The 72,089-nt window shown below is 37.8% G+C and overlaps 1 protein-coding gene and 1 pseudogene across 1 annotated transcript; both read left to right on the plus strand.

Annotated features, from left to right (window-relative positions):
- Positions 1-3,983: 3,983 nt before the first annotated feature.
- On the plus strand, positions 3,984-32,853 carry Fmr1nb (FMR1 neighbor). Its single transcript, XM_063245657.1, has 6 exons — positions 3,984-4,351; positions 13,503-13,619; positions 17,230-17,364; positions 19,229-19,325; positions 31,150-31,283; positions 32,691-32,853. The coding sequence occupies exons 1-6, from the start codon at positions 4,036-4,038 to the stop codon at positions 32,705-32,707; spliced, it is 816 nt and encodes a 271-aa protein (XP_063101727.1). The 5' UTR covers positions 3,984-4,035; the 3' UTR covers positions 32,708-32,853.
- A 4,037-nt stretch (positions 32,854-36,890) lies between these two features.
- LOC106025004 (stress-induced-phosphoprotein 1-like) lies at positions 36,891-59,772 on the plus strand (annotated as a pseudogene).
- The last annotated feature ends 12,317 nt before the right edge of the window (positions 59,773-72,089 follow it).

Consider the following 72,089-nt stretch of genomic DNA (forward strand, 5'->3'; position numbering starts at 1 on the left):
CTTTAAGGAGCGTGTCTAGTGGAAGAAACAAAGGTAACGGAAAATAATTAAATCATGTGACAAGTATCCTGCTACAGATTTGAGCTAAGTGTAACATGAGGATGAAGCAATCTCTTCTTACAGAATAATGTCAAGAGAAGTTTCATGGAAGGCTAATGGTACAGATTGGATCACAAGGTGTAAATAGGACTTTGCCAAAAATGCAGGATTTTTTTTTTAAATTTAAAGAGAAAGAGAGTTTCAAAACACGCTAATAGAGTAACAATAATGAATACATCATGTATTGTTATCTTCTTAGTAGTTACTCAAACTACAAGACATACACATGTAATGTCCAAACAATAGTAGCATAGACCTTTCTTTTTAATGAACTAAGAGAATAACTGTGTGGACTTATATCTAGAACTTATAAAGAACTGAAATAAACCAGGCCCCTCCAATTCAAAGGCTCAATCCAAACATGGGCATCTGAGATGAACACGCACTTGTCAGATGAAAATACAAATGGCAAGTAAATATATGAACAAATGCAATTCTTGTATCTAACAGCTCAAGGGAATTGTAGTTTTGTTACTGGATTATGAGGGCTTAAGTATGAAGAGCCGTGAGGAGATGAGGCCAAGTTGGAGAAAGAAGGTTATTGGGCAGATAGCTTGAAAGGGTCTAACTTGTCCTCAGCCCCCTTTCTTGTGTTCTCTGTTTCTTGGTTGCCATGAGGTGAACAACCAAGCATCCTCCACTGTGCTCTTTCACTGGAGTATTTCTGTCTTGCCACAGGCCTAAAGCAATGGAGCCAAATGACCATGAACTGAAGCCTCTGAAACCATGAGCTAAAGTAAATCTTTTTTCCTTAAGTGGGTTTTCGTAGATATTTTGGAAAAGTGACAGAAAAGTAACACAAGCTGCAAAAGTTCTGGAAGGGCATGAGTACAGTGGTATAGCATTGCCAATTGTAGTGACTAACAGAAGGGACAGACTTACTGCCACTTGTGTGTGCTGGGAGGAGCACTGAAAGCCGGTCATTGTTCACAGATTCAAATTCCAGCTTAAATATCATTTAAGGCAGGCATGCTGCCTCTCTGATCCTTAGCTTCTCTGCAAAAATGGTTATGCTAACACTTAAACTCAGGGTTATTGGGGGATTAAAGTGCTTAGCACATGTGATGGTTGAATTAAATTGAGTTAAATTTATTAGCTTTGGGGTCTACCTGAGGGATTCTGGGTAGATCTGGGCGGGCCATGGAAGTGTGACCTTGAGTGCTATACATGGGCCCTGGCCCCTTTCTCTCTGGAGCTGTTACCTGGCTTTGCTTCCTGGCTGCAGTGAACTGTCTGCTCCACCACACCCTTCTTGCCTGATGTTCTTGTGTTGGAGTCAGATGAATGTGGACTGAATACCCTGAAACTGTGAACCAAATAAACCCCTGCTCCTTTAAAATGTAACTGTCAAGGACTTTGTACCAGCAATAAGAAAACTAATACACTAACATTAATGATTATTTTAGAAAAAATATGGAAGTTACCTACAGTAGTCTGTTGTAAGAATAAATCATAATATTATAATTTTATTTTAAAGATTTTCAACTTCAATAAAATAGTTCAGATATGAAATATTAATTTATGTATGAGGCATCATTTACACCTGCTAAACAAATATCCTACCCACTTTTCCTTTCTGTAGTCTAAGCTGGTGTATAAAATTCAATCAGCTGGCTGCCTGCTTGAGACCCACTTTTTTTCTTTGTGAACTCTCATACATATGTTTGGAATTAAAACTGTTAACATTAGGTACTGAAAAATGTACTAATAAAGGAAAAATCTGTCCCTTTCTCTTGTTAACCTCTGTTAGTTTGATCCTTGGGCCTCAACCATTGTATATAGGAGGATAAGGAGTAAAATCTTCCCCTCCCCTGTAAACCAAAAAATCATAGAGGAGGTTAACATGAAAGATCGTTTTATTCAGGTACGGAATAGGTTTACAAGTCAGGCAACACTTTTCAGCTGAAGGATAGTGGCTTGACCTTTATAAATTTCAAAGGTTAGAAACTGATGCAAATACAGATGGTGGTGGTACTTATATCTACATGTCCTGTCAAAGCCTCCTACACTCATAGGTGGAAATTTTCGGGGTGATTGGACCATGGGGGTTTGATTCTCATGAGTGGATTAGTCCAGTGACGAGTTTATAGCTAAATGTGATTTGGAAGATGAAGCCTAGTTGGTAGAGATAGGTCACTGCAGGGCCTGCCTTGGGGAGTTTAACTCGCTCCCTCTTCCCTCCAGCTCTCTGTGTGTCCCCTGGCCATATCAATAACCCTTGCTTTCTGCTGTACTGCTCTGCCTTGGAGCCAGCAGACTATGGATCGAAACTTCTCAATAAAGCTCTCCTTTAATTTTTGGGTGTTCAGCAATGAGAGAGTAATAAAGGGTCTCACTAACTTGCTAAATTGCTCAAGGTGGGGTGTGAACATGGTGAATCGTGATCCTCCTGCCTCAGCCTTCCAGACTGCTGGGATTACAAGTATGTGCTGTGACTCATTCTTGATATTAGCGTTTGGGATTCAGGAACAAGGTTGCTGCTGGAAGGGCTAGGAGATAGTTCAGTGACACAGCAACTACCTGGCAAGTGCAAGGTCCTGAGTTTGAATCCTGATACAAAAAAAAAAAGTGTTGGGGCTGGGAAGCCATTCTTCAAGGGTCTGTGCAGTTTCTGCGTGTCTCATGAAAGATTTCTGTGCTTGGTCCCTGAACCATTGGTCTTGCATCTTTTGCCAACATCGGTGAAAATGCAGCTGGCTACAGTCACAGGCAGTAGTTTCAAAAGCTGTTAAGTATTTTGCAGGATGACAGCCCTCTGGTCTATTTAGTTTTGGGGACGCTTAGGCAAAAATGATAATAATTAAAAACAAAAAAGAACAAAGCAAAGATAAAATGAAAGAAAATAGGTTTTTTCCTACCAGATACCATAATAATTGAAAGAGCATTATTATGCAGTAACCTGTAGTTAGTATTTAAATAGAAAACCTTGTCTCCCTCTTTCTATAGAATATCTACTAATAGGAAAAGATAGAATACATTTGTTAAAATTGAGTATGATATAGTAAAAATGAGGATGGAAATGCATTTGAAGGGAGTAGTTTTCATAACCCTTATAAACCTGACTGTTGTCATTTTGCTGATGTGCCCAAAGCAAGGCACGTAAAGGGATTTTGCCTAAGGGTCTGACTCTAGGGTCAGAATGAAGCTCAGAAAGATTGTCCAATTCCTTTCATTGTATGCAGGACACACTGAGGCCCATTGGGAGGAAGATACTTAGGCTACTGAATTCATGGGCTGCACGTATGACAAAATCTAAATTTTCTGAATCATTCTATAGTGTTTCTCATACATGCTCTTTCTCATCATCCTACTCTTTATCTGTAACTCAATTCTAAGATCTCTGGAGGCAAATATTATTTTGTATCACTTATAATCTCCAATCTGCAGTGGACCAGATTCACTGTTGTCGCTCTTCCCATCTAGCGCTGCTGGAGGAGACAGCTTTTTTCCATTAGGGAAATACTCCATACTGGCACTGCCCAGAGATCATAGCAAAAAGCCAGATGGCTACTGAGTATGTGATAATGTGACCATTGCGACTGAATTAGTTTCTTTATTTTTTGGTAGCAGGATTCGAACTCAGAACCTTGCCTTGCCAACCAAGGTGCTATACGACTGAGCTATAATCCCTGGCTCAAGGAAATATTTTCTTCATTTCATTTCATTTTATGCAAGTAAAATTCACATGTAAATAGCCATATTTGCCCAGCGGCCACTACAAACAGCACTGTAGGGACTGTGGCAACTATAGCTGCCGTTGGAAGCTCTAAAGTGAGGGGGGGTTGGGTTTTTGCGGCACTAGCGTTAAAGGGGTGGAGCCTGCGTCCTTGCGGCAGGCTGGGGGGATCCTGACCACGGATCTCGCGAGAGCTTGGGGCGGAGCATTGTGGGTCGGCTACGGTGAGGTGTGGCTGGGTGAGAGGGTAACCCACCGCCATGCCTTCCGACAGAGGAAAGAACCTGGGTGCCCGCAGGCTGAAGCTGCGGGAAGCGAGGGCGGCCAGCCAAAGACAGGCCGCTTCTGAAGGCGACAGTCGCGTGGAGAGCCTGTCTGCCGTAGAACAGGCCAGAATGATTGACCACGTGGTCGAGGCCGCCATGGGGCACATGCGCCACCGGGAGAGGCGGTCGGCTGCTCGACGCCAGCGTGCGGCCCGGCGCCACTCCATGTTCAGGATGTGGGCTTTCCGGTTCTTTCTCGTGTTTCTCATGTTCGTGTGGGGGCTATTGCTACTCAGCTGCTTCCAATTCAGTAAGCGTGGGCGCCGGGCTGGGGAGATGGTGGGGGGGGGTGTCGCGGCTGGCCGGAGGTGGATATGGGGGCCCAGCGACTGGCTAGTTTCTGCCTCCCGCAAGGCCTTCGGGGTGTTTTGTTGTTGCTGTTGTGCATTTGTTTTATTTTGTTTTGACTAGCCATGAATTTACTGTGTACCCTAGGCTGGCAGCAGACTCAGCCACCCGAGGACTGTGCCAGTATGTGTGCCACCCACCCTGCAATCTTAAGGCCTTTTGGCACTCTTTCTCAGCCTCCCACCCCCATCCCTCCCGCACCCTACTCCTAGTCCCCCTCCCCTCCCTCCCCACAGCTCCGCCTCCCTCCCCACAGCTCCTCCTCCCCCCACCCTTTCCCCTCTCCCCGCCTTTTCCCCTTCCCCCACCACTCCCCCTCTTCCCCCCTCCTGCGATTTTCCTCCTCCATCCTGCCCTCGAAGTCCTGTCCTTCCTCTCTGCACTGCATGAATGCCTGCTCTCCCTGGCTGCTTTCCAGGAGACACTCAACAAAGTGCTACCGTCCGGTAACTCTCCCCTTTTAGGTTGAAATTCGTATAAGATAAAATTTACTGGAGTATTTTATAGTGAAATTTCAGAGGACTTAGTAAACTTAAACATGCAACTATCACCCTTACCTACTTCCAAAATATTTTAACCATTACAAATTAAAAACCACAACAATAACTCCCAATTCCCGAGGCCATAAATTACTGTATTTCTTTGGACAGTCAAATAGTAGTCTGTTGTGAGCTAATATTGCATTTTGTTTATTCGTTTATCAGATTTATCAAATTTGGGTGGTTCTTTTTGTTTGTTTTTATTTGGTGCTGGGGATCGAACTCACGACTGTGAGCTTGCAAGGCAGGTGCTTATGCCGCTGAGCTGAATCCCGGGCCTCCATTTAACTTCAGGGCTATTCCAAACAGTGCTGCTGTGAGCATTCATCTATGAGTTCTCGTGTCCACACATTTTGAATTCTCTAGGAATAGAATTGCTGAGAACTCAAATTTGATCTTTTGAAGAAGTCTCAGACTTATTTACAAAGTGGCTCAATAATTTAACATTTTTCACCAATATTTGAGGGTTTCAGTGTCACCAGCATTTAGCCTCTTCTTTTGATTAAAGCCTTCCTACTAGATGTGCAAAGTATGTTACTATGATTTTCATTTTTGTTTCCTAATAACTGAAATGAAATATTTTTTCTTGTCCTTGTTGACCATTTTTTACAGCTTTGGAAAAACGTCTTTTCAAATCCTTTGGTTGTTTTAAAGTACATTGTATGTGGTCTTGTTGAGTTGAAAGAATTCTTATGTATTGGGTATATGAGTTGAGAGAATTCTTACGTATTCTGTATTAGATAATATGTTTTGCAAAATTACTTCCTATTCTCAATGTTTTTTTGGATAATATCCTTTGATGTAAAAAAAGTTTTGAATTAATAAAGGCTGAGTAATTTCCTTTTTAATTTGGTGATTTGGGTTTTTGATTTTTACAACTAGAATCCACTTACAAATCCAAGGTCATGAAGATTGCTCTTTTTGTGTAAAGAATTTTATGCTTTTAGCTCTTATAGTTGAACTTCTGATCCATTTTGAATTAATTTTTGTGTATAGTTTGTATTAGTATAGCTTCATGCTTTTGATGTGGATATCTAGTTGTCCTAGAACTATTTGTGAAGAGATTATTCATTGTCTATTAAATGGTCCTAGAACTTTTTATGAAGGAATTACTCATGCCCTATTGAATGGGCCTGACATCCTTGTCAAAAATCATTCGCCTGGGGGCTGGGGATTTAGCTCAGCAGCATAAGCGACTGCCTGCTTAGTTCGATCCCTGGTACTGATAAAAACGAAAAAGACAAAAAAAGAAAAAATCATTTGCCTATAGATTTGTGAGTTTACTTTTTCTCGGAATGTCTATTTCTATGCCACAATCTTTTGATTAATTCAGCTTTATAGTAAGTTTAGAAATTGGGGTGTGAGTTTTCTAATTTTGTTATTTATCCATACTATTTTTACTAGCATTTAAATCGCTTTCTAACTGGATTTATTTAGGAATCAGTTTTTCTATTTCTGAAAAAAGTTCATTGAAATTTTGGTAAGGCTGAGGTCTCTATAGCTCACTTTGGGCAGTATTTTGCCATATTAACACTATTAAGTCTTATGATTCATTGACACAATATAGTTTTATTTGTGTTTTCATCAGTTATTCCCTCCATTTTTTTCTTTTTCTTTTTTTTTGGTCATTTTGAGAAAGGATCTTGCTATGCAGTTCAAGCTGACCTTGAGCTCACTTTGTAGCCCAGGCTGGTCTCAAACTAACAACCATTCTCTTGCCTCAGCCTCCCAAGTGCTGGAGTTACAGGCATGTGCCACCACACCCAACTCCATTTGTTTCTTTAACTTCTTGGATTGTTTACTCTTTGATACATTATTCTTTTGACTGTTAATTGTAAATGGATTTTTTTTCCTTTTGGATTGTTTATTGCCAGTGTATAAAAGCATAAATGATTTTTACATGTTAAGCTTGTAACCTGTAAATTTGCTAAATTTGCTTGACAGTTCTAGTAGGTTTTTTGTGGACTTCTTTTCATCTTTATTTTTTGGTACTGGGGATCGAACTTGTAACCTCATGCTTGCCGGGCAGGCATTTGTACCACTGAGCTATAAACCTCGCCCATCTTATTGGATATTCTAAATCTAAACTTGTGTTATCTTTTTTTCTTCTTCATGGTACTGAGTATGGAACCCAAGATTCATCTTATTAGTGTTATTTGTAAATAGAGATATTTTAGTTCTTCCTTTACAAATGTAGATGCCTTTCGTTTCTTTTTATTGCATAATTGCTCAGACTAGAACATCTAGTATGCTGTTGGAACAGCAGTGGTAAAAATGCTTCCTTGTTTTAAGGGAAAACTTCTTGATCTTTTACCATTATAGTCTTTACTGTTGGTGTTTGCTAAATGTTCTTTAACCATGTTGAAATAGATTCCTTCTATTTATAGTTTTCAGAATGATTTTGACATGAAAACATATTAGATGTCAGATGTTTTTATCTGCATCAATTGAGACATGATTTTTTCCTTTTGTTGTCTTGATGTATTAAATTGATTTGCTTCTGTTGAACCATCTTTGATTTCTTAGGACCATTCCACTCAATTTTTTTAGTATTTTGTTGAAAAATTTCTCATTTGTTGCAAATAGTGCTCACCTGTAGGTTTTTTTGTTGTTGTTACAGCTTTGTCTGGTTTTGGTGTCAGGATACTGGACCTGATAGCAGATGAAAGAGTCAAGTTTTCCCACTTCTATTTTTTTGCAAAGATTTTGGTTAGAATTTTTAATTTTTTTTTATTATTTTGTGCTGCTGAGCTGTATACCTGGCCTTAAAATGTCTTCTTTTTCCAACCTCTCTGGAACTGGAATACTCCAGTTCCTTACCTCCTCACCAAATTCGTTTTGTTCCCTCATGAATTCTTTCCTTCCTCATCTCTCCTAAGGATTTCTTTTTATTATTTCTGCTGCTTATTACTATACTCCTTTACTTCACCATAGTACCAACCCCTTTCATCTTTTTTAATGCCTTTCTACCTCTCACTTCACCTAACGTGTTGTTATGGTTTGAAACCAGGCCATACAAGCTTTATGTGCCCATAGGTGAGGCTTTCAGAGGTGAATGGCTAATAGGGGCATGATACACTTCAGTGGTTTATTCATTCATTAGTTTAAAATGTGCTGTTGAGAGTTGAAGTCTAGTTAAAGGAGGTGGGTCACTGGGCGCATGGCTGGAAGAGTCTGTCTCCCTGTCCCTTCCCTCGTCCCCTTGATCACTTGTCTTACCTCCATGTCAAGAGCTTTTTTCCCTCTGACATGTCTCTCTTTCATGCCTCCTTGGTTTGGAGCCAACCAACTATGTACTGAGACATCCTTTACTTCATCAAGTTAACCAAAATAAGCCTTTAGCCTTAGAGTTGAAACTGTCAGGTTTTATGTCTCACTGATGAGAAAGGAACTAAGATGAATCCACACACCAGAAGTGGGATAGTTGCTATGAAAGTACCTGACTGTGTGGTTCACAAGCTTTTGTAACTGGCTTGTGGGAGGAGTTTGGAAAGGTTTGAAGATGACAACTGGAGAAACAGCCCTAGAATAGTGCTGTAGGCTACCTTGATGAAATTCTGGTCAAGAGTCCAGACTAGAATATTAACAGTAATGCAGCCAATAAAGATCAGATTTCAGAGGTTTGGTGGGGGACTGCATTTTCTCATGTCTGGAGACAGTGGGAGACTGACATAAAGAGTAATAGACCAGCATGAGAAATTTTTTTTGTACGATGAATCAAACTCAGGACCTTGTGCTTTCCAGGCAGGCACTGTGCTGCTGAACTATATCCCAAGTCCATAGCGAAATTTCCACAGCCAGACATTAGGCTGTGGCTTGGGTACTTTTGGGGGCTTACAGCCAGCTCAGCCTTGAGAATTAAGAGCAGAAGGCACAGCTAAATAATTTAAAAAGTTCTAGGGTTGCAGATGTTGGCACATGCTTGTGATCCTAGCACTTAGGAGGCTGAGGCAGGAGGATTGCAACCAATTTTCTGTAACCTGTGAGGTAATTCTTACCGCCTATCCTTTTCAGAGGAAAGTTTTAAATAATAAATAAAGATGGACTAATAAGTAATATTTTGAAATTGCTTTGACAACACAGACAAAACTCAGTAACTAGTTTCTTTGGGTTATCATATTTGAGTATCTCATTTACATAAATATATTTAGTTAAAAATAAATTGTCATAACATTATAAATGGAAATTTGGTTGTATTTGCTATTAGGAGAATTATAGTTTTTATCAAAACACATATTCTGAAAACAAAGTGATATTGTTAAATTTAAATTTTTCAACAATAAAAGCAAGCAATGAAATATACATATGGTAGTGTTTATGCATTTAATGTTGTACTAAGCAATGTATGACTTCATTTAATCCTTATCCATCAAAATAAACATCTCCATTTTAGATAGGTAAACTGAGGCAAAGAGAAGTTTAGTTTAGTTGCACAAGTTTACCAGCTAGTAGGTGGCAGAGCCAGATGCAAACTTAGGTTTGTTTGAGGCCAAAACTGAGAAAGGCATCACCATACGGAGATGTTCAACTTAAAATCCAACAAATTCCTTTCACAGTGGATACCATTAGCCATTGTTCTCAGTCTGTCTCCTTTCCTGGTGTCATTCAGTTCCACATTGGACAGACTTTACCCTAGAGCAGGGCTGACTGCATACTTGAAAAATGAAAATGCAGGCTCCTTTGTTAGAGATACATTACAGATTTCAGCCTGTTGATAGCAGAACATTAAGCCAAGCATATGTTTCCTCTAAGATCAGGGGCCCTGTAAAACTGCATAGACCACATGACCACGAATCCCTTTGAACTGAATCTGGTTTTTCTTTTTCTTTGAAGTAATAGAGTTTTAGTCTTTATTTTTGTAACAGGAAAATTAAAAATCAAAATAATTTGTGACAGGGAAACATAATTGGTTCTTTAACATTTCTTGCTGCCATTTAAGGATGCTGACTCCTAATAATATTTTGTTTGCTGAGCATGGTAATGAATGGAAGTATGCAAATTAGAGGACAAGAGGATGAGATTATTCTACATATGAAAAATGGTGGAGGAGAGGTAAGAGGCTGCTTGAGTGGAGAGGAAGATCTGAGAAAAAGATTTGTGTACTGGCTGGCTGATGGGAGATTTAGAAGAGGGAGAATAAAGGAAAGGAGACAGTACTCCGGGGAAGAAAGGACAAGGACATTTAAGGAGCTGCAAAGGTTTGCCATATGAAAAATGCTATCAGCTTTGTTAAGCATTGCGATAGGTTTGACATGCTATTATATTTTCTACAATTTTAAATAAATACATAAATGGAAAAACAATACTGATATAAGCATTCATCTGTATTTCACCTAAAATTTACGTATACTATTAGTGGTACTCATACCCAATTTTGAGAAATAGTATTCAGATTTCTTTATAAATAATTGTATTTTAGAATAGAGAGGGAACCCGAGGTGGAGGGCAGGTTAAATATTCTCAAGACTTGTCCAGGCTGTCACCGGTTATGCTTAGATGAGTGAAGATGTTAAATTGTATTTTCCATTTCAAATACCCATTGAAATGGCTAAGAGACCATAGGGCAAAACCCTGGAAAATCTTAAAGATTGCCACCTGCTATCTGTATGACAGAAATATGGATGGTTTCTTGAAAGAATGAGGCCAGACAAGACTGCCAGAAGTCATAACAACCCGTGTTTCCCCTCAGATGTAGAGAGTCTGAAGGTCAGGGCCCTCTGAACTGGGGTCAAAGTTGAGGGATTAGTTTCTGTACTCAAGGACTGCAGAGAAGACACCACAAGGGAGACTCCAGCTGCAGTGTGATGCTGCCAGCCAGCATGTCAGATGGTGCAGTCACGTGGAAGTACATTCCATTGTGGGAGGCAGCACTGAGCAAACAAAGGGCAGTGCAGACAAAGATCCTGTCAAGGACTGTTTTAACTAACTGAGTAGAACTGAAACAATACAAAATTTAAAATCAGTTATGATTAGAGGAATAGTTTTTGATTTAACAAGGAGTACATCAGCCTTTTATCAGCAGCTTACATCAGCTGCCTTACTTCAGCAGCTAACATTATACAAGTGAGGAAAGACTCAAGAATGCCCATTACCATGCCTGTTATTTGACATAGCTTTAGAAATCCTATGTAGTACAATGACAGAAGAAAAATAGATGAGCTGTTAATATTGGAAAGGAAATAAAACTGTCTAGTGATACGATTGTCTGTCTGGAATCAAAATAAGAGCTAACAAGAGTCAACTGATAATTCACTGTATGTGAAGATGTGGACAACTTTTTGGAAGAAAACAAGAGACAATAGGATAGACAATGAAGATCTCCAGTGGTCTTGCTTTGAAATCTGTTTCTTAAAATTTTTTTCTTATGATCTGTTTTGTTCTGTTTAACTCTTAACGTCTTTAACGTAAAAGAAGAGTGAACTTCTAGTCTAGGTTAGAAAAGTACATGAAAAGTCAATAGCTCTTCCATACCAGTGATCAGTAAAATTGACAAAATTTACATAATAAATATTTATGATACCTGAAAAGAAATGTGAGAAAAATGTAGGACCTGTGTGACTGCAAATGTAAGGCTTTAGCTTTATACAGAATCTTGAAAAAAGACTTGAATGAATGAATGAACAAAATAGTTTTTAAGTGAAAAATTTCATAAGGTCATCAGTTTTTCTAAATGACTATAATTGATTCTTGCATGGCATAAAGGACATAATAAATAGTTATTGAATGAATACTAAATGAATATAGTGATAAAAATCTTTTTAGGTTTTTTTGACTTAAAATAGTTTCAACATTCACTTAAAAACTTTTCATCTTGATAAGTAAAATTTTGATAACTAAGACTACTGATGAAATATTTGTTAAATAGGTTACTAAAATGTATAACAATGAAGATAAATTATAACAGTATTGTGCATGAACATATCAATATGTAAAACAGAAAATCAAGACAAATCTGCATAAAGACTTAGATATGATGATATACCAAGTAGAAAGCAATGGATTTTGTTTGGTTTATTCAAGAATTCCATCAATGTCTTTAGCTTCTGTGGCCGCATAATTGCACCATTTTTCTCTCTACAGTTCTTAGATAACTTTTTTTTGCTTTAGCTCACGATCTCATGTTATATATTTTATGAGGATTTAGGAGAGGGCCACTTGAAGTCTCCAAACATAAAGATGTAAGGAGAGGGAAATATCAGTTATCTTGGTTTGATCAGTGGGTGCTGCATACATATATTGAAATACCACATTGTACTCAATATGTACCATTAATACACATTAATAAAAATATAAAGGATAGATTTAGTAAATAGTGTGTGGAGAGCTGGAAAAATGTATCCTTACTTCATAATATACTCCCAAACATATAGCAGGTAGATTAAAGACTTTAAGAAGTGAAACTGCCAAAAAATTGGTAGATGGATTAGAGTGTGGAGTGTCTCTGTAAACATCACTTGAAAAGATAGTCCTACTACATAAAGCTTTTATACTTCAGAATGCTATACACTTCCTGAACACTATTACAAATACAAAAGTGATGATTACCTTGAAAAATATTTGCATCACGCCCCAGACTAAGGCTTAAATTCTGTATTATAAACAATTGTACACAGGATATAATCTTGCTGATTACTAAATGTACAAATTAAAACAAAATCTTTTATTTTGGCTATTAAACTGCCAAATAACAATGAAAGGGTAAGGATGCAGGAAAATTGGCACTTGGCTATACTTACTGGTAGAAGTGAGCTTTGGAACAGCTTTGCTGGAGAAGAATTTGGACACGGTCAATAGTCATTCCTTAAGAATTTTTGGAGGACTTTTACACAAACATCTGCAAATAATACAGGTCTAGTAATAACCTTCACAAACCAGTGATTGTCACTGCAGTGTTATCAAATTGAAGATAAACTGTCTTGCTGTAGAGAAATGGTTCATAATTGTAATTTAGCGATATAATGAACTACTGTGGCACTGGAAATACTTAATGATATGGACAAATCCTTGCTAGTTTTTTCTCTCAAAAAGAAGGAAATTGTACAAATAAAACTAAAAATAGATTCCTTGAAGTAGCAGGGAAAAAGGGTACAGTTTTACTGTATGTAAAGCCTTAATTTTTATCAGTGTATAAGGAAGTCAACGTATTTGTGAAGAGTTTCTGAGATGGCTTGTGATTTAATTGGAATGCAGTTTGTGAATTGATGCACCTGTGATGTCAGAGCTGTTTGTCACAGGCGAGTGTGCTAATCTAAATCAGTTTACAGGGCAGCAATGGAATGTATCAATCTATAGTTTAAGAATTTGTATATTTAATACTACTTCAGTTTCAGAGTCACAATCTGATTATTAATCGTATCTATGCTGTTATGATTAAAATATAGTATTTGTTAGCTATCAGTATTTACATAATTAGCTTAAGCAATTTAGCTTAAGCATAGTAATGAGTTACTATTACAGGGTCATTTATAATAACAAATACTTATTATGCTGAGATTAATAATTTTATTTCTTCAGGAGTTTCGGAATCTGTATCTTCAAGTGGAGTTGTTCCATGGAATATTGAAGTTGATGTCCATCCCCTGGAAGAAAAATCTATTTGGAAAACTGCGGCTGATTTTTTCTTTCCAACAAGTATGTTCTTATTTTATTTTTTCTCCCCTCCTCCTGTCCTTGTTTTAAAAACAATGGTTAAATATTTACAAGGTAGCCTGGTGCATCAACATTGAAATGGGACAGACCTGAGTTTGAATCCTGAGTCTGATCTTTGCCTTAAACAAGGTAATCTATCTGAACCTCAGTGTCTTCATCTTTAAAATAGAGGTATTTACCATAGACATTGTGAGGGTGAACCAAGACGGTATTTACAAAACATTCCATAGGTGTTTTTTATTCTTTATGGAGTACCTTCCTTTCATAAATATTTAAAGCTTTCCCAATTTTACCTGAATGGCATTGCCTGAAATTTAATCACTGACCCAGGATTGTGAAATTGATACCTTCTGGGACATTAAGCATGATATTGTGTGGCTTATATTATGGAACATACTAGATATTTTCCCATCTATTTCAATAATAAAAAGTTTAGGTTTTAAATCACATCATCTTTCTGTGATTCTGTGTATAATGTGTTTATCAAGCATGTGAGGACCCATGAGAATTATTAACCAAAAAAAACTTGTTTCTTTTTGTATAGCTCATGGTGCCCTTTTGAAGGCAAAATGTCATATAATTTGAAATATGTGAATTACACACTTAAACTTGCATTAAAAATCATGAAGAATTTATTCTGATAAAATGTGATGTATGCTTGTAAGCACAAACTTATATCTGTTACTCAATTCTAGACCCTATCCCTGGATTTTTCTGTGACCTTGTACAAATCTCTTCATGTTTTCTTGGTTTCTTGAAGTATAAACTAGTCATTGTACTTGCTACTAATGAGAAAAGCAAACTAAAGGAGTTCTTTAAGTAAATTACAAACACTGTCATGGTCAAATTGAAAAAAAGAAATTTGAGAAGCTGTTTGGTTGTATAGACTAAAAGAATAATTTACTTGAGAATATTAAACAATAGGTCATAATTTAGAACTTTGAAAATAATAGATAGTTATAAATGCTTAAGCCACAATTTAAAAAGTTTTTAAGATAATTATTTCCATGTTTATCCATCCCAAAACAGTAAACTGAGTAAAAATCAACTCTCTGACATAATTTTTCCAACAAAATCTGTTTTAGTAGAAGCATCTAATTTAGATCAAGTCTTTTAAAACAAAGGTTCAATATTTATAAAGGATACATATTGTCTTTTTGGAAAGAATAACTGCAAAATATCTAATACCTTTTTGTTGAGTGTCCCAACAAAAAGAAATGATAAATGTGTAACGTGATGGATATGCTAGTTACCCTGATCTGATCATTACACACTGTATCCATGTATTAAAATATCACAATTTACCCCACAAATGTGTAAATTAATTTGTCAGTTAAAAGGATAACTACAGGTTCATAAAAAGTGAAACATTTTAATCATCTTTTCTTCCTGTTTAACTGAAGATATACAGTATTATCACTTAGACATCAAAAAAGATGTTGTTTTTTCATTAGCCTGTGAAACCTCTGTCTCTTATAGATTGAAATAATAGTTTGAGATGGAGTGGCAAGAGAAGTCATTTGATTCTTTTCTCTTTAGACAGATTTAAGTATCTAAAATTGATAAAATTGCTCAACTTAGTTTATTCTATAAAATTATAAGTAATAATAAAGCTTTCTTAGTAATTTGCAAGTTAGTTTAATATCTTGCATAAAGTCTGTCAGATGCAGTTTAAGCATAAAATAAGGAGCTTAGCATTGGTGAGACTGTAGAGATTAGCTAGTTGAATTTCTTCCATGATTAAAACTGTGTTTAGCGTTCCTGGGAAATAGTATTTGAACAGTGATAGTGGCAATAAATGACCTCATCTCTGACTGGGTCCTGACTAATGTCACACTTTACTCGGAGTGTGGCACTCAGAACTGAACTGAGTACTTATATTCCAGATCTAGTTCCAGTTGGTGGAGGTGGGCCACTCTAGGCTTAGGAGAGTTGAAGAACAGATTGCTTAGAGTATATAAAAGCAAAATATGATAAACTCACATGTCTAAAATGCTTGCAAAATATCTCATCCAACTTGTACTGCATTAAATGTGACTTAGTATAAATTACTTTGATCCTTTATTCCTTTTGTTTTCTGTTTTAAAATTTTTATTTTTTATTAGTGTACATTGGCAGTACATAATGATTGCATTCATTGTGGGGAGTTGGTATATGTATATGTATATGTATATGTATATGTATATGTATATGTATTAACACAGTTCTTTTTATTTTTAAAGTGAAGGTTATAAAATTCAGTCTGGAAGTTTGCTATAAAAATTAGTGGTAATGTGTGTAAATAAAGTTACTGACCCAAACAGATGCCTACTGAATGGTTTCCATTATGGCTTTTACTTTAGCTTAAGGCCTTGCCCATCTTTAAAGAACAGAAATAGTATATAATGAAATGTATTAAGGGATTAAATATGCTTAAAACAATTCTGTAGTTCCTTGCTGATGTTGAAGTGCTTCAGAATGATTATAACACATCCGTTACTACTTTTAAAAGTCTATAGTTGCTGATTCTATAGAAGATTGAACTGAATCTCTTTTGGCATTCAGGCATACTATAGGAATTTTTTCTTTTTGAATAAAAATCATATAGTAGACTTTCTTGTTTCCCTTACAAAGCAAGGTCTTTTTTAAAAAATGCTATTTAAGCTTGAAAGTCTTATAGATTCAGATATATGTAAGTTTATTGCAGTTGCATTAGATTCAGTGTTCAGGCCATAAATAATTGGTTATTTTAAAAGTATAGAATCATAACTTACTGTGGAGATTTTATTCAGTATTCTCAATGATGTATTTGATGAATTTCTGTACCTTAGTAACATTCTCTGGGAGGATATCTGTGGTATCACTTTAATGAAGTGTTAATTTTAAAGGTGTTTGGCTTGTTAAACTCTTTCTGTGCTATGTTTACATTACCACCTGTTATAGTTACTTTTTTCACTGCTGACACACAATACCCAACCACCAAAATTCTAAGGAGGAAAGGTTTTTTTGGCCCAAGGTTTCTTTTAGTCCATAGTCAGCTGGCTCCAAGGTAGGGTAGCTTGGCAGAGGAGTCGGAGCTTATGGCATGGAAGAAGACAAGGGAGATTAAGGGAGGAGAAAGGGATATAGACTGATGAGTACCATGCTGCCATGATTGAGTCTCCACCTCAAAGCTCTATCTCTAAGCACATAAGGGTTTGAGGAAACATCTAGACACAAATTAGAACACTCTCATTCAGTATGATTTATTGTCCTTTTATGCATTTTTAAATTTTTATTAATGATTTGTTGAAATTTTTTATTTTTCTGTAGTTTACCTAAAACTAAAAGTGTGATGTTAAAAACTGTTGGTTTTGGGGCTGGGGATTTAGCTCAGTGGCATAAGTGCCTGCCTTACAAGCAGGCAGTCATGAGTTTGATCCCTGGTACCGATAAAAAAAAAACTGTTGATTTTAACTCCTATTTTCACTTATTTTTTTCAGCCTTCATCATTACTTGTATGTCATTCAATCTTTTGAATGTACCAGCTTTTTTCATTGTAGTAATTATTTAATTAGGCAAAGTGCTTACTAATCGTACTGAGTCATCTTTCTTGGTTTTCTGTTTCTAAAAGGCTGCAATGTAAAGGAGAACAAAGAACTAAAGGCTTGCAGCAAGGGGCTGAACCTTAATGAGACTGAGTGTTTGAGATCCAACTGCTGTTTTTCATCAACTAGTACCATGCTGTGCTTTTCCCCATTATTAGATAGTAAGTTCATCCTCACTTATTTGCTTTTATTTTTAGAAATTGAGTAAAGAGGTTTTAGTGATGTAAAGTCACATTTGGATCTCTCAGCCTAACACTTTGAGAGAGTTTTTAGTCTTAAAGCAATGCTGTCCTTTGTCCTGAAGTAGTCAGGCCTCAGGAGCAATTTCTGCTTAGTGGAGGTATTGTGAGCATTCAGAATTAGTCTCACTTTTTCTTTTGCTTAATCACTGTACATTTTGTCTCAAGAGTTCTAGGATCAATGATGTACAAACTTTCAAATGCCTGGGAAAAGATACTGAGAGGTAGAAAAGGGAATGATCCCTTTCATGCTCATCATAAAAAGTCATGGTTGACAGCTCTTGCAAAAGACTAATAAGTGAAGAGCATAAGAAATTTACTTGACCATAATTTTATGTGACACAGGAACCATCAGATTGAAAACCCAAAGATAAATGGTGAGCTGTCCATTTTTATGCTTAGATTCCACGAAGCATGGACAACCATGTAGAGATATGATTAGACATAAGGGGCTTGACAGTGCTAATAAACTTAAGTGGGGAAATTCAGCAGGGAATTTTTGCTTAGATTTTTTTCTTGAGTTTTCTGTCCAACGTTCTCTCTTTCTGGATATGGGGCAAGATTGTTTGTGAAATGGGACTCTAACGACCTACATTCATGCAAGGTAAGTGAGAGTTTCTTTATGACCAGCACCAAGAAAGGTAGAAGAAGATGAAAGTAATATTTTATGAGGCATATGGCTTTTCCCTAAAGAGAAAAAGTTTTGTAATTTCTATCAACTTCCTTTGGTAAGAGAAATTGTGGTTTCTATGTCTTTTCTTGAGGGCAAAATGGAGCAGGAAACAGGGTTGAAAAAGGTCAGTAAGAAAGTTGGATTCTGAAGCTTTCGTTTTGGGGTGTCTTTTTCTAAGTCCCAGTAATACCAATTGGGCATGCCTTAGCTTCCTTTTCTCTTCCTAGCTTCTTGAGTAGGATTCTTCACAATTATCTAGTGTTCAGTATTTTGGCATATAGCAGTAGACTTGAATTTTTTGTTAAGATCTGTTTAGGAACTTTTCTTTGTTTTGATGTTTTTGAATTAGGTTTGTAAGATTTTTTTTCTTTCTAAAGCTCTGAGAGTTACAGTATTGGATTTTGCTACCTTTGGGTAGTGGGGACATATTACTAGCTGGTCCCATGACAAATGGATTTTGACATGAAGGGAAGTTAACAAATGCTATAAAAAGGATGCATGCAAAGCAATATGTTACATTAATAATAGTCCCTATTCAATTACAGCTCTTTGTAGAACATCTGGTATTAATAATGAAAACTAAAACTTGATCATGAATATAGTATTACAGTTTTAACATTGTCACTTGGTATTTATAATTCATCAGTTTAGTCTTTATATTATGTGTAAAGAGACATTTGGTTCTTTTAGAAGGGAAAATTGAGCTGTGACTTAGAATTCCCCAATCATATTAGAATGTATTTTCCAATGAATGGGAGACTAAAATATACTTATTCACCTGCAAATTCTTGATTTCTTGTTTAAATTAGTGTTTTACAATCTGGAAGTAAACATTTAAGAAGCTATCTTTTTACCAAATTAACTGTTCATAGCTTAATTTGCTTCTCAAGTACTCTATAACATATAATATATGGTCACAGAAAATGCACACTTTATGGCATAGGAAGAAATGTATACCATGTATCCTACTTACAGAGTAGTAATGATTATTTACCTGTCATATAAGAAGGTCTTCGTTTAACTTTATTAATGGATAGATTATTATAAAGACTTTATGTATAAGCTCATACTTGTTTAAGTCATAAAAGTAACAGAATGTAATTAAACTAACAGAGCCTTCACAGATGATCCGAATATTTGGGCTCAGTGTGTTCAGCTTGATCGTCCTGGGATGGCTGCCCCTTGGTTGCTGCTTTTTTTGGCAGAAGAGGTAGGCAAGCATGAACTTTTATTTTATTTCTGAATATATGTAGGTATTTGTATGTAGACACATTTATTCAAATGTTTCTGAAATAAAGGAACTATGCTTGGGAGCTCTGTTTCAAAAGGAAGGTAGTTTGAAAAAGTCTTCAATGGAATTATATTTGTATTGTGTTGTGTTCTGTTTACTTTTGTGTTATTAGGAACTGGACCCAGGGCCTTTGCATTGAGCTATGTTCCCAGTCTTTTTTATTTCTTATTTGCAAACAAGGTCTTGCTAAGTGACTGAGTTGTTGAGGCTGGGCTCGAATTTGAGAATTTATAATCTTGGAGTGCTGTGGGTTTGTGCCTCGAAACCAGACTAATAGTAATATTTTTAAAAACATATTATTTTACTTTCCCCTCAAATCAAGACATCTTTTGCATAGATCCTGTGTATCTCATCATCCAACAAAAGCTCAAGTAGAAAGAATGATAAATTAGCAAACTGGAGGTGTGTGGATTGTGGGGCCTATTAAGCTAGTATCAGAGAGTTTCCTGAAGTGGTAGTTTCCATTGTGTCATTTGCCATTTTTGCTGTTGTTCCCATTGTTGTTGTACTGGGATGGAACCAAAGGCCAGGTGCCTGCTAAGCAAATGCTCTACCACTGAACTACATCCACAGTGCTTTTAATTTTGTTTTAAATTTTAAGACAAGGTCTCGCTAAATTACCCAGGCTAGCCTTAAAATTACGGCAATCTCGCTTTAGCCTTTTGAGTAGCTGGGATTATATGCACACACTAGTATTCCTGGCTTGCCATTGGTCTTTAGTGGTTGCTTACCATTGGGTCTTAGAGCCTTGGTTTACCTTCAGACCAGGTTGTATAGGATTTCTTCTTGAGGTCTTAACACAAAATACTAGTGGACTATTAACGTGATGATTCTAAATATTGTATCTCCCCAGCTACTGGGACAGAGTGGGTGTGGAGTTCCAAAAAGGAGAGCTAAGACTAGAGTAAGAGGTGTGAGGCACTTGGGACACAAACACTGAGGAGCAGTCCACTGTCAGGTTTGTGCAGATGCAGAGTCAGCACTGCCACAGCCTTGAATATAAGTACTTCTGTGAGTTCTCTGAGAGTTTAACTTGGAATGTGCCTATTGAAGATTAAGCATCTTTGACCTTTTTTTGAAGTTAATGGGAAAGTAATATTGGAACTACCAAAAATTGATTTAGATTTCACCATGAAGTGTAGATTATAAACATTACCTTATTTTCCATGAAGATAACTAGGTCTTGGTTTACATCAATATAATGACCCATTTGGGGCCTTTTTACTTTTATCAGTACATGTTTGCAGTACATAATAGTTACATTCACTGTAGGGAATTGGTGCATGTACATAACACATTTCAATTCTTTCCACCCTTTTTTAATTTTCCCAGCATCAGATTCATTTCTTTTTAAGACCTTATGAATTTAATTATATTTACAGATTGAAAAACATACTAATAGGCCAAAGAACAAATATAACATGTAAGACATTTGTACTAAGTTAAGGTACTTCTAGATACATTGTCCATGCTGGATTACAATACTTTTGTTTCCTCTTTTTTTTCCTGTTACTGTCTTTTTATATGCATACATGTATGTATATAATATATATACAGAGAGAGAGAGAGAGAGAGAGAGAGAGAGAGAGAGAGAGCTGTTTTCATATAAGAGAAACCATGCAATATTTAAACTTGTGTATTTGAGTTACTTAACATTATGTTCTCAAGATATATCCATTTTCCTACAAATGACTCAAGCCTATCCTTCTTTATGGCAGAGTAGTAGTCCATTATGTGTGAATACAACATTTTCTGTATCCATTCATCTGTTGAGGCAATAACCTTTTTTGAATCCACTGCTGGGTTGCAGAATTTCAGCTACTCCAGTTATGTATGACAATTTTGTTTTGGAGTGCAGTGAACTTTCTAGGCTTAGAGAATAATATCCCTCAACCTTTCTCTGTTTTTCTTCCCCAGGTGTTTTGGAGTAAGAGTAGAACTTTTGAGCCTTTATTTTTCCCTTAAAAGATTAGTTTCATATTAACATTTCCCATAAATAAAAGTGAAATATTTCCTAGAATTTGGTGGCTGACATTCCATGTGATTTAGGGAGTGGGATAATAAGCTTGGCATAACAATTTCAGTATGGCTCCTGTGTAATGTCTCTGCAAATGAGTTTTATGGGAATGTTTAGGTTCACTGGATTTTTTCCATTCAATGAATTCCAAAGGATTATCTCCTGGTCAGAATATATTTTATTTTTATATAATACAAATCCCTTGAGTGATATAAACAAGCTGAGTAAGTATATATATTGAGCAGCATGTGTTTTGGTTTACTATGTATTACTCATTTATTTTGCTATTTTGTGTAAGAGTAGTATGTATGTTCCTTCTGTCTTTCTGAGCTGCTTGACAAGATCCTAGAGCAGGTGACACTTTCAGCTTGGTATTCAGCTCAGTTTCCAAAAACAGTGGTTGAGGGTAGATAGGTCAATGTCAGCCTTTCCTGCTAAGCTGATTTTTGATGCAAGGATTGTATGATAATGGAGATCATATTCTTAATACTGAACAATGAGTTAAGTGGAGCCAAAAGCTATTAATCTCCCCTTGAATAGGACAAGATACCTCCTGATACCAGTCCCCTTAACTTGTTTTTCATTTCAAAGAAAAAAAAAGAGGTGGTAAATTTTTAGAGTAAGTAAAATAATTCCATAAAAGGTAAGTACATGCTGTAGTAAAATAAATACGTGGCAATTGATAAAGGAAAAGAAAAACTCACATGGTGGTGCATGCTCTGGGAGGCTGAGCTAGGAAGCTTTTAAGTTTGAACCCCATTCGGCAACTTGACAATACCCTATCTCAAAATTAAATAAATACATAAAAGTTTAAAAGGACTACAGTTACACTTCAGTGTGAAGGCCCTGAATTTGAAGCCCCAATACTTGATGATAAAGAGAAATAAAGAAGCTAAATGTCTGGTTGTCTAAATTAGAGGGCTAAAAGCCAAAGACAGATTTACAATACTGTGAAATAGTCTCTATTGGCATTAGAGGTACCTTTATGTCCCTCCTGCTTGGCTCTGTCTTTAAATACTTGCACATGCCATGAGGAAAAACCCGTTGTAGCTGTCCTCTCTTGGCCTTCAGTTGCAAGCCCCAACAAATGAGGTTTGAATTCCCTGTGCAATTTGCACAATACCTTTTATTCACAATACTTTTTATTTACCTTTTATTTCAATACCTTTTATTTACAAATCACCTAGAGAAATAGCAACTGGCAAGAGTTGGAGAGAGGAAAAATGAGAGGTAATCTGAGCAGGCAGGAGAAGTGAAAACGTTGTGCCAGAGCCAATGTACTTCATTGTTTTGATGACTCTTTCATGCTTTCCACAGCTGACAATATTCATTTAGTATTTGCTTATCCTAGGTAAGATAGAGGATATAGAAGTCCTACTTTTTTTTCCCTTTTTATCAGTACCGGGGATTGAACTCACGACTGCCTGCTTGCAAGGCAGGTGCTTATGCCGCTGAGCTAAATCTCCAGCCTCTAGAAGTCCTACTTTTAAGAAATGTAAATCAACATAAGGCAAATGTCAAACATGATACATAAATAATGATTTAAATGGGCTATAAATAAAGATAAAATGAGTGGCAGCCATAGCTTATACAAGTTCTTAAGCAATGGTGATCAGAGTGGATGGGAGAGGGCAGGCAGGTTCTGTGGGAGAGGTGATGTTTGATTTGAGGTTTGAAGGGAGGACTATATCTGAATTGAAAGAAGAGGGAGCTTTCTACAGCATTCATTACATCCAAATACACATCTCCTAACTATAGATCCTTAACTACCTGACATTTCTAAGAAGTGGCTGAAGTTGGTCCCTGGAATTAATATTTTAGTGACTCTAGTTTACTTTTGTGAACTTGAATTCAGATGTGTTATGAACTATATAGATAGAGAACTCAAGCTGGTTTGAGCTCATTGCACATGGAAAAAGGAAGAGAGAGCATAAGTGAAAAGCTTTGTAAGAATTTGCCACTAATAACCTTATTAAACTTGCATATAAGATGTGTTTCCAAAGTCATGGCATCCTCAAGGTTACATAAATTCTAGCTTTATTTCATCAGAAGCTTCATTAGGTTCAAGTGTCACTGATAGGCTTAAGTCTTACTTAGAGAAGGAAAGCAAAGGTGAAGTAAATAGGGACAAAAGGAAGCAGAGGTTCAGGGTTCTAGGGAGAGGGAGGTGAAGGAGAGTGGCTAAATTAATTGTTCCTATTACAGCAATAGAGGGCCAATGATAGTGGACTCAAGTGATAAACTTACTTTCTAATCTTTATCTGCTTTTAGATAATGCTTAACTTTGGATACATATGCCGGTTAAACATCTGTATATTACATAGGGATACAATACTTACATGTGTGCATAACCTTGGTAAGGTGGAAAACTTCAAACATTATAATACCATGCCTGTTAAACTCAGATGACATACATTTTTATGCTTTTCATTCAGATTGAATCTATAACTTTGAATGAAGAAAAATTCAAAACCTAGTCTGAAAATAAAAAATAAACTTTCAACTAATAAAAAAGCCATGATTTTTATGACTGTAGACCATCTGATACACAGATGATATAAAGAGCACATCCCCCATACACTTTTCAATGTTGCTGCTTTCCAGATGTCTGCTATTGAAAATTTCTTCCTTTACATAAACTGTGTTGTGTGATTCTCTATATTATAAAGTACTTTTCATTATGTTGGTAATCTTAAAGCTACTTATTTTCTTAGAATGTGAGGTAAAATACTGGGAATACATGTGTCAAAAATTGCCTAAAAATCCTCACCTATTGAATTTTAAAAATAGACATTTACATTTCCATTAGTGCCATGTTTGCATGTTTCATTACTGTTGAATATAATTAACAGTGTTTGTTTGAAAGGCTTTATGTGATAGTCAACTCTGGAAGGTTTGAAGTTCCTCAAATTATATACGTATGAATTTAGAGGATGCTAATACAATCTGTAAATTTTAAAAGTATAACTGTTGAATAATTCCTTGAAATGAAATATTATTTCAGAAATGTGAGTCTCGGGGTTGGGGATTTAGCTCAGCGGCATTAAGTGCCTGCCTTGCAAGCAGGCAGTCATGAGTCTAAAAACTTTGATAAAGTATGTCAGGTAAGTCTGTGAGCAAATTCAGACTCTTTTAATATGAGTCCCTATAGATTTAAAATTTGTATAATGACAGATCTTCTTGGACCTTGTTCAAGGTAATTTAGTTACTAATGTAATAATTATGGAAAACTTTATTATATGTAAATTATATTTGTGAGATGTTCCTATTGCAAGGATTTCCAAGATACAGCATTTTTAGAGAATTCTGGAGTCGTAGGTATTATTTAAAAAAAACAGTTTGTGGCCAAGGATTGCAATAAAGTTATCGATTTCCAACTTGACCCTTTTGTCACATAGTGCACCATTGACTGTTCTCTTCTTCAGTTTCCTCCCTTGAGTTCATTGTTACCTTGCCATTCTTCCATTTTAGTCTGCTTTTCTTTGTTCTCTCAGGTATGGTTGTTTCCCAAAGACTTGTTGTTACTTATCAAAGAATGTTAAAAGTATGTGACAGAAAGAACATTTAAAAAGACCTGTGTTCTAATTTTGCTTTTGCTAGTCATTACCTGGATGACTAAATTATTTGGGTAATTAATTTTTTATGAAAATAGAAAATAAGTTAGACCATTTCTGAGGTCCTCTCTCACTATCGTATTCTAAGATTCTCTGGGTGAAGGGCTTCTAAATCTGAATCCTGAAGTCCTCACCTTTACCTGTTCCATATTCCCAACTGTTCTTGTGAATTAGATCTTTTATGAACACCTTAAAAGCAACATGTGCAAAAGTAAACTCATCTTTTTATCCTGAATCCTCTCCACTTGATACGTTAGTGATTTCTTTAGTTTCCTAAATTGCAATCTTAGAATTGATCTGTTTCTGTTTCCTTTCCTTTATTCTCAGTATATAATTTGCTTAATTTCCCTGTCTTTTTTGCTTGTTTGTTTTTCTTTGGAATAAGTCTGGGATTTGCTCCCATCCATTTTACTGCCACAATTTAGTCAAGTCCAGGCCTTGTGTACTCTTCTTCTATCCTGGTTGATGGCAGGGATCCAAGTAGAGGTAAGGACTGAAGAGGGCATCACAACAATCACCCAGGACAGGCGAGAGAGTATACAAGGCCTGGACTTGACTGAATCACTAAGGTGTCAAGTGGAGATGATTCAAGATAAAAAGATGAGAAGGTAGGTCCTGGTGATGTTTCTTGGCATATAAACAAGAATCGATGACTTTTCTCTTAGGTAAAGAAGGTGTATAGGTGCCTGCCGAGCCATTTTGGACATGTGCCTGGGCTCCTAATCCAGCTTTTCTCTCTAGTCCATACTAAAATCCCCTGTGAGACTCACATTTCTTTTCTTTTCTTTTTTTTTTCCTTTGGTCTTTTTCCTTTTTATCAGTACCAGGGATCGAACTCATGTCTGCCTGCTTGCAAGGCAGGAACTTATGCCGCTGAGCTAAATCCCCAGCCCCGAGACTCACATTTCTGAAATAATATTTCATTTCAAGGAATTATTCAATAACTGCCAATTCTTTCTTTCTTTTTTTGTCTTTTTCCTTTTTACCAGTACCAGGGATCGAACTCACGACTGCCTGCTTGCAAGGCAGGTGCTTATGCTGCTGAGCTAAATCCCCAGCCCCTTAAGGGCCAATTCTTTAAAGAATATCTGGGTTCAAGGCATTGTGTTAGGTGTTACAAAGGACACAGAGGTAAATCAGTTCACACTATATGTACTCAAGGATTCCTGGTCTAAAAAGGGATATATACAAGTACCCAAGGTAGAATATTGTTCTCCATAGAAAGATGTATAGATAAAAACAATTAGCATGTGCTTGGCCTTTTCTAGTTTCTGTATGGTTTTCAATTGTATTATCCTATTTTCCTTTAAAACAGACAGATGGAGAGAGGATTGGCCTCTTGCTTAAGATTTCATAGTTGAGGGGCTGAGGAGGTGGTTTGGTGGCAGTGTGTGTTTTGAATTTATGAAATCCTGAGTTTGATCTCCAGTACCATTAAAAATTTAGTTTTAATATTTTTTTGTCTTTTTCTTTTTTATCGGTACCAGGGATTGAACTCATGACTGCCTGCTTGCAAGGCAGGTGCTTATGCCGCTGAACTAAATCCCCAGCCCCCAGTTCTAATATTTTTTAAAAAGTTTAAACAGTAATACAGCAAAGATTCTAAGCCGTCTTCTGAATTTTGCTTTTTCTACTACAGGTAGGATAAAAGAAACAAATGTAGATTTAAAATATGATGACTTCTTGTCAGTTTAGGTCCTCTCAAAGGGTCATGGCCTTTAGGCTCATGTATGTCTGGCTCATCCTATAAATTCTGTAATATTATTTCAAACACTGTGCACATATCTTTTGCTCTAACCAGGGTGATATCTTTACACTTCTTGACAGCCTCAGAGTTTACACCACCTCTATTATTTTGCCTGTTGCTCCTATTTCTTAGTTTTTCTTCTTTATCCTCTTCCCTTACATGAATTCTTTCTCTTCTTAAAAAATTGCAGTTACCGTATCTCTTCTATGAAATGTTTCTCAACTGCTCCAGGTCCCAGTGTTTTTTCTCTTCTCAGGACCTTTTTCTGCACTTCCGTTTTGGGGCACAGAATTTAACACGTAAGTATTCTTTGCTTTCTACTGTTTTCATTCTGTGTCTAACTTCTAACTTCCCTGAGGGCCAGGTCTCATACTGTGAGTCTAGATCTGTGGTTCTCCAATTGGGGTCTCTGAACCAGTATCATCAGCATTCCCTAGGAGCTTTAAAAATGCATATTTTTAGGCTCCACCTCAGACGTACTGAGCCAGAAGTTTTTTCATGGTTCACAGCAGTCTGTGTTACAGCAAGCCCAACAGATGTGTCTTGTTTATAGTAAAACTGGAGAACCATTCTGTCCTCTCTGGACCAGGTAGTAAGTATTATTTACCTCAACAAATATTGAGGTAAATAATCTACTTAGTTGTTTCTATGGATTTTCTGCATATTTTTGTGACTTTGCAAGTGGTATATTAAACTGTTTCTTATCGATTAAATTTAAGCTATTTTTAATCGCCTTAAAGGATTAACATTTATATTGATGAAACAGAATTTGTTAAACATAGAGGAACATCAACTCACAGGCAGTGTAGTCCTAGATACTTCGGAGGCTAAGGCAGGAGGATCACTTGAGCCCAAGAGTTGGAGGCTGAATTGGGCAACATTAGACAGACTCCATCTCAAAAATATCAACCACTAGTCCAGTGTTTCTCAAACTTTGGTTTGTATATGGCTATTATGGAAGTAATGCTGGGAGTACATTATTTAATACTACAATCTGTACCTTTGAGATTCTGATTAAATTTGAGGTTAGCCTTGAAATTTGTATTTTTAAGGCTCTCAAATTCTGACACCAGCCTATTTGAAATTACACTAGACTTTCTCTAATTCAACACTTTATTCATTTATCCATTATGAAAATATCTAATGAAATCTTGCTTTGGTCTACATATTTTCTAGGTCTTATATGCTTCTACATTTGACCATATTTCTTGGTAATCTCATACTCATTTTAGCCATCTAAACCTCTGTCACCTGGTGTATTCAATTCTGATGGATCTATCACACATTTGTCTTCCCTGTTTTTATATGCATATATTGAAAATTGTCATCCCCCAAAATTGAGCTTTTGAACTTCTGAAATCTCAACTTTAAAAATCTTACTCCTTAACAAGTGCTTTTTATTCTTGCTTTATTCTTGATACACCAGTTCTTTAACATGCTGAGACATACAGGGTCTTTAACTCTATGGTTTTTACCTCATTTGCCACCTTCCTAACATCATCTTTCTTTTATTCAGCCTGGATCCTGTTACCTAGTGCTTCAATCCACTCTCTTTGGCTTCCTTGCTTTACTTAAACTGAATCTGTACCGCTTCTCTGCTCTTAGATCTAGGCTCCTGGGAATTCCCAGAGGAAATAAAAGTCCCACAACTGTGTGGATCTGTATCACTAGAAGTGCCTGTGGACTCACTTCATGTCCCTAGCTGCACTGCTGTACTTGATATTCACAGAGAGTGTGCCACCTTGCCACATTGAACATTTTACTGGGTGTACTCACTTACTGAAGGGCTCTTGGTCATCCCCCCACCTCTGTTCTTCCTTTTCTGGTTTACTCTGCTCAGGCTGTGAGCTTAAACTTAGATGTCACTTTTTTTTTAAGAAGCTTATTTCAAACCTCCTGCTCACAAATGGTCAAGGTTCTTTCTGTCTCTTCTTAGATCTGCTTTGATTTATCTCAGTGTGATACAATTATTAGCCTTTCCTTTTAATTTATATTCCTTAAGGACAGGTCTTTATGTCTTATCTATCTTATCTTTCTAATATTTAGAATAATACATTTCATAAATGACCAAATGTGTTGAGTGAATGTGCATTACAAGTTAACTGTAACCACTAATAATGTTGGTCAAGTTCTATGACATTTTATATGAGAAGAATGTCATATAAAATGTCACCTCTAGGATACTGAACAAGTCATTTCACCGTGCTTTCTTCCCTTGGACATTGTAGTTAGAAATTGAGTAGAATAGCTAGTTTTGGACCTCCGAAAGGAATGTTAACTAAATTACCATTTAGTGATAAGACTAAATCTGAAACCAGGTTCTCTAAAACATAGACAAGTTAGAGCATTGGATTTTTAAAGTAATCAGACTATATTGCATTTTGCTTTGTTAAAGTAAAATATATACTACCAATTTTAAAACCTTCAGTTCAGGGAAACCTGTTAATTTTGATTATGGAAAATAAGATTTATTAGACTCACAATATTAGAAAAAATAAATCTTTAAATTTTTCATCAAACATTCTGTAAACCTAGATTTTTTTAAAAGTCACATAAGCAGCGAAACCTGATCTGACCTGACCTAACCTGAGATTGTTTCTAGTGAATATTTCAGTTTAGAGTGCATATACATATTTTGTTGAAGAACTATTATTATGTTTGGTTATGAGATATTGCCCCAGATCCCATTGGAGTATATATCATATCATTTGACCTCTGAAATCCCCCACAGTTTGTATTTTGAAACATACTTGTTCCCAAGGACCTGAAAGCTAAGTTGTTCAGTTATTATTTTTTGAGGCTGTAGTTAACAACATGGCAACATAAAGAGACCATAGGTAAATCATATAAATATATTTGGAGCTTTTACTCACTATTTCATTTATTCCCAGAGACTTTTTATGATTGAGAAAAAAAGTTTTTTTGCTCCACATCTGTCTTACCTAGTGGAGCTCAGTGACAACCCGGTAATGTGATTTTAGAAGAGGAAAGTGAGTGTTATTTTCAAAGCCATCATTTCAAACACAGGCTTATCTATCTTTGGGCCTCGCATACTCAGAACCTGGTTGTTCTGTGTTGCTGAGTAACACTGTAATGGCTTCAGTGTTCTCTTCTGTGTGCTACCTAGTACTGAGCGGAAAATAGGATGATTATTCATCTGTTATCACCTCTTCATAATACTGGAGGCAAGTGTTTCTCTCTTTCATCTTGAGTTTCTCTTTTTACATCTGCCATAAACATTTAGTTTTTTCTTCTTGTCTTGTGGTTCTTAAGACCGTGAAAGCCATACAAACAAGTCAACTAGTATTTCTTGATAAAAATCAACTAACATTTCCATTTCCTCAGAAGGGTATAAAAATTACAAGGTTCTAGTATTAAGGAATTTGTAAGCTTGTAGAGGAGAAAGATACAGGTTTGACGAGTCAGGGTGAAATTTTACTTTAGATTTAAGTGGATCTGGATTTGAATCCTGGCTCCAATACTACATTAATTGGGTGACATCAGGCAGGTTATTTTTATTTTTGTCACTTCAGTTTTTCCATCTAAAAACTTGAATGGTATACACAGTAGCTATCTCTTGAAGTCATCATAAAGATGAGAGATGAGATCTTGCATATAAAGGCCTTAGCAGCAGGCAGTATATGGTGTTTGTGATTGCTAGCCATTATTAGTGGACACTGTAGTCTGGTCTAATGGAAAGAAACTATACTTAAAGTCACACAGACCTAATATTAAATCCTAGCATCTCTATTTACCACCTATGTGTGACCTTAAGTGAGTTATATTACCTCTGTAAGCCCCAATTTAATGAATTGCAAAATAGGAAGCATACTGTCTACTTTGTAGTTATTTTGAGAATCAAATGAACAAATATGTGAGGCACCTAGGAAACATTTTTGCATATAATGGCCTTTCATGTACTTCTCCACTTACCAGCCACAGGAACCCAAGGGAGTATGGTGTTGAATATCAGATTATAACAATAGTAAGTTAAAGTACTTGTGAAAATTGTATATGCAAATACATTGTGAACCAACTCTATTTCATTTGAAAGTTTTAGGAAGGAGGAATCTTTCTGATCTAGGAGTGAAAGGAAGGCTTCATAGACAAGAAAGTATCTTGAGTATTGAAGGTTAGGTAACAATGATGTCAGCAGAGGAAAGTAGGTCACAATCCCTGTTATGGGGATCAAATGAACAAAATGGCTGTGTACATGGTAGCTACAGTGATAACCCCAAAAGATCTGGGCATAATACTTTCTATCAGATTTTTAAATTAGAATGAGTTAAAAAAAATCAGATGGGAAGTACAGAGTTATCTAGACACCGTTGAGAAATAGTTTCACTTGTACTTTCCACATTACAGCCAATTTGCCCATCCTTTCCGTATAAGAAATTCGAAGCATTTGAGGAAAGAAAGAAAAGCGAAGAATGAGGGTACTGAAATGCTTGGAACAACAACGGAAGAAGATGGCACTGATGAAGAGAAGGAAACCAGAGGTAATCACCAATAGGATATAAAGTTCACATGCACAATCTCTGATTTTTATTTATCTTTCTGCCATCATTTTGGTTTGTCTAACACAGACCACAAATGGTTTAATTCCAAAAGGATCAGTATTATTAGAGGTATTTGGAAGGTAGGAAGGTAAACAAGGGAGGTGCCAAATTATTTGAATGCTGTATTATTTGGTATGCATAATTCAGGTTTACAGGGAGCAAAGAAACGAAATCTGCCTGCTGTGACACTTCAGCTCCATGACACACACCCTTAGTAAATTGTCTTGGCCACAGGCCTCAATACGTGTTAAACACACCACATATCCAGGGTAAGGACTATGACTTCAGGAGTCCGGAAGATCTGGAATGATATCCTGATTCTTACTTGTTAGTTACAGCTCCCTGCTCCCCAAACCTGTGCAGGGGGGTATTAAAAGGAATTGAGTGAAGGATCACAGAATCCTATACCTAGGATTACCTGGGCCTCAATTACATAGGCTTACAGATTTCCCAGACTTGGCCTGGGCCTCCTTTTTCACAAAATAACTGAAAGGTCAAGTAAGAATAAAATGATTGGTAGGAAAAAAAAGAGTACCTCTAGAACTAAAGTATTGGTCTAGGAGCCAGAAGCCCCAGATCATTAACTACTGGTATTTACAGAACAAGTAATTTACCTTTCAACTCTTTAATACTGTCATCTGAGATTTTTTTGTGTGTGTGGTCTAAGCAATATAATGTATGTGAAAATGCTTGGAAAACTGTAATGGGCTACTAAAGTTTATGATGTTAATTCCTAACCTTAGTTACAGTGGAATAGATTAATAGATCATTTAAAATGGTGTCAGGAGGCTGGATTTAGTTTCAGTTATGCCACTATTTTATAGCATAAACGGATTCTCAGTTTGCTAGTATGCAAAATGAAAAATCACTTAGAAAAAAAGGAGATCCTTTGATAGAATATTGTATGTGTTTAAATGGGTATTTGTGATACTGTGTTTAATTACGATGTGTAACTATATACTGTAATAATACTGCATGTGTATTATTATTATGTAGCATTGTACTATACGTTTAATGAAGTGCTTGTGTGTATAAATGATCACAGTGTGCACCTGTATGGCAGTGTAACTAGACTAACGGAACTGGACTTTTGTGGGCTACATATGGGGGCATGGAAGTCTTTGTGTTGCAAAAATGATCTCTGTAATGGTATTACTACACTCTGATTTATCTGTATGCCTCACAGATACATAAGATCATGTCCTGGCAGGCTGAAAATTTATGTTAATCATAGCATTCATTATATGGTTTGAGAATCTTGTTGCAGTCATTTCCTTTTTAGCAAAGTATGGCATATGTATACTCCTCTTTTCATGTTGTTTAACCTTCTTTACTTTTCTTTTCTAGAATTGCTTCTCCACTGAGTTGAATGCAAACCTTCCAGAGCAGAGAAGAATGTCCCAGTTAGGCAAGCCTAACAGTTCATTTTAGAAAGACAAAAATTTGTTCTTTTTTTGTCATGTTTACTCTCAAATATAAAATAAAGTTTACAGTTTTGTTTTTATGCATCAAACAAGAATCTAGATTATTTTTGTTAATCATAGTTTCTATAGAATTTTTTAAAATTTTATTTAAGGAGAAAAAAAAGCAGAGAAAGGGTACAAGTTATACAGATTTACAGAAAAAAACAGTAGGAAATCACTAGTTAATGGATTACATATTGTCATCTTAGAAATAATTGTTCAAGTCACAAAATTAAAGCTTGTAAAGTGGACATTCCAACAATGATACTGCAAACAGTTCTGTTCAATGATCCAATAAAACTCAGTGATATCATTTTGTATCTTATACCCTTAAATATACATGCAGTTATATAGTTTAGAGCACTTTCTTCTCCTCTCTTTTGTACAATGACTATTACACATTTTGGGTTTCATTGCTCCCACGTTTCTTATTACTTTTTTGGAAGAGAGTAAAACCAAATGTGACATAACAGAACAGAGTCCGTCAAATCAAAAGGGTGGACATAATAGATAATGTAAAAACATAATACAAGGTGATCAACAATGGTTACCATAATGCCTCCTGCTATATCTAATAGAATTGCCTATATCATTCGTTATAATAAAATTGAACAAAACAGTAAAGAACAAAACCGACAACACCAAAACATTGGAGATATTGTAGGTCTTCAAAAGTAGATAAAAGTCAACGAGAATGGGCGTCTTAATGAATCTCATTATCTTCACAGCTGTTGCCTAAACTTTCGAACCTAATACTATCCAGCAAAACAGAATAGGGGAACATCAGTCAAAAACAAGATGGTGAGAGTAATACAGGGCTTTAAATCGAGATAATGGAAAGTCAAAGTGGGTTACTATAACATATCCTGCTATTTTTATTTATTTTTCCCTTAATTAAAAGGATAAAAATAAAACAGTAAATAATGGAGTGGAGATTGAGATAAAAGGGCATAACAGCAAAACAACGCAGATCAAAACATAACCATTTAAGCAGAATAGTGTTTCACCACCAGATAATCCTGACATAAAAGTAGTTACCATATTGTCTCTTTCCTTGAAATCCTTGAGTACAACTTCGTATACTGTAGCATTAAATATATCAAAACAATGTAAAACCATTTAAGAGAATGACAGCATTACAGGATATTTAGAATCGACTAACAGAAAATGAACAATGGTTTCTGTATAATCTCCTTGTCTTTAAAAGGTTTTTGCTTATACTATCGTACATAATAAAATCCAATAAGATACAACCTATTTAGACCAATGGAGACAGAAGAACAAAAGCTTGATGAGACTTCAAAACAAGATAATACTAGATCAGTATTACCTATTAAGGTGTCATTTTCTCCAAAATAGCTGTTCCTATCATCCAATCTTCTCTGCCTCATTTCTGTTGAGTTCTTTTTCTGTCAGTAGCTGTCAGTTTGTCTTCTTCATTTTGTTCTCTGCTCCATTCGTTGTGGCCTCCCTGCCACTATTTCTGGATTCTTTGTATTTTTCTTTTTTTAGAATATCCTGCAATACTCTCTGGAGAGTTGAATTGGTGGTTGCAAATTCCCCCAGTTCCTCTTTATCCTGGAAGCACCTTGTTTTTCCATCAATTTCCAGGGACAGTTGTGTAGGATATCTCAATCTTGGCTGGAGATTATTATCTTTCAAAGCTTGAATTATTTCCCCCCACGCGCTTCGTGATTTGATGGTTTGTGCAGAGAAATCTGCTGTAATTTTGATGGGTGTTCCCTTGTAATTGGTCTGTTTCTTGTCTCTGACAGCTTTTAATATTCTGTTCTTGTATTGAATTTCTGGAATTTTTATTCTTATATGCCTGGGTGTTGCTCTGTTTGGGTTGTAGGTAGCTGGGGTCCTGTATGCCTCGTACATCTGAGTATCTTTACCTTTTGCTAAATTAGGAAAATTCTCCTGGATTATATCTGTGAGTAGCTTTTGTAGTTCATTTGTTTGTGTCCCTACTTCTTCTTTTATGTTCTTAATCCTTAAGTTATGGATCCTCTTATCATCTTCTTGTCTTTGTATTATTGCTGTTTGTTTCTTTGTTATTTTTAAGAAGTTTTTCATTTCATTCTCCCATATTACAAATCTGCCCTCCAGTTCAGATAGTCTGTCCTTAGTTTCTTTCAAGCTGTTATGCCAGTTTTCGATAGACTTCTTAGTTTCTTGGTAGTCCCTTTGAACCTGCTTCACGTATTCCATGCTTTCTCTGTTTTCTCCATTGAACAATTCTCCCCTCTTTTTCTGTTCTTCCATTCCACCATCTGTTTTTTCTTGGGTGGTGCTTAGCATTTCTCTAACTATTCTGCATACTTCTAGCTTCAGGTCATTGATAACTTCATTCCTGAACTGATCTATGAGGCTCTCTATATGGCGCTTTATGTCTATTGGTGCGGTGTCCGCTATTACCTGTTTCTCAGAATTGGGGGCCGAGGAGCCTTTCTTGTTGCTGCCTCTTCCCATATTCTCTGTTCCTTATATATGCAAGCTTACATAGGAGGCTCAGCTTCCCTCCCTGTCAGCCACAGCCTGATCGAATTTCACTGGTTAGGTGTTCCTGCCCACCGCAGCGCACCAGGAAGTTCCAGACCAGGCAGCCTACGTGGGGCCTGCCCCTCCCGGCCACCGTCAGGCTCTGGGATCTGGGTTGGGCCAGCCCACTGGGTCCGCCAGCAGAGTCATGTAGGCTAGGCACCCCTCACCAATCCCGCCTGAGAGGGGGATGTGTGGCTGAAGTCGCCACCGCACACTGCTCCCGCAGGATTGCCCGGGCCCAGAATGACCTCCGCTGGAGTCAAACTGTGGTAGAGTGTCAGTTTCTCTCACTCACCTCACCACAAGCCAGTGCATGCCTCCCTGCCCGTCCTGTTTTCGATTCTGTTCGCAGACCCCTGTTCTCAGAGCTTCTGCGCGTCTCTCTCCTTGCCGAGCTGACGTAGAGGCAGCCGCCGCACGGCGGGAAACCCAAATCGCGGCTTCCAATGGTGCGGGCTCCAGCCTCCACACTGAGGCTTTTCTGTTCCTGTTTTAGCACCAGGACTGCATTCCAAGTTGGTTTCTCTCAGCCCAGTTTGTTCCTGGGTCAGCAGAGCATATCTCCACTGGCTTATGTCTCCTTACTCCGTACCCTTCCTGACTTCTGAGCCGAGTCTTTCAGAGAGCCTCCGTAGTAGCTGTTATCTGTCAGCCATGTTCTCCCGGAAGCCAATTTCTATGGAATTTTTTAAAAATGTGTAAAGTATTGGTGACATCCAGGTCCTAGGTAGTAATTTTTGAAGTATGGGTTATTTTATCAACATATTTTATGTTGGTGCTAAATAAGGCAGAAATTCCATATTGTCACTCACTTTGTAGCAAACTGAGATAAAAAACCCAGTGGTCATATTTCACTATATATGATACTCTATTTTAAGAAAAAGAGATGAAAACTTTGCAGTAAGTCTTAATTTTTTTATTTTACAATTTGTAGCATTTCCTTCCATCATAAAATAAGACACATTCATTGTCAAAGACTTGGTAAATAAGGAATATTGGAGAATTAAAATTCACCTCAAAATCCCACAGTCCAGTGGTAAACAATGTCATGACATTACTGTGTTTACCTTTAAAAGAATAATTGTGTTCTGTGAGATACACAAATTGAATATACTTTAAATGTTATTTTTCTTTTTAATGATCCACTTACCTCTTTTGAAATATGTGGCCCTCAAGTTTACCTGATCTTACTATTCAGCAGAAATTTCTTGCTCCTCCACTAGGTGCCATCTCCCTCTTTGTGCTTCAGATTTAGTTGTGAGCAGGACACACTTGCCTGTGCCTTCCTGGAGCTCACAGTCTAGCTTGATAGCATGCCAAGTAAAGGGAAAATGACAAATATTGGTAAAAGCACCAAGCGTTTGGTAGCATGTTGGCAGGAGTGCCTACTTCCAAGCAGTAGTTACTTGAAGAATGACAAAGAGTGAAAGGTGAGGACAGTTTCACAGGCTTCAGTTATGACTTCAGTAGACTGCACTTCTGAGGGAAAGACTCTTAGGTTTTGGTAATCAGAAAAGGAAAAGTTCTTACTACAGAAATGCCAGGTAAATCCAGGGGGACCCAGAGCTTGGTGGATGTACTGAATTCTTATAAAGTGGAGGTTCAGAAAGGCATGACACCTAGGAAGTGTGCACTTACTGTGCAGATGTGTTCTGTTGGAAGAAGTATTTCATCCAGCAAAACCCAGAGCCCTGCTTTGAAAACACCTGGTGATGTGAATGTATGATCCACAGCACATGCACTGAGAGGTTTACCAAGGCAGCAGTATTTCCACTTTCTGAAGAAGCTGCTGAGGCGTTTGATAGACATGGACATAATCAGATCTGTTGGCAGATACCCTTTTTAATTCAGGAGTCCAGAGTTTTCAGTGGCTCCCTTGTGTACACGCAAATTCTATATTACTGGAGAAAGAGAAATGAACAAAGCACACAAAAATTCTGTGCCCTTACTGTTTACATTCTAGTAAAGTAGGTAGAAAGGAAATAGAATAAATCAGTAAAATACATGACATGTTTTGTGCTAAGGAGAAAAAGGAAAAGAGCTAGGATATGTGAAGGAGGTTTACAGTAGATAATGTGGCCAGGGAAGGCACAATATATGATGTGTGAGTAAAGAGCTCAGGAAGTAAGGACACAAGCTATCCAGATATCAGAGGGAAAGCATTGCACACAGAATGCATGAGTCCAAGAGGCGCATTGAGGCAGAGTACCAAGAACCAGGGCAGAGTGAACGGCCGGGCTACAAATAGGAGCCAAGGTGAGAGGTTTAATGCAAGGTTGGGAGATAGAGTGGCTTTCACTCCGAGTGCTTTGGGAAACCACTTGGAGTCTTGAAGAATAGAAGTGACACAGTCTGAATAATGTTTTATGAACGCTCAGTATTGATAACAGGCAGGTGCAGAAGTAGTGAGAGCTTGGAAATGTCATGATTCAGATCAGGGTAGTCACAGTAGAGATGGTGAAGTGATCTTATTACTGATATATCCTGAAGGAAGAACTGCCAAGATTTGCTGAAGCATAGTGTATAGCATATAGGGCAGACAGAAACCAGGATTTTGGTGTGGGCTGCTGGAATGTAAGTCTAAAAAGCAGAAGAACAAATGAAACTAGAAGGGATAAGACTATATAAAGCCAATAACATTGGCCACCGATGACTTAAGAAAAGTCAAGAAAATTTTAGGAGAATGTCAAATGTTCAAACCAGTAGATCTTGATTTAAAGGTAGCCTAGCAGGATGTCATTGGTCATGCTGTAATCTCAGCTGCTCAAGCAGCCTAGACAGGGGGATTGCAAATTGCAGTTCCACCTGGGCCCCTTAGACCTATCTACCTGCCTGGGCAGTTTAACTTAGCAAGACTTTTCATCTCAAAAAGAGCTGGGATACAACTGAGTAGTAAAGTGCGCCCCTAGGCTAGATCTCCTGTACCAGACAAAACAGTAACCTATTGTGGGGAATTACTTTGCTAGGAAAACCTAGTTTTGATATTTGAATCCATAAGGTGAAAGTAATTAAATGTGTGATTAATGGTTAAAAAGTAAAAGGAAAATAAGAATTCAGTTGGTTAGGAAACAATTTTTGAAAGTTGTAAAATACTTTTGAAAACTGTAACTTTCACTCCTGAGTCCCATCTTTTAAAAAATGTTTCTTTTGTGGCACTAGGGACTGAACCTGGGGGCTCTGTACCACTGGGCTACATCCACAGCCCTTTTGTTTTTTGAGACAAGGTCTCATTAATTTGTCTAGACTGGCCTTAAACTTGCAATTCTCCTGTCATCCTCCTGAGTAACTGGATTTATAGATACATGCTGCCACACCTGGCTCCATATTTTTCCCATAGTATCCATCACCTGTGAAATTACTGTATAATTTAGTTACTAGTTTGCTTCTTGTTTATTGTTTTATACTAGGGCAGGGATTTCTGTGTATTTTGTTCATTAATGCATCTTTATATTGGAGTTCTTCAGAAAGAGTACTTTGTGTGTGTGTGGGTCGCAGATTTATTATAAGGAATTGGAACATGTCATGGAAGCATACAAGTCCTAAGACCTTAAGGGAGAGTCAGCAAGCTGGAGACTTCAGAAAGCTGAGGGTTTAGTTTCAGTCCAAGTTCAAACATTAGCAGAGCAGACAGTGTAGTTGCCGTGTATGTGCTGGCAGGTAGAGCCAGTGCTCCAGTGCAGTGGTGTTCAGGTGCAAACAATTCTTTCTTACTCAAGGAAGTAATTTTGTTCTACTGAGCCCTTCACTTGATTGGATGAGACTCAGCTACATGAAGGAGGCCAGTCCTGTGATATAAATTTTAATCTCACCCAAAAACCACCTCAAAGATAAGCCCCAGGACAGTGACCAAATATCTGGGCAACCCATAGTCTATTCAAGTTTTCACATAAAACCAACCATTGCAATCTCAAGTGCCTAGAAAAATGTCTGGCACACGTGTACAAAGAAAATACTTGGACTATTGAATTAGAAACAAGATTTACAGAGTTCTTGTAGCTTTAGTGAATAGACACATCCAAGTAAGATGAAATCTTACAAAATATGCTAAGTGATAACCAGTGTTCAGTGTCATGAATTTTAAAAGTTATTCTCAACAATATGATACTGCTAATGTAAATTATAAAAGGGAATTCAAGGGAAAGCAAATGAAGAAAACCAAAAACAAAGTCCTTTGACTTGAAATAAAACTGCACAAGGAAAAATACTTCAGAATATAAAACTGAAATTTTATGGACACCTTGGCCTCCTGTGGTGATCAGAGCCATGTAGGTGCTCAGTCACGGACTCAGGGAGCACTAGGCGTGCCCATGCAAAATGAGGAGAGGCAAGCAATAGTCCTCCACCTGAGGCCCAGGGATGAAGCCAGACCAATTGAGACCCAATGTGGACTGGGCTCAATGTGAGGTGCTGCTGTACTCCAGAGTCTAGGTGCAATCTGGTAGCAGAGTGGTTTGAAGGGAATACCCTGTGTGAAGTTCAGGGGCATGCTCGGAGGTGACAGCACTCCTCTAATTCCCTTATGGCCAGCTACAGAGCTAGGGAAGCCCACCAAGGGACAGCAGAGTGCAGGAGCTCTGGAGCTCCTAGGTAGGGGAGAGGACAGGCTTGACTTGGGCCAGGACTGATGCTGAATCCTCCCAACTCCAAGTCCCTGAAAACCAGCATCATTGTGGAATTTTGTTACCAGTTATTGGGACAAGAGTGGCCAGGCCACTTGTAACTGCTGCACTTTTTAGTGCTGAAGCCCCCAGGGAAGGGGAGTAGGGATGTTTTGTACCAACCCACCTTCATGTTGGCCCATTTGCCACTAGGCTGAAGAAATCAAAGTCTTACATGCCATGGACAACCATGAATATTCCTCGTTTTGCTTTTACCTCAGCAGTAGGATGTAGCATCCCATCCAGATCTGTAGATTATAAGGATTTGGACAGTGTATAGGGAGATTTCATAGAAAAGGACTCACCCTAAATGCCTGAAATCAGTGACAAGTACTTAATACTGTTTACCCAATCTTTATTTGCTAAGTCAGTCTATTTTTTATTTGTAAAGTAATCTGAGGGTTAGAAAATATTTTTCACTCCTCAGCTTCCTGCTCCTTACCCTCTCTGGCCTAGAACTTGTCACTAAGGGGGCCCCAATATTCCCAGCAAGTGATGATTCAGAAATAGCAGCCTTCAAATTTAGTAGGCAAAACCAATGTGAACCATAACACGAAACAACAGCTACAACAAAAGCAAAAACATCTTTTGGTATTTTGCTCGGATAAACTTAATGGAACCCAAAATGAGCTTTTTTTCTTCTGGTTTTAAAGAACTCACAACTAAAAACCTGTGAAAAACCCTGGGTTGATCCTCAGCACTACTCCCTCAACTCCTGCTCCCTAGCAAATCAAGAATCCCTGAAAACTAAGGGGAAACTGCCCCTCAAAACTAGCTTCAAGTAGAAGAAGGGAAAATCATATTTTTTCATGTAAAAGAGCCAATAATGTGGGTAACTTGCCCATTTTGGTGGAAAGAACCAGCTTAACACCAAAACATGACTCCTCTAATGCGGACTCAGAATAAAGGCACCCTCTATGATGTGCTTGTGTGATCCTGAGATAAATCCTGGGGAAATGCTTGAGGGCAGAACAGTTACTTACCAGCACATGTGTGGAGCAGCTTGGTGATTTGAAGCAGGTGCTTATGGAGTACTTATCTAATATTTCTGTCTAGGGGAGGCAGGATGAGGTTGTGACAAGGCAAAAATAGCCAGAAAACAGTGGTTCTCACGGGTGATGGTTATTCCATCCAGTTCATTATCCAGAGCTTCAATTTTGGCCTTAGCTTAGGTAACAGGCCATGCTGCTGGTTGCTGCTTAAAACCACCACAGAAACTCGTGAAAATGCTGAAGGAAAAAGTAAAATCTTCCTTCAATGAGGTAGGGATGTAGCTCAGTGGTAGGACACTTTCTCAGCAGGTGCAAGGCCATAGATTCAATTCCTAACACATTGAAAAATGAAATTTTAGCAATAACTACTGTAATCTATGAGGAAGTAGTCTGCTTCAGTACTTTGAAAGAAATAGCATCTGTGACTCTTAACAGATTGGACAATAAGCTATAGGTCATGATGACGAGGATTATCACTGTTAGGGTTTATGTCTGGATGTCCCCACAAAGCCTCATACAGTCATGGGGGCATGCTCTAGAGTTTGTGATTGATTCATGGTTCAATGCTGAGATTATGGCTGTGGTGTAAGAACAATATGTATGTATGGTTTTCCCTTTTTTTCTTGTTGATTTTGCTGTTTTCCACTACCATGAACTCTTGCCGCTGTGCCACGCCACCCTGCCTAGGACCCAGCAGATTATAGACTGAAACCTTCTCAAAGTGTGAGCTAAGTACACCTTTTCTTACTTCATTTTGGGCCTGGGGTATGTTATCTCAGCAACCAGAGAAAAGTAATTGAGATATCCACTAAGTGGGAAAAGAATGAGAGCTTTGTGTGGTAGTTGAACAATTAGTGATACAGAGTGAAAGCTGATCCAGAGATGAAAGAAAAGTTGAGCAACTGAGGAAATTCAAAAGTCAAAGAGAACTTCAGGACAGTGGGAAGAAATGAAGTTGTCCAGAGTGGTGTCTCTAAAACAAGTACCTGACACACTACCAGATCATGGCTGACGCAATGATTGAGCCCAGCAAGAGATAGTGTATTGCTAGTATGTAAACATTTGCATTTGATCATTTTCCTCAAGCTCTTACCATAACTATTCCAAATGAAAAGATAATAGTGAAGTGAAGAATACTGTTGATGCACAGCCTGAACCTGATTAGGGTGATGATTTACATCAGGAGGTAATGAACATTCTTCAAAACTCCATGAAGATTCAGACTTTAAACCAAAAATTATCAAATGCTCAAAAGTGAAGATTTTCCAATTCAGCTCCTGGATACCCAGACTCTAGATGGATGTAAAATTCAGTTCCATCATAATTAAGTAACTACTTTAAATATCATGATCAGCTAAAGATAATACAAGAAAAAATTCTTAGAGTCAATTTAAAATGTATATTTATATGTGTATGTATGTGTATATGTAGAGAGAGAGAGTCCACCAAAACTATATACACTTTAGGAAAAGAAAAACTTGTATAAATATTTTAATAGTAAATTTATTGAGACATTATAAGGTTTGCAAAAGGTTTCTTTGACCTCTACAGTTACAAGAGGTGCTCAAAGTGGTAGCTATGAGCTTCTAGACACTTATTAGTGTGGCAAATTGCTGCTTGAGTAACCTTAATCACTAGATTGCTACACATTGCATTTCAATTTCTTCTCTATCAACAGTGTAGTGGGCTATGATAGATAACATCCTCTAGGGTCCCCATATGAGAATAATGCTATCAATTGATAAAGCATCATACCATTTCTTTTCCTGAAGTGTGTATATTTTTGGTGGACTCTATATAACAATAGTTTTAGATATCTATTATATAGTTACAGATCTCTATTACGTAGGTATCCATTGATAATTCAATAATATGCTTTTTAGCATTGCAAAGAATGTTCAGGGCTGGAATGTCTTAAGTATATAATTGCATTAGTGCTGATGGATAAAAATTACATGATGGGTTTTATGAAAAGGTGCAGAAGAAAGCAATTAATAAATATCAACAGCCATTTATGACTTAAGAGATCTTAGTAACCTAGAAATAGAATGAAATTACCATAACATTTTAAAAATAAACTAAAGTGAAGACATAACAGAGAAAACTTAGAAGCATTTCCTTTATGCTTAATATCAAGGCAATGATGCTTGGTATCACAACTACTATTTATCTGGTAGATAGTGGCTAGAGGATCTAGCCAAAGCAGTTACGTAAGAGAAATGAATGACTTCTAAAAGACTAAAATAGAGAAAACCTCTGTGGTTTCATACAATATTATTTAAATTCAAGAGAAATGATAGCTCAATATTTGAGAATAAATATTTGGTGTCAGAGCTAGTAAGAGAATTAAGAGTGCTAGGTCCATCTTCTATAGCCCATAGGTGGCTTGAAGAAGTTAAAGTCTGTTTCATGTCAGCTTCCCCTTAGGTATTCCACTGGGCGTGATGGCCTACCATGGCAGTTGCCATGGGTGAGAAGCTTCCCTGGTGTGGAATTTTCCATGCTAAACCTGATATGGTCACCCTAGTTCTGGCTATCATTTCCTTCTTCCCCCATAGTTCCCAGAAACTTACTTTCCTTTCAAGCGAGGAAATGTATTAAATTTTGAGTATTATATTTTTTTAGCACTCCTAGATGTTTTTAGCATCACGTGTAGGTCCATGTCAGTTCAGTCTATTCTTTTACCTGAATTCTCCTTATTTTCTTTTAAGAACAGTAAAATGTTTAAGAACATGGGAAAATGGTCATATATAGAGTAAAAATAACAGATTACAAAACTCTGTATGCTTGGGTACTGATTTCATTGTAAAATAAATTATATATTTGTATCCTTGAAAACTGTGTGATAGTAAAACTTCTGCAAGTAAAATCGACTTCATGTCCTTTTTAGGGAGTGATTATTGTGGATATACAGGGCAATGAAATGTTATTATAGGAAGAACAGCTGGCAAAAGAAATGGTAGTAAGGTAGGAAATGAAAAATGTTGCAGATTTGGAGAGTAACACAAGGGGAAGGTTTCCATTGTAATACGAAGATCTGAATTTTAAACACTTATGACCCATAGCTCTTTTCATAATGGAGAGAGAAGGTGACCAAATGTTATTCCTAAGAGCTGTGGATACAGATTGCACTGTCTTATCAAGCATGTAACTGGGTCATTGGAGCAGGCACTTTAAACAATTGCTTACTGAGGAGATTTTTTTTTAAATTCATGCTTCAACCAGGACAAGAATAGAATAAATTACCTAAAATATATATGGATGCTAAATATCCCTAGAAAGGCACTTGATATAGCTGTTTTTTTTTTTTTTTCGGCATTAAGCAAGGTAATAGCTGTGAGCCTATGCTGAACAGAGGCCTAACAACACATTTTCTCAAACAGTTAAAAGTAGGTTAGGTAGAGAGAAGGAGGAAGAGTGTGACTATAAAGGACTAGCACCTGGAAATCTTTTGGCAATGGAATGCTTCTTTATCTGAATTACAGAAATGGTTACAACAATTTACACATGATCAAACAGAAGCAAATTTTATATTCCCATCCTGGACCCATGCCAGTTTCCTAGTTTTGATGTAACATGTAACCTGTTAGGGAAACTGGATGAAGGGTACCCAGATACCTCTGTCATAGCTTTGTAACTCTGTATTAATCTACAATTAGTTAAAAAAATAATGTTTGAGAGACTAGAGAAATAACAAAATAGGTCAAGTGGATTAACAACTCCCCAGAAAAGGCAACAGGACCCCTCTAGCACTCTGCCTACTCTGTCTTAGTTGAGCACAGGAGCTCAGAGAAGAGGCTGGGAATGACTGACGCCTGTGTGCCTTGCCAAATAATGCGTTAGACAAAGGAAAGCTAAATATAGTGCTGGGAGCCTTGTTCATTTTCACTTCTAAATAGGCCACACTGTCTTGCTGCAGCTAGAGAAATGCCCTTCTGAAACTTTTTCCTACAACTGGTTAATTTAGAACACTCAGGTCAGGCTACCAGTTGATTCACTGAGGTGGGGAGGGGGTTATCACCAAATAAATTGAATGTCAAGTTGGAAATGTTAAATCCTTCACATGGTACAGACAGTAACAGAATGGAAAGTGTATCTAGAAAACAGCACACAGAACAGCTTTTAGGTAATTCGTTTTACAAATTAATGTGTAACATTTTAAGTAGAAGATCATACTTGCAGCAATCATTAAAAATAGAACACTAGAGTATGGACCTTAACTGTTAAAATTTAAGTTGAAATTTTATAATAGTTTGGACTAGAAAAGAGTAGAATTTGTTTAACCACGTATGTGTGTGTGTATGTGCGAGTGTGTGTGTGTAGTGGGTGGGCAGTGGAGCCCAGAGCCACACAGATGCTAAGCCAACATTCCATCACTAAGATACATTTCCAGCCCTCAGTTACCTTTTTTTTAATGTAGAGGTGCGTGTCTAAGCAACAACTAAGATTCAGAAAAATCTGCTCATCCATTTCCATAGTTTCATTACATCAGGCTACTGGATGTAAGTGGATCTTGGTTTACCTTCTGACCCCTGTTGGCAGAATCTTGGTTATGGGTGGGTGAGCAAAATGCCTGTCCTTGCAATTGGGTGCACAGGCTACACCTAAGACCTATGAAGAGAGGAGCATTCTTCCATTTTTCCTTAGCATCTAGTGTATACAAAGTGTGATGGAGAATGACTGCTAGCTGCACTGGAAGACAATCATTTCAAGGAGAGCAACACTGTAAAAACTTTTCTGCAAGTACCAAAGCAAATTTGTTCAGTCATTTTTGAATGTTGATTACCTTCCAAATTCCAGGCACTTTTCTGAGTGCTTAGAATAATTTATGGGACAAAATAGAGTCCTGCTGTCAACAAGGGACAAGGGTAAAACAGAAGAAACAATTGGAATGCTAAATGAGTATGCATAAAGTCTGTTAGAATGTTGCAAGTACTATGGAAAAAGTCAGAGTAGGAGAGAGGTCCATAGTGTTGCTGAGGTGAGACACAGGTCTCAGGGAGCGTGCACGATGTCATCAGGAAAGATTTGAGGGACCTAAAGTAGTTAGCAGTGCTGTTACCCAAGGGAGGGAGTTCCATCTAGCAAGAGAGGACAGTGAGAGGACAGGCCCATGGCAGCAGTGTGCGTGGCAGGTTTGTGGAGCAGCAAAATGACCTGTGCAGGTGACAGAGAGAAAGGGGAAGAGTGAAAGGTGCAGTATTTAGAGCAGTTACAGGATCAACTTTCCAGGGCCTCAGAGACCACAGTGACAACTCAGACTATTTCTCTTTATGAAGCGGGAGCCAGTGCAGATTTTGGAGTGGAGGAGCCCCTTGCTTGTACTTAAATAGAACCACATGGGTTGTTTGGTTGAGAACAGACCTTGGAATGGCAAGAGCAGAACAAGCCTGTTGCAGCAATGTAGGTGGCTGAATCTAGGGTGGCAGCAGGTAGGACACTGTGTCAAGACACTGAATTTGGGGAATGTTTTGAAGAAAGTGTGTGTAGGGATTTCCTAACATACTGACTGTGAGGTAAAACAGAAAGAAGCATCCAGAGGACAGAATCGTTATTGGTACTCACATGGGAAAATCTATAGGAGAAAAGAGTCTGAGGAGGGAATCAAGGATTGGTCATGATGGAGTCGGGGATATAGCTCCACGGCACAGTGCCTGCCTGATCCTGAGTTTGATTTCTGGTCCAAAAAATCTGTTATGTTGGAGATTAGACATTCAAGTGTATCAAGTGCATATGTTAGTTAGAATTCGTGACTGGGACAAATTAGTGGATTGTCAGCATAGAAATGATATTTCCAACCCTGCAGGTGGGTGAATGGGACATGGGAAAGTTACAGAGGCAGAATAAAGATAGATCCCAAAATTGATTCAGAGAAGAAGAGGTGACTCAGCAGTGGGAATTGATGCTGACACTCAAAGGAGGAAGGAGCCCAAAGTGTATGGGGTTCTAGAAGTCAAGAGAAGATAATGGATGGGTGTGATCCAGTGTCAAATGCTGCTTCTAAGTCAATTAGATGAGAACTTCTACTTGAAGACTGATTTGCTGTAGTGAGGTCATTGTAGAACCTAATAAAAATAGTTGTGATGAGGTGGTAGGAGAAAATTACTTGGTAGTTTGTATACATCTGGAGAGATAGGCACTCCTGAGAAATTTAGCTTCAAACAGGAATAAAGAAACTAAGCATTGGTTGTTGGGAAGCATGACATTAAAGAAGGACCATTTCTACTTTTGAGATGTGTCAGACTACTTTTGAGGTGTAACGCAGATTGTGTTGAATTAAACTATGATGTGCTAAAATCTAAAAGGGAATCACTATTTTGAAAAAAGTGCTTCTTTTTTTTTCTTGGTACTGGGAATTGAACTCAAGGCCTTGCACTTGCCAGGCAAGCTCTGTGCCACTGAGCTATACCCCCAGCCCTTAGAGGAAGTGGTTTTCAAATAATGTCCCCAGAAGAACATAGCTCAGTATTACCTGGGGATATATTAGAAATGCAAATTCAAACAAGGCCACACCAAACCTACTGAATGAGAAGTTGTGGTTTTACAAGCACTTTGGGTAGTTCTGATGCAGAGTAAAGTTTGAGACCAGCTGATCTAGCATAACACAGTTGTTGGGTAAATGTACTCCCAAGTGGTTAACAGAGAATGTCTCCATTTTTTTTTTCTTTTTCTTTGGTAATGGGGATCAATGCCACCTCATGCTTGCCAGGCAGGCACTTAAACCACTGAGCTAAATACCCAGCCCAGTGTCTCCATTTGTTTTAAGAGCAGAAGGTATCCTTTCTCTCCCTAACCAACTTTTTTTTTAACTCTCCATGCCCAAGCATTCCCCACCCTAAGGTCAATTTCTCTGTCTCTTTCTCAGTCTGTTTCAGTGTCTGTTTCTCTGTCTCTCTTGTCTCTCTCTGATAAATACTTGTATATTATTACATGCCAATAGGAATGACGCAGTAAAAGAAAAAAAACATTAATGATGTCTTTATTCCTTATTCAGTTTTCCCAGTTTAGTCCAATGTAAAGCTACTAGCCGAGAGTGAAGGCGAAGATTGACAAGCATGGCAACATGCCAAGTGGGCAATACTCTATGAGAACCTCACTCTCCAACATCCCCAGGGGGAATGTGGAATTCTACCAACTTGTATAGACAGATATTTAACAATATTTTTATTCTTTGGTACCACACTGTCTCTCTAGTAATTTAGGCAGTAGATACCACTCATGTTTCCAACATGCACAGCATATGCATCAAGGATATTTATTGCGCCATAGTTTGTAATATAAAAAGATTGGAAAAAATCTTCCTGATGGGTTGCTGAAGTGGTAGGAAGAATAAGGATGATCTTTACATACTGACCTGGGGTGGTCTCTTGGTGATATTAATAAGTGAAAAAGCAAGCCACAAATGGGTTTGTGCAGTGCACTCTTTTGTGTAAGAAAGAGTAAATGAAAATATATTCTGATTTCTACACAAAGACCCAGGAAGGATAAACTAAAACTTAAAAAAAACCAGTTTACCCAAAGGAGGTGGATAGGAATGGGGTAGAGGGAGCAAGGGTAGGGGTTAGTCTTCTCTGAGCATCTCTCTGTGTTTCTTATTTGTTACTTGTAGCTTCCCCTTTTGTTTTTTAGTAGGTTTATTGGTACATTTTAAATATACATGATTGCTTTCATCATAGGAGCTTTGTACTGTACATGATTTATCTGAATTCCTCGTTCTCTCCATTCCCTTACCCTCCTTTCAATTTCTCTTACTGTCCTTATTTACAGAAGGTTTGTTTCCATTTTTATCTCATTTCTTATCTCATTTTTTCTTTTCCTTCCCTTCCTTTCTTCCTCCCATTTCCCTAGTTCTCCTCCCTAATTGAGCACTTTCTTCTATTTCATACTACGTAGTATATATATTTATCATAATTTATTCTTTCAGTTCCTCACACCAGAGAAACAGTGCAATATTTACATGTATTCAATTTATTTCACATAAGAGTATAGTCTCAAGGTCCATCCATTTACTTATAAATGTCTGAAGTTTATCCTTATTTATGACTGAGTAGTTCTCCATTGTATAAAAAAACTAACATCTTTATCCATCCATCAATGGATGGACATTTCCAAGATTTAGCTAGTACACACTGTGCTGCTATAAACATGGGTGCATACATTGCTATGGTATGATGTTTCTAATTCTTTTGGGAAGATGCCAAGAAGGGGAATAGCTGAATAAATTGGAAACTCTCATGTTAGTTTTTGAGGAATCTCCCCACTAATTTCCATTGTGGTTGCACCAGTCTGCACTCCTAACAAGAGTAGAGAAGGGTTAAATTTCTCCCCATGTCCCACCAGCATTTGTTATTGGTTGATTTCTTGATGATAGCCATTCTTTCTTGGGTGAGGTGGAATCTTGGGTGAGGTTGTTTTAAAGTACATCTCTTGAGTGAGCAGTGATGTTGAACATTTCAACATTTTTTCCTGTATTTATTTGCTATATGTATTTTTTTCACCTAAGAAGTGTGTATTCATCTCGCATGTCTATTTTTGGAGTGAGTCTTTGAATTTTGGAAATCTGATTGTTTTTCAATTCTTTATATGTTTTAAAATAGAAGTCCTTTGTTGAGGGACAGTTAGCTAAAATTTTTCCTACTCTATGTGTTATATTTTCACTTTTTAGTGATTTCTTTTGCTGTGAAACAGCCTTTTAATAATATGAAATCCCAGTTTTTGATTCTTTGAAGCATTTCCTGTGAAGTCTGGGTTTTGTTCATGAACTTTGTACTTACACCTGTGTCTTTGATATTTCTACTTTCTCTTCCAGTAGATTTAGTGTTTCTGTTTTAATATTTAGATCTTTGATCCATTATTTGGTTTTAGTTTAGTGCATGGTGAGAGACATGGGTCCAATTTTTGTCTTTGACATGTGGAAAGCCAGTTTTTCCAGAAACATTTACTAAAAGGGCTGTCTTTCTTCCAGTGAGGGTATTTGGCCCCTCTATCAAAGATAAGGTGGCTGAGTATGTTTGGAGTTGTTTCTGCATCTTCTAATCTGTTCCACTGATCCATGGGGCTTGTTTTTTTTTTGCCAGTATCATGCTGTTTTTATCATAGTAGTTTTATAGTGTGATACCAAGTCAAGAATTATGATGTCTCTTGACTTGCCTTTTTTGCCCAGAATTGCTTCTGCTATTCTAGGTTTTTTCGGCTTCAAATAAATTTTAGGTTTTTTTTTCCCTAATTCTGTGAGATATGATATTGGTATTTTGATTGGAATTGGATTATAGAATTTTGGAAATGTGGCTATTTTTCGCTATGTTGGTTCTTCCTACCCTAGAACAAAGGATATGTTTCCATTTTCAAATGTCCTCTTTGATCTCAGAGTACCACACTTTTTAGTGTAGTTATCTTTTACTTCCTTTGTTAGATTTATTCCTAAGTATTTCATATTTTCAATGCTATTATGAAAGATGCGGTTTCCCTAACTTATCTCTCAGTGAGTTTATTGTTTGTATGCAGGAATATTACTGATTTTAAGTGTTGACTTTGTATCTAGCTGATATATCTTTCCTAAGTCTATTCATTCAAAAGTTTGGCTTATTTTTAATATTTCTTCATTTTTTTTTTGTCTAGTTGATATATTTATTTGTGGCAATGGGTAATTAATGTCTCCCATTACAATTGTCTTGGTGCTTATTTGATCTTTCATGCCTGATAATATTTGTTTTATATAGTTGGCACATTGGTATTTGGTGCATATATATTAGTGGTTGTTCTCTCTTTTCTTTGGAGTTTTCTCTTAACAAGTATGTAACAGTTTTGTCTCTTGATCAGTCTTGTCTTAAAGTTTACTTTGTCTGCAAATAGAATAGCTACTCCTGCTTTTTTCTGGATTCCTGTTGAATGAAGTTTTATTTCCATCCTTTGATTTTTCAGTCTATGATTTTTTTTGAGTTAAATATGTTTCTTGTGTATAAATACTGTTGGATCTTTTTTCTTGATCCATTCTGGCTGTCTGTTCCTTATGATGTTGAATTGAGGCCATTTTATATTGATGGTTATAACTGGTATGTATTGATTAATTGTTGGCACATTATTTTTGTACTGTTAGATCCTTGTCTTTACCCTCTGTTTAATTCCTTGCTTTTCTTAGTGGTTTTTTTTTTTATTGGTGTTTTTGGGATTGTGATATTTGTTATTTCTTTTGGAAATATACTTTGAACTATTTTGTAGAGCTAGTTTGGTGGTTATGAATTTCCTGTTGTTCTTTGACATGGAAATACCTTATTTCTCCATTAATTTTGAAAACATAGTTTTGCAGGGTATGTAAATCTGGACTGGGGTTTGTTTTCTTTTAGGATATAAAATACTTCCCTCCAAACTCTGCTTGGCTGAAATGTTTGTGTTGAGAAGACTGCTGTGATTTTGATGGGATTTTCTTTAGAAGCAATTTGTTTATTTTCTCTGACTGCCTTTATTATATCCCTTGGTATAGATTTATTTTAGTCATAGATAATTGGAGTTTTATATGCCTCATTTATTTGTATGTCAATTTCTTTTTTCATGTTTATGAAGTTTTCTGCCGTTTCTTTTGTGAACATGTTTTTTAATGGTGTTTGCTTTGTCTCCTTTCTCATTGACTGTGATCCATCTTTATTTTCTTTTGTTTTGTTTTTTTGGTACCCGGGGTCAAACTCATGACTTCGTGCTTGCCAGGCAGGCGCTTACACCGCTGAGCTAAATTGCTGGCGCTTTTCTGATCAATCTTATGTTCTTTTTCTTTGCATCTTCTTGCAGGTGTTGGATTGATTTTTCATGGTCCCTTGCTATTTTTAAGAAATCTTGCTTTTTGTGGTCACTAACTGCATTTGTGTATTCTAGGTCTGATGTTCTGTTCTCACCTTGGTTCAATCAGCTGCATTTAATTTCAGTGGAACTTTTAATCTCAGATATCTGTTTGAATCTGTTTCATGGATCCCATTTCTTTCCTATGCTGAGAATTCATGATTTGCATCATTTTCCTAAATTCTGTTTTTTAAACTCTGTGCCTATTCTAGATTTACTGGGCATGTCCTCTATTTTGATCATCATATCTTTTTTTTTCTGAGAGGTTATTTCTAAATTATTTTTCTTTGTAGCCTCATTAATCTGCTTTTTTAAACTTCTGCTGCAATCATTTCAGAAAGTTCAGATTTGTGGCTTCTAATTTCCTCTATCTTGTTTCCCGCTGGACTTGTCCTGGGTAGGCTGGAGGTCTGGGGTTGCATTTTTCTCCTAAGTCTTGTTATTTTCTAGTTTTTATTTCAATTTGTTTTCCATGTTGGTGCTTGTAAATTGCCTATAGCAGATAACTTTATCACTAGTATTGTGGTTTCCCTAGGAAATATCTGTTCCTCAGAAATGTCTTCTATGTGTAATTAACTGTCTCTTGGTCTTTGTGTCTGTACCAACATCCTGCCTTTCCAATTTATTAGGGATGAGTAGTTGCTATCTATTTGTTTACACACCCAGTCCCTTGGTACCAGACTATGGTGATGGTTGTGACCCCAGACAATCACTATGTTGTCATACAAGGAAGAACTGATCACAAGAGTTATAATACCCTGGGATAAAATAGTACAATTAGCAATAAAAATAGCATCAAGCACAGCCTAGAAACTGACAAAATATGGTAACTGTTAATTTAGTATCTTTAACCATAGGAGCAAGATCTACATCTAACAAAGTCTAACCTAAACCAGGAACTTGTATGCAATGAGGTTCCCCTAGTTGAGTGATATTATGCTGGGGGAAATTTAAGAGGGGTAGGAGACTAAGTGGAGAGATAAATGAAGAGGAATATAGTAGAAGCAGGGCTGGAGGACAAAGGATGATCACACAAACTTTGGAAAACTGAAGAAGATGACAGGAGAGAAAGAATGAAAGAGAAAGCAAAAGAATATAGAAATGAACCAGAAAGACTAGAGATAGTGTTCACTCACTTGAAAATATAAAAAAACCAAGAGAGAAAGTTGAGGGAAGAGAGCACAGAGGTTAATTAAACAAACAATAAAAGTAAAAACTTAGAAAACCAGACTGAGAAAGGGAAATGAAACAAAGAAAATAATCATAAAAGTTTCTCTAGCGTCCACAGTCTTACGCATGTGTCTAAGTCAAACCCAGATCTGTGCTGGTAATGCTGCCAAGCCTGCAGCAGGATTAGTGCTGGGTGTGGGGCTGATCTTGGCCTCAAGATGTGGGGACTTGGGGGCCAGTTTTTAGCCAGTAACTTTCTCTATGTCCCTCAGTGGCCCACCTCTTAGCCTGTTTGTCTCTGTGTCACTCTCTAGTTGCTCTGGTGCCCTTAGAGTCTGAGGCTGCTGCCAGTCCTGCTTACAGTTGGCTCCTTCCAGTCCTTGGACAGCCTCCACCAGTCCACTCCCACGGGTGCATCTCTGTCCTCTCATGGCTGTTTGCGGGGTAGGATGGGGTGGGGTGCTGTGTGCTGACTCGCTGCTGCTGCCTGTGCTGCAGAGACAGCCTGAGGCTGTTCAGTTCCCATGCAGTCTCCACTCCAGCAGGGGAAGTGCCAACTTACCCCTTCTTGCTGTGCTGCAGCCTAAGGCTGCTTAAATCCTGCACTGTGGCATCCCTCTCTTAAACCACTGGTCACAAGGCATAAGGGGTCTGCTGTTCGAACTCACCAGCTTCACTGGCCCTGTGGTCCCTAATCTTGCTATTCTCAGAAGCTGCAGTTAACCACTCTCGTGTAAAATAAACAAGGAGACTCTCTGGGGGCCTATGAGGGAGTGAGCAGCTCCATGGTGTCTCATTCCTGTGTATGCTGACAAGATTTGCTGGCAGGCTACTGTGTCCTCTGTTTGGAGGAAGGCAAAAAAGGCAAGGGGTCTTATATCTCAAATCTGTCCTGTGTAGCTTGGATCAGCCGCACTATTTCAGTCCATTCATTTGTTTTTGGAAACTTCCCAGTATGGTGGTCCTGCTCTGCTAGCAGGCAGGAGTCCCCCAGGCAGCCCTGTGGGCTGGATCACTAGTCTGTTAAGTCCTATATCTATGTTTTGTTTGATCCACAAGTCTCTTATTTTAGACTGATTTTGGCATTGTGATATATGTCTCTCCCTTTCTTCCAATTGCCTGTGTTTTTATTGATTTTCTCTGAGTAGCTCCAACACGACTCCTTCTCTGTTCAGCTGTGCTGAATTGCCTCTGGGTCACCCTTGCAAAATGCACAATTTACTATTTTTTTTAATTTCACAAGGCTTTGTATTGATGACCACCGTCTAATTGCAGAATATTTTCTTTTCTTTTTTTTTTTTAATTTTATTTAAGGAGAAAAAATAAAGCAGGGAAAGGGTACAAGTTACACAGATTTACAGAAAAAAATGAACAGTAGGAAATCACTAGTTAATGGATTACATATTGTCATCTTAGAAATAATTGTTCAAGTCACAAAATTAAAGCTTGTAAAGTGGACATTCCATCAATGATACTGCAAACAGTTCTGTTCATTGATCCAATAAAACTCTGTGATATCATTTTCTATCTTATACACTTAAATATACATGCAGTTATATAGTTTGGAGCACTTTCTTTTCCTCTCTTTTGTACCATGACTATTACACATTTTGGGTTTCATTGCTCCCACGGTTCTTATTACTTTTTTGGAAGAGAGTAAAACCAAATGTGACGTAACAGAACAGAATCGGTCAAGTCAAAAGGGTGGACATAATAGATAATGTAAAAACATAATACAAGGTGATCAACAATGGTTACCATAATGCCTCCCGCTATCTCTAATAGAATTGCCTATTCGTTAGTTATAATACAATTGAACAAAACAGTAAAGAATAAAAGTGACAAAACCAAAACATTGGAGACATTGTAGGTCTTCAAAAGTAGATAAAAGTCAACAAGAATGGGCGTCATAATGAATCTCATTATCTTCACAGCTGATGCCTAAACTTTCGAACCTGATACTATCCAGCAAAACAGAATAGGGGAACATCAGTTAAAAACCAGATGGTGAGAGTAATACAGGGCTTTAAATCAAGGTAATGAAAAGTCAAAGTGGGTTACTATAATATATCCTGCTATTTTTTTCCTTTAATTAAAAGGATAAAGATAAAAAAGTAAATAATGGAGTGGAGATTGAGATAAAAGAGGGCATAACAACGAAACAGCGCAGATCAAAACATAACCATTTAAGCAGAATAGTGTTTCACCACCAGATAATCCTAACCTAAAATAGTTACCATATTGTCTCTTTCTTTGAAATCCTTGAGTACAACTTCGTATACTGTAGCATTAAGTATATCAAAACAATGTAAAACCATTCAAGAGAATGACAGCATTACAGAGTATTTAGAATCGACTAACAGAAAATGAACAATGGTTTCTGTATAATCTCCTTGTCTTTAAAAGGTTTTTGCTTATACTATGGAATAAGATACAGCCTATTTAGACCATTGGAGACAGAAGGACAAAAGCTAGATGAGACTTCAAAACAAGATGATACTAAATCAGTATTACCTATTAAGATGTCATTTTCTCCAAAATAGCTGTTCCTATCATCCAATCTTCTCTGCCTCATTTCTGTTGAGCTCTTTTTCTGTCAGTAGCTGTCAGTTTGTCTTCTTCATTTTGTTCTCTGCTCCATTCGTTGTGGCCTCTCTGCCATTATTTCTGGATTCTTTGTATTTTTCTTTTTTTAGAATATCCTGCAATACTCTCTGGAGAGTTGAATTGGTGGTTGCAAATTCCCCCAGTTCCTCTTTATCCTGGAATCACCTTGTTTTTCCATCAATTTCCAGGGACAGTTGTACAGGATATCTCAATCTTGGCTGGAGATTATTATCTTTCAAAGCTTGAATTATTTCCCCCCACGCTCTTCGTGATTTGATGGTTTGTGCAGAGAAATCTGCTGTAATTCTGATGGGTGTTCCCTTGTAAGTGGTCTGTTTCTTGTCTCTGATAGCTTTTAATATTCTGTTCTTGTATTGGATTTCTGGAATTTTTATTCTTATATGCCTGGGTGTTGCTCTGTTTGGGTTGTAGGTAGCTGGGGTCCTGTATGCCTCATACATCTGAGTATCTTTACCTTTTGCTAAATTAGGAAAATTCTCCTGGATTATTTCTGTGAGTAGCTTTTGTAGTTCACTTGTTTGTGTCCCTACTTCTTCTTTTATGTTCTTAATCCTTAAGTTATGGATCCTCTTATCATCTTCTTGTCTTTGTATTATTGCTGTTTGTTTCTTTGTTATTTTTAAGAAGTTTTTCATTTCATTCTCCCATATTACAAATCTGCCCTCCAGTTCAGATAGTCTGTCCTTAGTTTCTTTCAAGCTGTTATGCCAGTCTTCGATAGACTTCTTAGTATCTTGGTAGTCCCTTTGAACCTGCTTCACGTATTCCATGCTTTCTCTGTTTTCTCCATGGAACAATTCTCCCCTTTTTTTCTGTTCTTCCATTCCACCACCTGTTTTTTCTTGGGTGGTACTTAGCATTTCTCTAACTATTCTGCATACTTCTAGCTTCAGGTCATTGATAACTTCATTCCTGAATTGGTCTATGAGGCTCTCTATATGGCGCCTTATGTGTATTGGTGCGGTGTCTGCTATTGCCTGTTTCTCAGAATTGGGGGCCGAGGAGCCTTTCTTGTTGCTGCCTCTTCCCATGCTGCCTCTTCTTCTCTGTTCCTTACATATGCAAGCTTATATAAGAGGCCCAGCTTCTCTCCCAGTCAGCCACAGCCTGATCGAATTGCGCCAGTTAGGTGTTCCCACTCACCACTGTGCACCAGGGAGTTACGGACCAGGCAGCCTACGCGTCTCCCCTCCCGGCCACCGTCAGGCTCTGGGATCTGGGTTGGGACAGCCTACCAGGTCCACCGGCAGCGTCACGCAGGCCAGGCACTTTTCACCAATCCCGCCCGAGAGGGGGATGTGTGGCTGGAGTCGCCACCGCGCCCTGCTCCCGCAGGACTGCTCGGGCCCAGAGAGTCCTCTGCTGGAGTCAAACTGTGGTAGAGTGTCTGTTTCTCTCACTCACCTCACCACAAGTCAGTGCACGCCTCCCTGCCGTTCGCAGATTGCCATTCTCAGAGCTTCTGCACGTCTCTCTCCTTGCCGAGCCACTGTAGAGGCAGCCAGCCGCCGCGTGGCGGGAAACCCAAATCGCGGCTTACAATGGCGCGGGGTCCAGCCTCCACACCGAGGCTTTTCTGTTCCTGTTTTAGCACCAGGACTGCATTCCAAGTTGGTTTCTCTCAGCCCAGTTTGTTCCTGAGTCAGCAGAGCATATCTCCACCTGCTTATGTCTCCTTAGTCCGCACCATTCCTGGCTTCTGAGCCGAGTCTTTCAGAGAGCCTCCGGTAGTTGCTGTTATCTGTCTGCCATGTTCTCTTCACTCCATAAAGAAACCCCATACTCAACAGTAGTCATGCTCTGTTGTTACTTATTCCCCAAGCCTTTGCAACCATTAAGTCTATTTTCTGTTTGTATGAATTGACTAATTCATATAAATGGATTTAAATAGTATGTGCTCTTATTTATCTGGCTTTTTCACTTAGTGTAATCCAGTCCAAGTTTATTCAAGTTGTAGTATGTATCAGCTCTTTTTTACTTTTAATAGTCATATAATATTCCAACATGTGGATATACCATAATTTCATTATTCATTTAATAGTTTGATAAACATTTGGGTTGCTTCCAGTCTTAGCTATCATGAGTAATGCTTCTATAAACATTTTTAGCAGGTTTTGTATGAACATGTGTTTTTATAAATCTTGGTTAAACATACTTAAGACTGGAGTTGCTAGAGTCTCTGGTACTATCATGCTTAACATTCTGAAGAACTGCCAAGTTCACAACACACGAGTGTTCCAATTTCTCCAAATTCTTGTCAACATTTGCTATTTTTTTGATAGTAGCCATTCCTTTGGGTGTGGGGTGGCATTCTATGTTGGTTTTATTTGCATTTCCCTAATGGTTGTTAATATTGAATATCATCTTATGTGCTTTTTGGAAAATTCTGTTTGTTGTTTGAAGAAGGCTATTCAGGTGTTTTGCCCAGTTTTTAACTGGGTTATTTTTCTTTACATTGATGAGTTGTCAGAATTCTTTATATAGTCTTTGGTTGGTAACATGGAGTGAACGGGCTCAATTCAAGAGTTTCCTGGCCCAGCTGTGGAGCAGGTGAATGAGCTAAAGCAGAACAACAGTAAGGCCCCAGGCACTGGTAATATTGATGACGACGCCTTACAGTGCTACTCTGAAGCAATTAAGCTGGATCCTGACAACCATGTCTCTGTGGTAATTGTTCTGTGGCCTCTGCCAAGAAAAGAGATTACTAGAAGGCTTATGAGGATGGCTGCAAAACTGTTGACCTGAAGCCCAACTGGGGCAAGGGCTATTCGTGAAAAGCAGCAGCTCTTGAGTTCTTAAACAGATATGAAGAAGCCAAGTGAAACTATGAGGAGGGTTTAAAACATGAAGCGAGTAACTCTCAACTCAAAGAGGGCTTATAGAATATGGAGGAAATTCATGAACCCTTTCAATATGCCCAACCTGTATTAGAAGCTAGAGCATGATCCCTGGACAAGGATGCTGCTCAGTGACCCTATGTACTGGGAGCTGATTGAGCAAATATCTGCTCTGGGCATGCAGCTACAAGACCCTCAGATCATGACCATACTCTGTGTCCCGCTTGGGGTTGATCTGGCCAGCATGGATGAGGAGGAAGAGGCTTCAACACTCCTCTTCCTCCTCCTCCCAAAAAGGAGACCAAGCCAGAGCCCATGGAAGAGGATCTTCCAGAGAATAAGAAGCAAGCACTGAAAGAAAAAGAGTCAGGAAACGATGCCTACAAGAAGAAAGATTTTGACGCAGCACTGAAGCATTACGACAGAGCCAAGGAGCTGGACCCCACCAACCTGACTCACATTGCCAATTAAGCAGGGGATACTTTGAAAAGGGCAACTATAATAAATCCTGGGAGCTTCATGAGAAGGCCATCAAAGTGGGGAGAGAAAACTGGGAAGACTCTCGACAAATTGCCGAAGCTTATGCTGGAAAGCCGAAGCTTATTACTTCAAAGAGGAAAAGTACAAGGATGCCATCCATTTCTACAACAAGTCTTTGGCAGAGCAGCAAACCCCAGATGTATTGAAAAAATGCCAGCAGGCAGAGAAAATCCTGAAGGAGCGAGAGTGGCTGGCCTATATACACCCTGACTTGGCTTTAGAGGGTAAGAACAAGGGCAATAGGTGTTTCCAGAAAGGAGACTATCCTCAGGCCATAAAGCACTATGCAGGAACCATTAAACAGAACCTACCAGATGCCAAAATGTACAGCATCGAGCTGCCTGCTACACCAAGCTTCTGGAGTTCCAGCTGGCGCGCAGGGACTAAAGAATGCATCCAGGGGGATCGGAACTTCATCAAGAGTTGCACCCAAAACATGGCTGTGCTGGGGGCCACAAAGGACTACAAAGGCCATGGCTGTGTACCAGAAGGCACTGGACCTGGACTCCAGCTGTAAGGAGGCTGCAGATGGTTACCAGTGCTGTATGATGACTCAGTACAACAGACATGACTACCCTGAGGATGTGAAGCGACGGACCATGGCAGACCCCGAAGTGCAACAGATCATAAGTGACCTGGCCGTGTGGCAGGTCCCGGAGCAGATGCAGAAGGACCCCCAAGCATTCAGCAAACACTTAAAGAACTTCATAATAGTGCAGAAGATCCAGAAGCTGATGGATGTGGGCCTGATCACAATTCTTTGATGACTTGCTCATCTCTTTCCTTTGCCCTCATGTGGAAAGAAGGTGGGATGGTGGTGAGCAGCATGGCAGAGGGAGGGGAGAAGGAAGAGTTCATCTTTATATTTATACACGTCTGGAAGACACAGACTCATACCGCTGCTGCCACAGACCTCCCAGTACACACATCGTCTCCTCACTGCTGCCCGTGAATTTCGTGTCTCCTTGCCCTATGCCCTGGTCCCTGTTGAGCTGCTCCCTCATAGTTGGTTATTTTTTATTTGGGGTAGTGGGCAGGATGGGGAGAGGAGGGTCTTATTCCCAAATTGGGGTCCCAGATGTCTTCATATTGTTACCTCCACGTCCCCACCTCCAATACAACAAGCCAGTTGGATGTTAATTTCCCTACCATGTATATACGTTTTCAATGTTTTGTCCTGTTTTATGGGTTATCTTTCCAGCATCTAGATAATAATTTTTTTTATTTTAAAGAGGGTAAGATTAACCATAACAAAACAGAACAAAAAAGATCATAAGGAAACAATTTTAAGAAACATGGATTTCAAAGCAAGTCCACTGCAGATCTTCACTGTCTATCATATTGTCTCTAGTTTTCTTCCAAATAGTTGTCCCCATCTTCACACACACTGAATACATACTGAACATTATAGAACTAATCTAATCATAACAGGATGATGAAGGCTTTTTAGGTCTTCAAGACCTGACATTGGGGAAGTCAACAGTGACTGCTATAATGTGTCTCATTCTCTTTGAAGTAAGCTGCCCATAATATCACTCTGAACATTGAATAATAGTATTGCTAGATTTTATATCCTAATGCTACAGAATTAGCACTGGGTATCTTATCTGTTCATTACATCATGCATTATGTAATCTATTCCCATAAACTGTTTAGAAATTCTCCACATGTGTGAATCTCTACATATAAATCTATCCTTTCTGTAATATAGGGAAAAACAGACCATAACAAGACAACAAAACAAATTCCTAGGAAAACATGAAATGAAAAAGACATATAAGACCACAATATTAGGTGATCTATAATAGTTACTATGCTGTCTCTTGTTATTTTCAATGGAATTGTCTATATCATCAGACATACTATAATTGAACATAGCATTACATAGCAATTTTAATAAAAACACAACATTGGAGACACTGTAGGACTTCAAAAGCAGTTAATAACAAACCAAAATGGGTATCTTATCACATTGTGTCATCGTCAGAATAGTTGTCTCTTCTCTTAGAGTTGATACTATCAAGCATACCAAATTCGAATAAAATCAGTCAAGGCAAAACCCTTTGAAATATCTTTTTTTTTTCATTTTTTAGAAGCTCAAAGTATCTATTTTTTTCTCGGATACATATGATTTTGGTATGCTATGCTATCTATGTGTATTCATGTGGGCCAAAATTACTTCTTGAAAAAGACCATTATTTCCTCCACTGTAGCCCAGGAAAGCCATTGCCCAAATTTAGTTGGCTCATATAACTGTGGCCTGTTCACATAACTTCTGTTTTACTCCATTAATCTAATTGTCCATCTTTCCTGCAATACCACACTGTCTTTACTATCTTAAATACTTTAGCTCTGTAGTGGGTCATGGTATCTGGCTATATAAATCTTCCAGCTTTGCTCTTTGGTCTTTGTTTTGTCCATTTCTGTGTGCTTGCATGTACATGTAAGTTTTAATGTTAGTCAGTTTCATAACAAACATACTATAATTTTAATTGAAATTTCATTGATTCCATAAATCAAGTTGGGATGGACTGACATTAATATCAAAACTCCAGCCTGTAAACATGGCATATTCCTCCATTTGCATGAATTGTCTTTAATTTTTCCTAACAATAACTGGTACTTTTTATTGAAAAGTTCTTTACATATCTTTTGTTCGATTTGTTCTGACGTATTTGGTGACTTTTAGATGATACAATTTTTAAAATAAAACAGTATCATGTAATTGTTCTAATCTATAAAAATGAAATTATTTTTGATAGTTTCACCTTTCATTAACCTTGTTAAATATATTATTCAAATTATTAATTGTAGTTTTTTTTTGCAATTCTTACACAAATCATTTGCAGGTGATGACCATATTTGTTTCTTCATTATTCATCCTTATGTATTTGTGCCTTTTTTCTTGACTGGTTACACTGATGAAGACCTCTAGTGTAGCAATGAACAGAGGTGATGCCAACAGACACCCTTGTTTTCTTTCTCAGCTCAGGAGAACTTTTAATAATTACTAACACTATGCCAGGTGTGGTGGTGCATGCCTGTATCCCAACACTCAGGAGGCTGATGCAGGAGGATCATTGTGAGTTTGAGACCAGCCTGTGTTACCAAGTGAACTCAAGGGTAGTGTGAACTGCATAGCAAGACCTTAAAAAGACAAAAAAATTTACTAGTGATAATTGATATTTGCTATAGGTTTTTGATAGTTTCTGTTTATGTATAATAAGGAAGTTTCCTTCCCTTTAGGTTTGCTAAGAGAGTTTCTTTCTTTCTTTTTGTCTGTCTTTGTGTCTTTTGGATACCAGGGATCAAACTCAGAACTTTATGCTTGCCAGGCAGGTGCTTACACCACTGAGCTAAATTCGCGTCTCAGAGGTTTTCTTTTAAGCACAAATGAGGGTTCAATTTTATCACGTTGAGTTTGATGTACCTATTGAAGTAGTTTTATGATATTCTGTTCTTTTTCCTGTTAATACAGTAAATTAAATGAATTGGTTTTCCCATAAGCCCCATTTGGTTGGCATATATTATTATGGTTAAAGATCACTAGATTAGATTTACATACTTTTTTTTAGTTTGTAGTTATCATTTCTTGAAATGTTCAAATTCTGGTTATTCTGGATTTATATAAAATAAGATGGCAGTTGTTTCCTCTTTTATATTTTTGGAAATATTTATATAAGATGAATGTTGGTTGCCTTTCTAAACATTTGGAAAAATTTGTCAGTGAAGCCATTTAGACCTGGAGTCTGACTTTGTGGCGAGACTTTTAATTACAGATTTCATTTCTTTCACAGATACATCAATATTTCTTCTCATGTCAGTTTTATTGCTCTGTGTTTCTCATGGAATTTGTCTGCTTCCTGTAGGACTGCTTCTGTCTCACTCTCTTACTTTTCTATTTCTGAGTTTCCCACCAGCACTTCCCACCAGATCTCACTGGATTCTGCCATTCTTAGGCCTGTCCATCCTGTTTACTCTCACTCTTCTTCCTGTTTAGCCTCTACTCTCTTCGACTTTACCAAGTCACCTGCTAAATCTACCCTTTGAGTACTTCATTTTTGTTATTTTCTTTCTTTGTTTGTTTTGACCTTTTAGTTTGCTTTTTTGAATTATAGATTCCAATTGGGTAGTGACATTCTCTTTCTTGCCATATATTTTCTTGAACCTACCATCAAAATTATTTTAAAGTTTGTCAGGCAACTCCAATATCATATAACCTTCAGTTGCTTGCCTATCTTTAATTTTTCTTGGAGGGCAACGAGTTTTCATTGAATTCTCAAATCATGCATGAAAAAATGTATAGGCTTTAAGTCATCCATGTTATCTTCCCCAGGGAAGATTGCCTGATGCTCTGCTGGGCAGCAGAGTACCAGATCACCTTAATTCACTAGCAACATTGCTGATTCAAGGCTGGTTTGTAGTCTTCATTGTCCTAGTTTGCCCCCGTTTCCCCCTCACTTCTCGAGGATAGCCATCTGTGGATCAGGGTTGATTTTTAGAGCTCCTCTTCCTTACCTACTCCTAAACTCCCACTTTTCTCTCTAGCAATGAGCGAGTCAGGAAATTACCTTGCTTTGCTGTTGTTTTCTACTTGGATTCTTAGCCTTATTATTAACACAGCTGAAATACAGATGCCTTCAGAAGAAAACTTGTTCTAAGTAATGGATTCTGGTCTGTGTACCTTTTGTTTTTCTGGGATGTTGGTACCTCAATATTTAGCTGCTGTGTTAGCCCCAGACTTTTGGTCTTTTCAGGCTGATGACCAGACCACAGTTACTGTGTTAGCTTCTGTCTCAAGCTCCATGCCAAACATATTCTGGAAGAAAAGAAGCATCCCAAAGTATGACCCACCTCAACAAGCTCCTCTTGTGTCCAGATATAGTTTTATAAGTCTTTGCTATCTTAATAGTTATCTGATCCCAAAAGATGTTTTTTTTTTAATTTTTATTTTGAAAGTATACAACAGAACAAGTCAGAATAAAGCCAACTAAGATCGTACAGTGAAACTGGTACAGAACTTCACAGCAGGTTACCGTGATAACAGTAATAGGTATCACAGTATATTTTGTTATCTTTATAATAGTTGTTCTTTCAATTCCGTATATCAAACTGAGATGAAATACAGAACACTATAGAACTTATCAAAACAGAATATTGAATAAAGCAGTACCATTAATCAGAAAAGAGCAAAACAGTAATAAAAATATTCACCTTCAAAGAAATGGTGGAAGGAAGTCCCCCTTATTTGCTGTGGTCAACCTCCCAGGAGACGCTCAGATTTCTGGTTCCCATTTGCTAATGGGTGGGGGTGGGGAAGAGAAGGAGGATAGGGGAAGTGGGATATTTGACTCTAGGCCATGTAGCAGTAGGTTCACTATTGTTAAGCAGGGAGGCAGAATGGTCATTTGTTTTCACAGCGTCCTCAGTTCCAACATGGCGTGGATCTCAGGAGACACTGCTGGGTCTCCCCCTGGAAGGGCTGCAGTCTGCCACCCTGCCTCTGCTTACCAGGGAGGGGAGGTGCTGGCTTGGCTTCCCAGAGTCCTAAGTTCCAACATGGCGTGGATCTCAGGAGACACTGCTAGTTCTCCCCCTGGAAGGGCTGCAGGCTGCCACCCTGCCTCAGCTTGCAGGGAGGGGAGGTGCTGGCTTGGCTTCCCAGAGTCCTAAGTTCCAACATGGCGTGGAACTCAGGAGACACTGCTAGTTCTCCCCCTGGAAGGGCTGCAGTGGGCCACACTACTGCCGCTTACCAGGGAGGGGAGGTGCTGGTTTGGCTTCCCAGAGTCCTAAGTTCCAGCATGGCGTGGATCTCAGGAGACACTGCTAGTTCTCCCCCTGGAAGGGCCCCAGTCTGCCACCCTGCCTCTGCTTACCAGGGAGGGGAGGTGCTGGCTTGGCTTCCCAGAGTCCTAAGTTCCAACATGGCGTGGAACTCAGGAGACACTGCTAGTTCTCCCCCTGGAAGGGCTGCAGTGGGCCACACTACTGCCGCTTACCAGGGAGGGGAGGTGCTGGTTTGGCTTCCCAGAGTCCTAAGTTCCAACATGGTGTGGATCTCAGGAGACACTACTAGTTCTCCCCCTGGAAGGGCTGCAGTCTGCCACCCTGCCTCCGCTTACCAGGGAGGGGAGGTGCTTGCTTGGCTTCCCAGAGTTCTAAGTTCCAACATGGCGTGGATCTCAGGAGACTTTGCTGGTTCTCCCCCTGGAAGGGCTGCAGTGGGCCACACTACCGCTGCTTACCAGGGAGGGGAGGGGCTGGCTTGGCTTTCCAGAGTCCTAAGTTCCAACATGGCGTGGATCTCAGGAGTCACTGCTAGTTCTACAAAAGATGTTTTGAAAAGCTTGTCTTTCTAGTTTTTCACATTAGAATATCCATCTACTAGAAGCTACTCAGTTATAGAAAGACTTCAGATTCCATGATTAAGTTGTTTTTATTTCTTCTCACCTTTATTTATTTATTTATTTATTTATTTATTTATTTATTTAGAAAGGGTCTTTGTATATACTTCTGGCTAACCTTGAACTCACTATGTATTACAGAGGGCCCTTGAACTCATGGCAGTTCTCCTACCTCTGCCTCTCAAATTCTGAGATTACAGATGTGAGCTACCAAAGCTCTACCTCTGTCTGTGACTGAATATATATGGAAACCATAACCCTTGATTAGAACCAAACACACCCAACAGTCAGCTCTGTTTCTACACTAAACTGCAGCAGATTTTCTGTGGAGAAATGACTGACTTTAGGGAATATTCAAGCACAAAATGAACGTGGATACTTGCTGTACTCAAAAATAAGAAAGTGATTAGAGAATAACAGGAATATGACAAGATATAAGGATGCGGGAATCAATCTGGAGGAGCATACACTAGGCAACCGTGGATAATGCAAACATCAGAAGCTGATAGTGGTTTATAGTGCATTGAGTTAAAAACATCTATGGGTCCATGGTGGTATTCAAAATAAAACAAAGGAGGACAAAAAGAGAAAAAGCTCAGTGTTTCTTTTTAGGCAGAATAATGTCAGTTTTTAAGTGGATAAAGGATGGTAATAGTGCTATTCTATAACCTCCAAGGTAATGTACTAGTTGGCTCAGTTAAAAATCATCAAAGAGTGCTAATATACTTTATAATGTTGCTGGAAACATCCTGAAGTATCACTCCCTGGATTTCTTCTTTTTTCTTTTTGGGTATGAAATTTGAACTTACATCCTCACACTTGCCAGGTAGGCACTATGCCACTGAGCTATATATCCAACCCTCAGTTCACTTTTAAAAAGGGAAAATGCACTCTTACAATACAAAAGTTAGGTAGTCACCAGCTTTAGCAAATGGCCAAGCTTGATGATGTCAGTAGTGGTTGGTTCTAAGGTTATGTGTCCTCCAGTGTGATCCCATGGAAAGTATGTGATCTCGTTTTGGCAAATTTTGATCTTCACGAGGAAACAGGACATTCTAGAATATGGGGCACAGTGGGGGATCAACTGACTTGGACTCTTTAAAAGACTTTATAGAATAGAGGAGGTTAGGATTGTTCTGGATTATGAGAGACTAAAGAGACACAACTGCTGAATGTTTTGAATGATCTTGTACCAGAGAAACGGATGTCACAAAGGGTATTTTGGAGACAGAAGGAGAAATTTTAGTTACACTTGATGCTGAATGGTAATTGAATTTGTGGGTGTAATGATGTTATAGGTAAATAGGGAGACCTTATTGGATTTGCATGCTGAAATATTTCTCAATGAACGTGTCATGATGAAAGCGACCTACTTTTCTGTGGATGAGGGAAAAGGGAAATGTGGGAGTCAGTGTGTAGCGGGAGAGATGCAGTGGGTGCACCAGGCTGATAACAGTTGGTAAACATAGGTGAGGGACATGTGAGCTTTGAAAATTCAAAGAAAAAACCTTTTGTAGCCTTTTATACTTTGCCAAGAAAAGTCCACAAGATGGCAGTAGAGGAACAGTCTTTGAATGAGTTTCTCTGAGGTCTTTTCATAAAGTGACCCTTTTCCAATTTGAAAAGCAGAATATGAAATCTAACAAAGGATTATTTTTGCTTTGTGAATACATTTCTGTGAACAGTAACACAAAGATACGAATGCACAATGCCATTTGAGTATATTATTCTGTGAATTGCTTTTATTGAAAGAAATACCATTTTATTCAATTTGCTGTGTGAAATTCCTCAACTGGGCCCATAATATAGAATATTTTTATAGTGAGAATATCCATAACTCTGTCATATGTTAAGTGGTCAATTATTCTCCAAACTGAGAAGCTTGAGGGGTTTAAGAAGCTAGCATAAAGTTAATTCCTTAACCACATCAGAGCTGCTGGATTTTACTGCTTCCTTTTTACTATATTCTTAAAAGTGTTTGAGGTTAATGAAGCATCCTAGCAGTGATTATTTGTTAAATGGATATGAAGAAACACTTCTGGTATCCTTTATTTTGTCGTCTTACAAACAAGATAAACCAAGATAAAATCTAGTTAGCAAAGTGCTTGTGGTCATATAGAGTAATTCTATAAAAAGCAGTGTTTTACCCATGCTTAATTTTTATTTCCAAAAAAATCCAACCTATTGGTCAGTAGAGGCACCAACCGTACACAAATTTTTAATCTATGAACATTTGTCAAACGAGTGTATTTTTTAGGGGAATGCGAGCCAACGTGGTGATAAGAGTCTCCTAGTTTTCGGTGAGTGTCTTCTGTGTATGTCCCCTCTCCTGGCCCAGAAAGTTCTTCGTTTTAGTCAGGACTTGGCAAGCGACATGATGTCCTTTGTATTTTGTATTTTGATTTGCTAACACGGAGCTACCTTTGTTTTCCCAGGAACTGAAAACTACTCAGCAAGTAGCTATGAAAAGCTTGCTTATTGACTTGATTGTAAAAGAGGATCCCTGATAAGTACCTTGACATGGCTATCTGGGTGGTATTTTTAAAGTGTCGTGTATTAGTGGGCATGGTGGTGCATATGCTGAGGCAGGAAGATTGCTGTGAGTTTGAGGCTAGCCTGTGCTAAGTGAATTCACTACATAGTGAGACCCCGTCTCCAAAAAAAAAAAAAAAAAAAAAAAAGTCATGTATTGGAATTAGGGAGAAAGAAAATGTCCATTTATGATGTCTCTGTTCAGTGTGTTTTTTGGTTTGAAGTACCGTTTACTGATTTCTTACAAATATTTTCTCTCTGGATTTTATTAATATTAGAAGCTTCCTTAGTGAGGGGCCATGAGCTAATAGTTAGCAATGTGACCGGAAGTGAGAGACTAGTAAGATGGCTATGTCTTTGGGAAGGACTACCTAACTATTTCCCTGAATTCACAATGCACACATCCGTTGGGCCATGTGTTGGCTAAAGGAGCTTATATTCAGTAGAGAACTGGTAAAATAAGGTACGACATCTATATAATGGGATCATATGTGGTTGCTGGATGTGGCATAGATTCATAAATATCTACATAGAAAGATACTCATGCTGAAATGTAGAATAAACAGCAAGTTGCAGAATGATGTGTAATATACAACCCTGATTTGAAATATGCATTTGGTATTATATGTTTACAAATTAAGATCGCCAGACCATAAATGAATTTGCTTAAAATGGTTTATTTATATTGTGTGGAAGAGCATAGTGTTATAGTACAAGGGGAATTATATTTTTTCCTTTACATAGATTTTTGTTGTCTGTATTTTTAATAAGACTAGTCTGAATAAATAATGCTATAAAGGGAGTGTATGTTGGCACAATCCTTTTGAGTCCTTCATATGCTGAATATAATTGTTGTTCAGTATAATAAATTCTGCCATTCATCTTGAAAAGACAAAAGCAATGAGAGCCAATTAATTAACTTATAAATTATATGCCTTCTACATTCAAAGCTGTTTATGATATTAAAAGACCTGAAATGGAACAATAAAAATAAGTGTGTAAACTAAAAAAGATAAATTGTTTAGAAAGAACGAGATAACAGTACTGGGAATGTGGAATGGCTTTACTGAAGGGAGTGCAGAATTTCGCCTGAAATTTCTGGTACTCAAGAAAAAAGGGAAATATGTTGATCCTATTTATATTTCTATGAAAGTAACATTATAAGAAATTTTTCATGTGGCATTTTGTGTGGGTGACATTGACTGACATATTGGACAAGATTTAATTTTTATGAAAGATACAGAAATCTTTGATTGAATATTGTCACTGTTTACCCTCTATAAAATACAGCCAAAACATCAAGTAACAACCAATTAACTGAAAACATCTCTTCTTCAAGGAAAATGAAGAAATATAGTTCAGGTACATGTTTTCCTGATGATTCAAAAAAATCATTTTCACACCTGCCTGTACATCACAATCAACTGGGAAGCTTTTAAGCCAGGTGTGGTGGTGCGCAATTGTCATCCCAGCACTTGATAAAACTGAGACAGGAGGACCATAAATTTAAGCTTGTGCTGGGCAACTTGTGACTTAGTGAGACTCAGTCTCAAAATAAAAAATAAAAAAGGCTGGAGTGTAGGTGAGTGCAAAGGCTCTGAGTTCAATCCTGAGTTACAACAGCAACAACAGCACCCACCTGAGCTTTCACATATTCTGAGTCCGTGCATCTTCAGAGATTCTGATTCCAAAAGACAAGCCTTGAACTAGAAAACATGCAATTGTTAAGAGTGTCTACATTTTCTGAAGCAAATGCTACTTTTAAGAACCACTCGTATGTGTTATACAATAAGCATAGCATGTCTTCCTCTAGCATAGGTTTTATTTGAAGGTAAATAAGTTAAAATAGTTTTGTATGAGAACAGATGAAGTGTGAAATGTGATTCTAATTTTGCATTAAATTCTGAAATTAAGTAGGAGCCCTAAATACTTAGTGCATACAGGAGTTCATTTGGGACTATATTTCCAGACTTGCAGGAGGTAGATTTCATATCTTACCCTTTTAAAGGATCTAGGGGAAAGGATGTTAAAACACTGAGGGAAATTTATCAGTTAGGAATCAGTGCTTATAGAACCTCTGGATAGGTAGTAATATTGAGTGTCAGAAATCATACCCCCAAAACTATGACCCAACTTCAAAACCTCTGCCAATGCTACTGCTGCTGCCTCTACTACCTGTAACCTTCACAAAGCTCATAGCTGACTAGTGACATTCAAGCCACAGCATCAATGTCAACGGTGAGAATATGGCCTTTGCCTTCCTTCCCCTTTTCATATTTGTACAAGTGTACCTCATTGGCCAAATGGAATTCACATTTGGAATCCAGCTCTTAGACAGCCTGAGAAACATAATTTCTAGCTTTATCCTCCCCATGGTGTAGGAAAGTGCATCATAGTGGGTACTGAGGAAACTGGGGACTGAATGATGCTGTCAAGCATAATAATGAGTCAGAAGTTCTAAGCAGTTGGATCTAATTAGCTAAGGAAGGTACCAGAATGCATCAGACATGGAAATAATTCCATCTACTTGTAAACCTGAGAGAAATACTCTTTTTCAACCACAGGCTAAAATGGAAATTTGTATCATTCCTTTTACAGTTTTTATTTTTTATCAGTACATGTTTATAGTATATCATGAATACATTTCTTGGAATTGGTATGTGTATATAACATATTTTAATTATTTTTGCATCCACTTCTCCACTCCTCTGCCCTTTCCCTATCTTTCTTGGTCTTCTATTTTGCAAAAGCTTTATTTTGCTGTTTGGTTGGCTGTTTGTACTTTGATATACAAACTCAGTTTTCTTCACGATTCTGGTTACAAATTGAACTGGGCAAGAATTGAATGAAGTTTCCCCATAAGGGCATCACTGACCCTTAGCATTGTATTTGACTCAGTTCTCATCCATCTCATGTGACCAGAGTCATGGAAAGAACTAAGTTCACGGACCAAGATACGACTGTATCTATTTTTTCATTTTGCTGTTTGTACTTTTGGATTTTATATAAGAGAAACCATCTTATATTTAAACTGTATCTGAATTGTTTGACCTAACATTATGATTTCAGAGTGCATCCATTTTCCTACAGATGCCTCACACTTAACCTTCTTTATGGCAGAGTAATACTCTATTGCATATAAATGCCATATTTTAAAAAATCCATTCATTTGTTGATGGCTGTAGACCATTTCCAAGACATTCTGTAGATGGCTGTATCCTCCAAATGTCACTTGTTATTGACGGTTATGGCTGAGCTGAAGGCCTTCAACCAGGAACTTGCAAAATCCATTTTTTCCCAAATTAATCAATATGATAAATATTTCCTTGCAGTGAAGTGACCAAGTTTGACAAATATGTGAAATGCTGTCCCATTCATGTTGTTGTAGTGTGTTTACATATGTGTATGTCTGTCTGTTTCTATAGTACTTGGCATTTAAATTATGAAATAACATGAGAAAAAACATGCATTTGTCTGTCTTATCTCAAACTTTTTGAGCTAAAGAGGAAGCTGGTCTCAGAAAATCATAGGGATTAGATAATGGGAAATTATTGCCTTTGATTACAGTGATGGTAACAGACTTGGTGTGATTTCTACTCATTGTGTAACTTGATACTTCTAGTTTGATCATTTTTGTTTCAAACAGGGAATAGGACCATACACAGTCAGATTATGGAGGAAGAAAACAGTTTCCACCCAGTTAAAAATATCCACAGGAATAAGAACTATACGATTCTGGTACAGGATTTTCCAACAAGGTACCGTTAGTTTTTTGGATGGGATTTTTCTTCATTGTGAAGGACTGGCCTAAGGAATTTGATCATGATCTCTGATTTTGGGGCACTGCAATAGCCCAGCCCTCTCCTTTGGAGAACCAGGATAGGAAAGGGTTCCTCCTCGTGCATGGCATGAATGAATAGGAAATTCTAGGTCTCCAGGCACAATACCCAAACTACAGACTGAATTACAGACAAATAATTGGTTCAAAGTCAGATCGCCAGGTGAAAATACAGGGTGTTGGGGGTGGGGATTTAGCTCAGGGGCATAAGTGTCTGCCTTGCAAGCAGGCAGTCGTGAGTTCGATCCTTGGTACCAATAATAAAAAAATATGAGATGCCTGGTAAAGTTTTGTATTAAAGAAT

The sequence above is a fragment of the Cavia porcellus genome, unplaced genomic scaffold (assembly GCF_034190915.1).
Source record: "Cavia porcellus strain 051 isolate PalLab524CR breed Dunkin Hartley unplaced genomic scaffold, mCavPor4.1 scaffold_3, whole genome shotgun sequence".
Taxonomy (NCBI): Eukaryota; Metazoa; Chordata; class Mammalia; order Rodentia; family Caviidae; genus Cavia; species Cavia porcellus.

Coding starts and splice junctions, on each gene's coding strand:
- Fmr1nb (XM_063245657.1), top strand. CDS start 4,036: ATGCCTTCCGACAGAGGAAAGAACCTGGGTGCCCGCAGGCTGAAGCTG. Junction 13,620..17,229: donor TGATTTTTTCTTTCCAACAA/GTATGTTCTTAT, acceptor TGTTTCTAAAAG/GCTGCAATGTAAAGGAGAAC. Junction 17,365..19,228: donor CTTTTCCCCATTATTAGATA/GTAAGTTCATCC, acceptor TTAAACTAACAG/AGCCTTCACAGATGATCCGA.